Source organism: Episyrphus balteatus, chromosome 1, assembly GCF_945859705.1.
Source record: "Episyrphus balteatus chromosome 1, idEpiBalt1.1, whole genome shotgun sequence".
Classification (NCBI taxonomy): Eukaryota; Metazoa; Arthropoda; class Insecta; order Diptera; family Syrphidae; genus Episyrphus; species Episyrphus balteatus.
Window position 1 is genome coordinate 116,113,596 of NC_079134.1, and position 72,089 is coordinate 116,185,684.

At 31.2% G+C, this 72,089-nt stretch overlaps 2 protein-coding genes across 4 annotated transcripts in view; one reads left to right on the forward strand and one right to left on the reverse strand.

The window, feature by feature from the left end:
• Positions 1-21,673: 21,673 nt before the first annotated feature.
• Positions 21,674-45,146, reverse strand: LOC129905486 (DNA polymerase zeta catalytic subunit). Its single transcript, XM_055980951.1, has 20 exons — positions 44,892-45,146; positions 44,588-44,817; positions 44,276-44,520; positions 44,004-44,218; positions 43,777-43,947; positions 36,761-37,010; positions 36,588-36,701; positions 36,381-36,522; positions 36,117-36,316; positions 35,975-36,059; positions 33,727-35,635; positions 32,602-32,760; positions 32,081-32,545; positions 31,685-32,019; positions 31,364-31,582; positions 30,730-31,300; positions 29,479-29,783; positions 22,495-22,722; positions 22,053-22,302; positions 21,674-21,980 (listed from the first exon to the last, which is right to left on the reverse strand). Exons 1-20 carry the CDS (start codon positions 45,006-45,008, stop codon positions 21,816-21,818), a joined length of 6,375 nt encoding a protein of 2,124 aa, XP_055836926.1. The 5' UTR covers positions 45,009-45,146; the 3' UTR covers positions 21,674-21,815.
• Positions 45,147-61,392: 16,246 nt separating this feature from the next.
• LOC129920074 (GTP-binding protein Di-Ras2-like) overlaps positions 61,393-72,089 on the forward strand; it is a 42,845-nt gene continuing 32,148 nt past the window's right edge. Inside the window, exon 1 of one of the 3 annotated variants that reach the window (XM_056001261.1) lies at positions 61,393-61,848. The gene's annotated coding sequence lies outside the window, so the exon portion shown is untranslated. Of the gene's footprint in view, positions 61,851-72,089 lie in introns of all 3 variants that reach the window. The other 2 variants (XM_056001269.1, XM_056001246.1) reach the window with 2 other exon arrangements.

The window sequence follows — 72,089 nt, forward strand, 5'->3', positions numbered from 1 at the left end:
TGTTGTTGTCATATGTTGTTGTGTTTTTTCAGGTTTTCGTTCTATTTCACTCACTTCTTTTTTTCAGGTTTTGGTTCTATTTCCACTTCTTGATTTCAGAATTATAGGAATTTTGTTTTGTTTTTTTTCGAATTAGAGGGATTCTCATATTTATTTTTAAAATGAGAATAATAAAAAAAAAACACAACATCCATTGTTTTATAAAAAACATAATTTCCGTTGTTTTGCCACTACCACAATTTCCGTTGTTGTAGATAAAATTCAGCTGGAATTATGATTCTAATTTTTATCCAGAAATTATGAATCGAGGTTATAAAAGCTGTAGGTTCTTGTTGTGTCAATTCACTTCAAGAAATTCTGTCAAAAGTGTCTTTTGTTTTAAAGTTTAAAGAAAAAAATTAAAAAATGTCTTTTATAAAGTCACTTAAAGCTGGGTGTAAGGCAGGCAAAGAGCGTAAACCTATTTGCAGTTTATCAAAAATGCCTATGAAGAATCGTTTTCCTATTACATCAGCCAAGAGGACTTTTGGCAACTTTGGGGAGCAGATCATGCTTGAGTTGGAACATTGTATAGCTTATCTAACGCAAAGATACAACGAGAAGTTTTCCGATGAGGTCATATCGAATATGCCTAAATGTTGCGTTGAGGTGGTGGCCCCGTTCGGAAACTCTTCGTTCCAGGTGGATTTCCATGTAAAACAAGAGTTTGAAGAGGAACTGGAGGAAGAACAAGAAGTTGCACCCCAACAACAACAACTACCTCAACTACAATTGCAACCTCTTAACATGGATGAAGGGGCATCTACATCGGAGCACGCTCAGCAAATCCATCAACAACAACAACAACAACAACAACTACAAAGCTCTCATCGACAAAGAACTCGGAAACAAAAACATCAAGAGGAGGTACATATTAATTAACCCAAACTTATTTTTTGATGATCAAAATAATTTGTTAAATTCACAAAAAATGTTTTTTAAATAAAAAAGAAATTAAAAAAATGTTTTTTCTTTTTCTTGGATTTCATGTTTGCTTTTCTTTATTGATTTTTCAGCGTTTCAGAATATTGACTGATTTTGAGACCCAAGACAAGAGGTTCAATTTGAAGGCGCGGAAGGTTCAATTCACTATAAATCCAGTTCCGCCTCAAGAAGAGCCAACTACTTGGATAAAAGACGCCATAGAGGATATATTAAGATTAACCATTAAAGATCTTAGTCCTGACGATAAGGTAGGAGTGACTTTTAGTGGGGAAGGATTTTCAAACAGCCGTGGTAGTGGTTGGGTAAATTTAAAAAACTGCTCTGAACAGAGTTTTCATGATGTATGGGAAATGATAAGTAAAATATTTCAAAGCAATTCTCAAGGCATTAGCACCGACACTTTCAGCTTGTCAGTAACTTCGGTGAAGATGCCTGTTGGAACTGGCAAGATATCATCACAAATGTATAATAGTTTTGAAGAAGAATGCATCAATCGAAAAGGAATAATATGCATACAAAATAAAGATAATTTATGTCTACCTCGAGCTTTGATTTTAGGAAAAGCATATGCTGACAGCGATGTTAATTTCAGAAAAGTAAGAAGAGACATTGGAAAAGTACAAACAAGTCGAACACTTGAACTTTTAAAAGAAATGAAAATCAACATACCATCATCTGGTTGTGGCATAGAAGAACTGAAATTATTTCAAAGTCATTTAAAAGACTACAAGATAACGGTCTTTGAATACGGAACTAAGGGGCGAAAAAGAGAATGTAAAACCGCAATGTCCGTTGACATTGAAAATTTAAAAATTGTTTTACATTTGAAATTTCATATAAATACTCTCAAGATTTTATGACATGAATCAGTTCTAAGAACAAAATTTGATTTAAAGGATGTCTCCTCTTGAAAATTTTATTGAAGCTTATAGTAAGTAATGCTGGGAGCATATGGAGCTCCATACAGAGTTATAGAAGGGGCTCGACTCCATGAAGGAAGACCCGCAAATGCTGACTTTGATTGCTTTACATCATGGAGCCAAACAGCTATACATGCTACCTGTGAGGGATGGGCTCGACGTGGAACCCCCTCCAACAATTAATATGGAGGACTTCTACATAACCTCAATTATCCAAAAATAAAATAAAAAAAATTTATAATTTAAAAAATATTTGGTGTTTGTTTTTTTGTTGTCATATGCTGTCGTGTTTTTTTCAGGTTTTGGTTCCATACTGAAATGCAATGTATTTCACTCGCTTCTTAAACTTTTTGATTTCAGAATTATTGGAATTTTGTTGTTTTTTTCGAATTAGAGGGGTTCTCATATTTATTTTTAAATGAGAATAATAAAAAAAACACAATATCGTTGTTTTATAAAAAAAAAACACAATATCCGTTGTTTTTCCACAACCGCAATTTCCGCTGATATTTTTAAGTTTTTATTGTAGTTTCAGATAAAATTCAGCTGGAATTATGTTTCAAATTTTTATCCAGAAATTATGAATCGAGGTTCTTGTTGTGTCAATTCACTTCAAGAAATTCTTTCAAAAGTGTCTTTTTTAAAAAATGTTTTAAAGAAGTTCAATTTAAAATTGGCGCAGTCGGTAGGATCTAATTAAAATAAAATGAGATTCAGTGATACGAATCAAAAAGAAAAGTTTAGTAATCAAATTTAATAAAGTGAATAAGTGAATTAAACCAATCCATGTAAGGAACAATAAGAGTTTGAAATTAACGAAATCATAATTAAACCATTGATTACATAAGTGAATAAGTGAAATAAACCAATCCATTTAAGGAACAATAAGTGTTTACACTTTACGAACTGAGGAATTGTCGACATTAAAGCAATCAATTAAATAAAAAAAAATTGACATGGATATGTCTTAATATAGGTTAAACTAATTTAAGAGGAAACAAAATGAGATTGTTGAACTACAAATACAAACATTTCACAAGTCAATTGAGAAAAATGTTATTAGTTCTGAAGCTTGCTGCTTATCATAATCATAATTATGATATAAAAAATAATTTTAAAAATAAGAATGTAAAACCACAATATCCGTTGATATTTCAAATTTTGTCATTAATAATTAGAAGACATCTGTTTAATATTTTTTAAGAACAAATAATCTTACTTTGGGGGAAGTATTTTATCTCAAAAAGCATAAACACTTCTCAAGTCAATTAAGAACAACATTATTAAATTAAAGAGCATATATTCTTATCACTTTTATGAAAAAATGCTTTTTAAAAATGAGTATGTAAAACCACAATATCCGTTGATATTTAAATTTTTTAAAAGAAAAATATCAAATAATAATACTAATTGTTTTCAAGTTAATTGATAAAAGAATATTTGAATAATAAAAAATGAGAATGTAAAACCGCAATGTCCGATGATATTGAAAATTTAAAAATTGTTTTACGTTAGAATTTTCATATAAATACTCTTGAGATTTTATGACATGTATCAGTTTCATTAAGATGACGCCCTTAGAAAACTTCTTGGAAGCTTACTCAAAACAATGCTGGGAGCATATGGAGCTCCAGACGGAGCTCCGGAAGGGGCTCGCAGCACTGAGGGAGGATCCTCAGATAGTTTCAATTATTGCGCTACATCACGGAGCAAAACAGCTATACCTTCTAGCTGTAAGGGATGGGTTCGACGTGGAACCCCCTCCCACTATAAACATGGAGGCACTTTATGATGTCATAAAAAAAATAAAATAAAACTTATATATTACATATAAATAAAAAATTTTAAAGTTTAAAAAAAATTTGATATTTTGTTTTTTTTGTTGTTGTTGTCATATGTTGTTGTGTTTTTTCAGGTTTTCGTTCTATTTCACTCACTTCTTTTTTTCAGGTTTTGGTTCTATTTCCACTTCTTGATTTCAGAATTATAGGAATTTTGTTTTGTTTTTTTCGAATTAGAGGGATTCTCATAATTATTTTTAAAATGAGAATAATAAAAAAAAACACAACATCCATTGTTTTATAAAAAACATAATTTCCGTTGTTTTGCCACTACCACAATTTCCGTTGTTGTAGATAAAATTCAGCTGGAATTATGATTCTAATTTTTATCCAGAAATTATGAATCGAGGGTATAAAAGCTGTAGGTTCTTGTTGTGTCAATTCACTTCAAGAAATTCTGTCAAAAGTGTCTTTTGTTTTAAAAGTTTAAAGAAAAAAATTAAAAAATGTCTTTTATTAAGTCACTTAAAGCTGGGTATAAGGCAGGCAAAGAGCGCAAACCTATTTGCAGTTTATCAAAAATGCCTATGAAGAATCGTTTTCCGATTACATCAGCCAAGAGGACTTTTGGCAACTTTGGGGAGCAGATCATGCTTGAGTTGGAACATTGTATAGCTTATCTACCGCAAAGATACAACGAGAAGTTTTCCGATGAGGACATATCGAATATGCCTAAATGCTGCTTTGAGGTGGTGGCCCCGTTTGGAAACTCTTCGTTCCAGGTGGATTTCCATGTAAAACCAGAGTTTGAAGAGGAACTGGAGGAAGAACAAGAAGTTGCACCCCAACAACAACAACTACCTCAACTACAATTGCAACCTCTTAACATGGATGAAGGGGCATCTACATCGGAGCACGCTCAGCAAATCCAGCAACAACAACAACTACAAAGCTCTCATCGACAAAGAACTCGGAAACAAAAACATCAAGCGGAGGTATTAATTAACCCAAACTTATTTTTTGATGATCAAAATAATTTGTTAAATTCACAAAAAATGTTTTTTAAATAAAAATGTTTTTAAATAAAAAAGAAATTAAAAAAATGTTTTTTCTTTTTCTTGGATTTCATGTTTGCTTTTCTTTATTGATTTTTCAGCGTTTCAGAATATTGACTGATTTTGAGAACCAAGTCAAGAGGTTCAATTTGAAGGCGCGGAAGGTTCAATTCACTATAAATCCAGTTCCGCCTCAAGAAGAGTCAACTACTTGGATAAAAGACGCCATAGAGGATATATTAAGATTAAACATTAAAGATCTTAGTCCTGACGATAAGGTAGGAGTGACTTTTAGTGGGGAAAGATTTTCAAACAGCCGTGGTAGTGGTTGGGTAAATTTTAAAAACTGTTCTGAACTGAGTTTTCATGATGTATGGGAAATGATAAGTAAAATATTTCAAAGCAATTCTCAAGGCATTAGCACCGAAACTTTCAGCTTGTCAGTAACTTCGGTGAAGATGCCTGTTGGAACTGGCAAGATATCATCACAAATGTATAATAGTTTTGAAGAAGAATGCATCAATCAAAAAGGAATAATATGCATACAAAATAAAGATAATTTATGTCTACCTCGAGCTTTGATTGTAGGAAAAGCATATGCTGACAGCGATGTTAATTTCAGAAAAGTAAGAAGAGACATTGGAAAAGCACAAACAAGTCGAACACTTGCACTTTTAAAAGAAATGGAAATCAGCATACCATCATCTGGTTGTGGCATAGAAGAACTAAAATTATTTCAAAGTCATTTAAAAGACTACAAGATAACGGTCTTTGAATACGGAACTAAGGGGTGAAAAAGAGAATGTAAAACCGCAATGTCCGTTGATATTGAAAATTTAAAAATTGTTTTACATTTGAAATTTCATATAAATACTCTCAAGATTTTATGACATGAATCAGTTCTAAGAACAAAATTTGATTTAAAGGATGTCTCCTCTTGAAAATTTTATTGAAGCTTATAGTAAGCAATGCTGGGAGCATATGGAGCTCCAGACAGTGTTCCGGAAGGGGCTCAAATCGTTGAGGGAAGATCCTCAGATCTTGTCAATAATAGCCTTACATCATGGAGCCAAACAGCTATACTTGCTAGCTGTGAGAGATGGGTTCGTCGTGGAACTCCCACCAACAATTAACATGGAAGAGTTTTTTATAACAGAAATAAAAAAATAAATAAAAAAAAATGTATCATTTAAAAAAAATTTGGTGTTTGTTTTTTGATGTTGTTGTCATATGTTGTAGTGTTTTTTTCAGGTTTTGGTTCTATACATTTCACTCGCTTCTTAAACTTTCTGATTTCAGAATTATTGGAATTTTGTTGTTTTTTTTGAATTAGAGGGGTTCTCATATTTATTTTTAAATGAGAATAATAAAAAAAACAATATCCGTTGTTTTTCCACAACCGCAATTTCCGCTGATATTTGTAATTTTTTATTGTAGTTTCAGATAAAATTCAGCTGGAATTATGTTTCAAATTTTTATCCAGAAATTATGAATCGAGGGTATAAAAGCTGTAGGTTCTTGTTGTGTCAATTCACTTCAAGAAATTCTTTTAATACAGTAAAATAAGGAGAAAAAAGGGGTAAATCTCGGAATGAATGTTAGTAGAAATTTTTTTTGCTTAATATCTTCCTTTTGCCATTCTATAACATATCTCAAAAGTCTAGAAAAATCTCATGTCCGCTTGTCGCGATTTCAAGGTCAAATCGCGAAATGGAGATTTTCAAAATTAGCAAAAATAGGCTATGGTATTATATACACATATGATACATGATTTCAAGGTATTTTTTAATGCTGATTCCAAAAAATCTGAAATCAAGGCAATCTGAAGTCTCTGGAAAAAGTTACACCTGTTTTTCATCTGTCAACTCATATTATTATAACAGTTGCAAACTTGCTGCCGAAAAACCCTTAAAAGTTATGGTAGATGGACCAAATTTTGCATGAAGATTTTAGAAACCATCATTATTAAAAATCAAAACAATCCATTACAAAAAATATATATACCTACGAAATAATGGTATTTTTTGATGGAGGGGCAAATTTTAGGATATGCACTAAAGAAGATTCTTGTTCATCTTAGGAGTAAGTGCTAATAGGCTAATTTTTTCATTTTAATCTTTGTTTGGATATTCTTTAACTACCCTCAAAAATCTAAAAAAATCTCATGTCCGCAAGTCCTAATTTTCTTGGTTTGAAGATAAGGTGCAGATTTGAAAAAATTGAAAAACTACTCTTCAGATATTTGTGTCAGATCAACATGAATAAGGTACATTACTTTTCAGGGATGGTCATATTTGTGGGTTTTGTTGGAATCAGCGTTAAAAAATACCTTGAAATGATATGGGTTATGTTGGTATACATATAAGAATCTAAAGTTTTCTTATTATTTTTTTTAAATCTGCACCCAACTTAGTTTAACCTGGAAAATTAGAACTTGCGGACATGAGATTTTTTAGATTTTTGACATAAGTTAAAGAATATCCAAACAAATATAGAAACAAAAAAATTAGCCTATTAGCACTAATTTCAAGATTGTACCAGGATGTTTTTTAGTGCGCATCCCAAAATTTCCCCTTTTCTCAAAAAATACCGTTTTGTTATAGATATAAATGTTTTTTTGCATTGCATTGTTTTGATTCCTAATAATAATGGATATGAAAATCCTTCATGCAAAATTTGGTTCCGCTACCATTACTTTTAAGGGTTTTTCGGTAGTAAGTTAGCAACTGTTATAATAATATGAGTTGACAGATGAAAAACAGGTATAACTTTTTTCAGAGACGTCAGATTGCCTTGATTTTAGATTTTTTGGAATCAGCATTAAAAAATACCTTGAAATCATGTATCATATGTGTATATAATACCATAGCCTATTTTTGCTAATTTTGAAAATCTCCATTTCGCGATTTGACCTTGAAATCGCGACAAGCGGACATGAGATTTTTCTAGACTTTTGAGATATGTTATAGAATGGCAAAAGGAAGATATTGAGCAAAAAAAATTTCTACTAACATTCATTCCGAGGTTAAACCCTTATTTGACTGGATTATTTCAAAATTGTCTTTTTTAAAAAATGTTTTAAAGAAGTTCAATTTAAAATTGGCGCAGTCGGTAGGATCTAATTTTAAAAAAATGAGATTCAGTGATACGAATCAAAAAGAAAAGTTTAGTAATCAAATTTAATAAAGTGAATAAGTGAATTAAACCAATCCATGTAAGGAACAATAAGAGTTTGAAATTAACGAAATCATAATTAAACCATTGATTACATAAGTGAATAAGTGAAATAAACCAATCCATTTAAGGAACAATAAGTGTTTACATTTTACGAACTGAGGAATTGTCGACATTAAAGCAATCAATTAAATAAAAAAAATTGACATGGATATGTCTTAATATAGGTTAAACTAATTTAAGAGGAAACAAAAGGAGATGTTTGAACTACAATGACTGTTGTTATCATAATATATTTTTAAGTTATAATTGGGGAGTATTATGTATATCTCAAAAATACAAACATTTCACAAGTCAATTGAGAAAAATGTTATTAGTTCTGAAGCTTGCTGCTTATCATAATCATAATTATGATATAAAAAATAATTTTAAGAATAAGAATGTAAAACCACAATATCCGTTGATATTTCAAATTTTGTCATGAATAATAAGAAGACATCTGTTTAATATTTGTTAAGAACAAATAATCTTACTTTGGTGGAAGTATTTTATCTCAAAAGTACACACACTTCTCAAGTCAATTAAGAACAATATTATTAAATTCAAAGAGCATACTGCTTATCAGTTTTATGAAAAAAATTCTTTTTAAAAATGAGGATGTAAAACCACAATATCCGTTGATATTTAATTTTTTTAAAAGAAAAATATCAAATAATAATACTAATTGTTTTTAAGTTAATTGATAAAAGAATATTTGAATAATAAAAAATGAGAATGTAAAACCGCAATGTCCGATGATATTGAAAATTTAAAAATTGTTTTACATTAGAATTTTCATATAAATACTCTTGAGATTTTATGACATGTATCAGTTTCATCCAGATGACGCCGCTAGAAAATTTCTTGGAAGCTTACGCAAAGGAATGCTGGGAGCATATGGAGCTCCAGACGGAGCTCTGGAAGGGGCTCGCAGCACTGAGGGAGGACCCTCAGATACTCTCTATTATTGCACTACATCATGGAGCAAAACAGCTATACCTTCTAGCTGTAAGGGATGGGTTCGAAGTGGAACCCCCTCCTACTATAAACATGGAGGCACTTTTTGATGTGATAAAAAAATAAAATAAAACTTATTACATATAAATAAAAAATTTTAAAATTTAAAAAAATTTTGATTCTCATATTTATTTTTAAAATGAGAATAATAAAAAAACACAACATCCATTGTTTTATAAAAAAAACATAATTTCCGTTGTTTTGCCACTACCACAATTTCCGTTGTTGTAGATAAAATTCAGCTGGAATTATGATTCTAATTTTTATCCAGAAATTATGAATCGAGGGTATAAAAGCTGTAGGTTCTTGTTGTGTCAATTTACTTCAAGAAATTCTGTCAAAAGTGTCTTTTGTTTTAAAGTTTAAAGAAAAAAAAATTAAAAAATGTCTTTTATAAAGTCACTTTAAGCTGGGTGTAAGGCAGGCAAAGAGCGCAAACCTATTTGAAGTTTATCAAAAATGCCTATGAAGAATCGTTTTCCGATTACATCAGCCAAGAGGACTTTTGGCAACTTTGGGGAGCAGATCATGCTTGAGTTGGAACATTGTATAGCTTATCTACCGCAAAGATACAACGAGAAGTTTTCCGATGAGGACATATCGAATATGCCTAAATGTTGCTTTGAGGTGGTGGCCCCGTTTGGAAACTCTTCGTTCCAGGTGGATTTCCACGTAAAACCAGAGTTTGAAGAGGAACAGGAGGAAGAACAAGAAGTTCAACCCCAATCCCAACAACATCAACTGCAACACCTACATCAGCAATTGCAACCTCTTAACATGGATGAAGGGGCATCTACATCGGAGCACGCTCAGCAAATCCAGCAACAACAACAACAACTACAAAGCTCTCAACGACAACGATCTCGGAATCAAAAACATCAAAAGGAGGTATTAATTAACCCAAACTTATTTTTTGATGATCAAAATAATTTGTTGGATTCACAAAATGTGTTTTTAAATACAATAAAATGTTTTTTTCAATAGAAAAAAATGTTTTTTTTAAATAAGAAAAAAAAAAAAACAAATTAAAAAAAAATGTTTTTCTTTTTTGGATTTCATGTTTGCTTTTCTTTATTGATTTTTGTGGGGTTTCTTTATTAATTTTTCAGCGTTTCAGAATATTGGCTGATTTTGATACCCAAGTCAAGAGGTTCAATTTGAAGGCGCGGAAGGTTCAATTCACTATAAATCCAGTTGCGCCTCAAGAAGAGCCTACTACATGGATAAAAAACGCCATAGAGGATATATTAAGATTAACCATTAAAGATCTTAGTACTGACGATAAGGTAGGAGTGGCTTTTAGTGGAGAAGGATTTTCAAATAGCCGTGGTAGTGGTTGGATAAATTTTAAAAACTGTTCTGAAGTGAGTTTTCCTGATGTATGGGAAATGATAAGTTAAATAATTCAAAGCAATTCTCAAGGAATTAGCACCGACACTTTCAGTTTGTCAGTAACTTCGGTGAAGATGCCTGTTGGAACAGGCAACAAAGTAAGGAGAGACATTGGAAAAGTACAAACAAGTCGAACGCTTGAACTTTTAAAAGAAATGGAAATCAACATACAATCATCTGGTTGTGGCATAGAAGAACTAAAATTATTTCAAAGTCATTTAAAAGACTACAAGATAACGGTCTTTGAATACGGAACTAAGGGGCGAAAAAGAGAATGTAAAACCGCAATGTCCGTTGATATTGAAAATTTAAAAATTGTTTTACATTTGAAATTTCATATAAATACTCTCAAGATTTTATGACATGAATCAGTTCTAAGAACAAAATTTGATTTAAAGGATGTCTCCTCTTGAAAATTTTATTGAAGCTTATAGTAAGCAATGTGGGAGCATATGGAGCTCCAGACAGAGTTCCGGAAGGGGCTCGACTCCATGAAGGAAGACCCGCAAATGATGACTTTGATTGCTTTACATCATGGAGCCAAACAGCTATACTTGCTAGCTGTGAGGGATGGGTTCGACGTGGAACCCCCTCCAACAATTAATATGGAGGACTTCTACATAACCTAGATTATCCAAAAATAAAATAAAAAAAATTTATAATTTAAAAAAAATGTTGGTGTTTGTTTTTTTGTTGCCATATGTTGTCGTGTTTTTTTCAGGTTTTGGTTCCATACTGAAATGCAATGTATTTTACTCGCTTCTCGAATTTTTGATTTCAGTATTATTGGAATTTTGGTCTTTTATCGAAATAGAGGGTTTCTCATATTTATTTTTAAATGAGAATAAAAAAAAACACAATATCCGTTGAGGATATCTCAAATTTGCATAAATGCTGCTTTGAGGTGGTGGCGCCGTTTGGAAACTCTTCGTTCCAGGTGGATTTCCACGTGAAACCGAAGTTTGAAGAGGAACAGGGGGAAGAACAAGAAGTTCAACCCCAACATCAACAACAACCTATAACAACTATTTGACCACCTAGAGACCAGAGATCGATAAACTATCACCAATAAGATTATTATGGAAAAAATTTTGTTTTAATTTGTCAAAATACTATACGCCCCATGAATACTGCACAATCGACGAACAGCTTATCTAAACCAGATAAGTATGGTATTAAAATAATAATAATGTGCGATTCACGCACTTATTACATGGTCTCCGCAATTCCCTATATTGGAAAAGAAACAAGAATTTCGAATGAGCTATACTCCTCCAAATAACCGAGAGTATCCATGGAACTGGTAAGAACTAAACAATGGACAATTGGTTTACATCCATACAATTGGTTGAAGAAATGCTTTCTAGACATAGCCTCATTGTTGTAGGAACGCTACGCAAAAACAAGGCTGAGATTCCACCATAATTTTTGCCTAATAGAAAAAAAATTAAATCCTTTCATCCCAGTTTGCGTTCAAGGATAAAATGACTTTGGTGGCATTTACTCAAAAAAAAAAAGAAAAAGGAGTGGTGCTTATCTCTTCATTACATAAGGGAAAGGCAGTTGATCCACAATCGAAGAAACCGGAAATTAAAAATTTCCATAACAGCACCAAAGGAGGTGTTGATACGTTTGATCAACTTGCGCACACTTATAGTTTAGCATGAAAAACACGGAGATGGCCACTCAGATATATTTTTTGGCATGCTCGTGTTATATAACACTGAAATTACTGAAAATGAATTTACAATTCAAAAACATACATCTTTTATGCTCTCAATTTATCATAATTACTTGATAAAAATTAGAAACATAAATAATATGTCTCCAGTTGAATAAACAAGCCGGGATAAACTCAATGGTGTTATATAACCTTGGGAACAACTAAAAAAACAAAGTACCACTTACTTTTGGATTTTTGAAAGAATCCTTAAATTCGTTGTACTTTTTTGGTTTTGTGTACTATACATTTTTAACAATTAAGTTTGAACTACTAAGCCCAATTTTTTGTTATAAGAATTTGTTATTAATAAAAATAAAACAATTTATGTCATTTGTGTTTTTTTTTGACATAATACCGCTTGAAAGTTGTGGGGTGTGGAAGAACCCTAAATAGGTTAATGAAACAAAAAACAAGGTATGGGTTGTAGGGTAAATATATATATACAAACACTTATACAGAACAAGCAATATTATCGAATTGGCACTTAACAAAGTAGCTAAAAATACGGAAATCGAGCAGTATAATATCCGCAAAAGTTACTGCAGTGAAAAAGGTAAATTTTCTTTGAAAAAAGTTAATAATCAAAATTAAAATCACAAAATTACATGAGTTTTATATGATGCTATAATATTTTTCCCATTTTTACAGTGGTTACGTCTCTGAAAAAAAAAACGAAACTTGAAGATACCAAAGTTTTTGAGAGCCCAGTTTTAAATTAATCTGGTTCATCATGTAACTACGGAGTGGAATCAAATGACAGGATCGTTCACATCCTGACTTTTCTCCAAGTTTTCATTTGACGGTAGTAATTACAGCGATGATACTAAGCAAGCCGCAATTATTTTAGAAAGAAACTTATGTGATGATCAGGACATTTTGGTGAGTACTAGTGTATGTTAAGGGATTATTTATACTAGATCAAGATGAATCTGTAAAAGAAACCAGAGTTACAAAGAAAATGAAACGAAATAACGGTAGAGCCTACAAAACAGATACTGGAAAAGTTGTAAAAGCCAGGGAGTTCAAGCCTCTAATAAATTGTAGCATGAAGTGAAAGACAAAAATTGTTTTAATATTTTTCAAAACTATTGGGTGCTTGGAAACTACAATCTGCGATACGCTTTTGCATCTGGTCTGATTGTGGTTTCTGAAATGAAAACAAAGAGGAACGAAAAACACTTAAGACCCATGATATCGTAAATATTCAAGCCAACACTTTCTAGAAGTCCATGAAAAGAACACTCGTTTGTCAAAAGTGTTTCCGGTCAACTCTGTGTGAAACGGATCAATTTATTAAACAAATTGTTAGAAAGAAGATTATCTCACCAGAAACAACGACTCAACCAAACTAGCTTCGAAAAAAACTAAGGCACAAAAAGAAAACGATATCCGGGAACATATCAACTCTTTTCTAGCTAATGAATCTCACTACATCCGAAGAGACAGTTCGTGCAAATATTTTCACAGTGACGCTATCAAAGATGTATAGATTCTAAATTATTTAAATGATGAAAAATAGCGATGACTCTAACGTATTGATTTTAATTAAATTAACTATAATAAAATAAAATAAAACACCATTGCATTTGAGTCAACTAAATTTATTAAATTGAATGCATTTCGACCGATGTATCGGCTGCTTCACACGACTTCTGCTAATACAACAACTTGGCATGACCAAAAAAGATTTGATAATCAAAAACAACAATATAATCTCTTTAATCAAAATCATGTTTTTCCACAACCACATAACAGATTTCGTAATGAGAAATTCCGTTGCAACTAAACCAAAGATAGAGCCAAAGAAAAAAATGTCTCTCATCAAATCAATGAAAAAGATATACAAATTGTTAGGAAGGTTAAGAGAATAAGTGAAACGATTGAGAATTATTGTTTTGAGATGAATATGCTGTAAAGTTAATCTTCTTCGTTGAATATGCTGGGTAAACATTTTAACAGGACTTAATGATCCTCAAATGAGCTCCAATTTGGCTGTCAGTAGTTCCAAGGATAATGCGGTAATGATAAAAAAATAAATAGTTCTTTTTTTAATGAAGCAAGAGAATTTAAAATCGTTAAAGCTGAGTCAAATAGAGTGTTTCAGATGAAGGAGCTTGGTGCAGCAACTCAAGTGCTGGGTATGCGCATTGCCTATAACAAAGAATCAATTGCTTTGAACCAAGAGCAATATATCGAAAAGATTCTTGAAATGTTTGAAATAAAAAACTGCAATCCAGTGAAAAAACCTATGAACTCGAGTGAAAAATTATGCCTTGAAGATGGTCCAGTGAAATTTAAAAATTTTGTAAGGCAGGTGGAACTTTATGGTTGACTGCTTAAACAATTCAAGATAAATAAAATCGAAGCGTTTTCTTTCACCCCGAAGGAAAACAAAAAAATATAATATTGTTCTGAAAGGGCTTTCTGGGGAATTTTCGCCCGAAGAAATCCTTAAAGAAATTTCGATCAATGAGAGTTGCAGTAAAGCTCTTTAAAACTAAATGGTCTAAGGAAAGTGGAATTCTACTTGACATCTTTTTATGTGCCCTGGAGGTTAGGGAAAGCATCATTAATCTTTAATCGATTAAATTCTTACTCAGAAACCAAGTCAAATGGGATGCGGTGAAAAGTTCCGGCATGAGGCAATGCAGGTGTGTCAAATAGTTGGCTGGGCACGAAGTAGGAAAGTCTGAACTTAGTAACGCTGCTTGCGTTAACTGTAAAGCTCCGGGACATCCGGCTAATTTTAGAGTATGCCCAAAACGAGCTGAGTATCTAAAAAAAGACACAGTCACTAAAGCTAAAAACATTAAACATTCTTTGATCAATAGCAATGTTTCCTTTTCAGTCGCTGCGAAGTCAGACATGGCTGATGAACCAAAGCCACAAAAAAGTTCATCCGTGGGCTGTGATGTAAGGGACTTCTTAAAAGAGTCTCAAAACTTGTTTGAAGTCCCGATTGGGGAACTTATCTCCAAAATTAGGGCTTTCTGGCCCAAATACAAAAAACTTTCGCAAAATGATAAGCCAGGTGCTTATTTGTGTTTCGTTGCATCCCTTTCCCCATGAATTTAAATTTAATCACTGCAAACGTTAATTTTATGAAATTGTCACCAGCAAGAAACTTGCTTAAAAATATGTAACTAAACATTACTTCAATAATAAATAGGAAATTATAACAAACAACTCCGGTAGAGGTGGAGGATTTATTAATTTAATTTTTTTTATCATTACTGAAAATCAGTTCGAAAAAAAAAAATAATTAAAAAACTTTTGTGTTGACCTTTCACATTTGAATTCACAGGAAAGAGAAAAAGTTAATACAATTTTAAAACGGTTTCAAAGTTTGATTTTCAAAGAGCCCGTTTACAAATACAAATTCTATAATGCGTGAGATTAGAACAACAACGGATTAGCAAATAAATTCTAGGGTTTATAGATTAGCCTCAAAGCATGAAGAGGAAGTTCGTAGACAAATTTCAGAAAAGGAAAAAACAGGGTATTGTTCGAAAATCTAACAGTAGATAATATTCTTCTATTGTTATTGTCCCGAAAAAGATATGAAGATCAGGTGCACAAAAATTCAGGCATTGTGTGGACTATAGGAAATTAAATGAAATCACTACTACCAAATAAAAATGCGCCCGAGGACATTCATAAAACTGCATTTCTTACTCAAAATGGTTTATATGAGTTTACACGGATGCCTTTTGGCCGCAAAAACGCCCCAGCGACGTTTCAGAGGCTTATGAATGAAATACTAAGAAAACACATAAATAAGATCTGTGTTGTCTATCTTAACGATATTCTTATATTTTTCACTAATATAGAAGAACATTTCATTGCCATCACCACAATCTTTAATACACTTGCCAAACATAACCTTAAGGTACAGTTTGATAAATGCACATTCCTTTAAAAAGATACAGAGTTTTTGGGGCATATCTTAGCTAACCCTGAAAAGGTTAAATGCATTTCTGATTATAAACTGTCAACATCGGAAAAATTACTTAAATCATTTCTGGGTGTAACAGAATTTTATCGGAAATTTTTTATAAAAATAACTCAAAAATTGCATATCCGATGATTAAATATTTAAAGAAAAATTAAAACATTATTTCAAGAGACCCAGAGTATACAAGCATTTGAAACCTAGAAAAGAAATATCACGAACTACCCTTTTTTTAAGATTTTCTAATTTCCAAAAACCTTTGACTGGCGCTTCCAACTTTGCTATTGGTGCAGTGCTGACTCAAGAAAGGCAACGTGTTTGCCATGCTTCTTTGAATGATCATAAATAAAGTATTCACGCACTGAAAAAAAATTTCTGAGGAAATAAATAAAATAGTAATAGTCATAGACCATCAACCTATTGTTGAAAAAAAAAAACAGATCCTATCTTTTAAGTTTTACTCTTTCGCATTCGTTTCATTCTAATTTCTCCTCAAAAGCTTTTCCTCAATCTAAACGTTTTTATATTTAAAATATTTCAGTTCCAATTTCTCTTTGGAATCTTTTGATTAGGACGTAATAAAGATTGCCAATTTTAATTAAGAGTGCGTGTTGACCCATATAATTATGTTGATCTTCAAATATGATATTATAAAAACCTCAAAAAATGTTCTTCTAATAATTTAATCCGAATAAAGAATTCAATGAGTTAACATATTAAACTGTTTTTTATTATTATTCTTTTCAACGTTCCCAACATAACTCGCGCGGTGCCATTAAGGCACAAATTACCAAAATATCGAACACAATAAACTATCAACAATAAATTTCAGGTAACAAAAAGTGCATGTGCCTTTATGCCCAGAAGTAGCGCAACAACCGTTAAATTACCTGAGCTAGAACTAAAAAAAATCGGTGGTGATTGGCTGCCATTTTGGAGCCAATTGGAAAGTGCGGTACACAAAAACAATGATTTGTCTCCATTTGATAAACTTCTAGAAAGTGATCTAGAACGTTCGTTGTTCGGCATGGCAGAAAATGCAGTGAGAAATGGACCGTTCATAATGTTGATCTTACTTGATCACTTCCTTTAAAAATCCAAATCACACAGATATTGAATTAAATTAATTTGTCATCTTTCAAGATATAACACAAAGATCTGGGCCCTATTTCATAAAACTATTAGTGTTGTACTTGTAGACTTGTAGTTACAAGCACAAATAAAGTATGGAGTTGTAGTTTTCTGTTTCATAAAAATTTTCATTCATTTGTAGTCTGGCGAATTCAAACTATTTTGCTTCAAAAAAACTACAAGTGTAACTAGGGGTAACAAAAATAAACAAATAATAAACAAATATTCGAACTTTTTGTAGCCGCAGCGAGAGAAGAAATATTATGAGGAATATTTGTGAAATATAATAAACATTATTGGCTTTATAAGCCAAAAACTTGATTTTAAAAGATTTGTTTTTGGTAGATTATGGTCTTAACATTTAGTTTAAATATTAGGCTATATAGAAAAGTTATGTTTCTTGAAAAAAAAGCTACAAACAAATGAAATTGAGCTTTAAAGATGAATCAGTGTTGTTTTGTTCGGTTTTTGAATGGCAAAATGTTGTGAAATTCCTTTGAACTAAAACATTGATGCACTAAATATTACTTGGCAAAACACATCATCTTTTGCAACTTTCGTCAAAAAAGCTTAAACTCATAAATGAAGTAAATATTTATCTATAAGTAAATTAATCTTTAAGGATAAATAACCAAATTTAATCTTCATTACTTTTCCGCGTTATGGGGTGGAAATCCCTCCGGAACTTTTTGCACTTTTTGTTAAAAAATTCTTAACCATCTAAAAAATTTTTTTCAGTGGTCTTAGCGTTATATGAAGCATCAGTAGGTAACGAAAAATTTAAACGCATTTTTTCCGCGCCGCCGCCGTGCAAAGTAACTCAAAAACTAATGAAAGTATCGAAATTTAGTGCAAATTGTTCGTTAATTCATTGCATTTATGAAATTAGGTATTGGTATTTTTTGGAAAGATCTTTAAATTGTATGTGTCAGGTACCCAAGTCTTGTAGTCTCTATAGTGAAGTTATATGGAAAAAATTGACAAAATATATTAACTAAAAATTACTGGCACCAAGATGAATCCTTCCTACCGTATCAAAAAGTTAACTTCAAGTTGTTTCACTTATATCCTTTAAAACGCTTAAGGCTACACACCTATTTTGAGTGGTAATTGCAGATAGATGAAACCATACAGATTTGTAAGCCAAGACTATTTGTCACAAGACAAAAAAGATTGATTTTAGTGCCTTAAAAAGACTGCATTGTTATTTCACTCTAACTACCTTATGTCCTCCATTAAATGTCAACACAACTAGTACATTTTTTTCTATTACTAACACCCAAAAATTGGTGAGGATTCTTGATTATAATGCTTGATCAATTAACTTATATATCCTTATCCATAAAGCACATTCAAAGAGCAAATGACCCAAAATTAGACTCCATATTTTTCTTTATTAGTCTTTCTACTCTTGTAAGAAATTCGCTTGTAATTACAAGTCTATCACTAATAAATTTTTGAGCAAATACTTTTATGAAACAGAAACATTCGCCTCATTTGTAAATTTGCTTGTAGTTACAAGTCTACGATACTTGTAGTTATTAGTCTATTCGAATTCTTTATGAAACAGAAATTTGCTAATAATTTACAAGCTACAAGTAAATTCACAAATAATTATTAGTCTTGTAGTTTTATGAAATAGGGCCCTGGTGTAAAATCTCTCATGTGATTCGTATAAACAACTCCCGTCAATGATAAATAACTTTATGTTCCATTTTCAATTCAGATCGGTCAGTACTCGAAAAGAAAGTTTTAATTTAAATAAATCTCAGTATTGTGTTATTTTGAATAACTCCCAAGTTGGTCGGGAGTATAAAATGTCGCAATGCATAGGGACCATAAGAAAACTATTGAAATCAGTGGGCATTGGTTTGGATGCGAATATCTTCTAAACGGTTAAAACAACCAATTTGATGCCAAGGAGTTTTTTGTAGAACATTTAAGCCCTTACAATAATCCATCTTACTAATTTAATAATAAAGACTTTTCAGTGAAGTAGAAAATTTTGAAAAGTAAAAAAGTTTTTATATTTTTGTTAAACTTTGACCTCGAATATCTTTCAAATATTATAATTTTTCAATTTGTTACAAAATTAAGAACAAAAAACGAATTTTTAAATTCGTGTAAATACATCAAGAACACCATTGTTAACAAATGCGATGATAGAAATATCAAATTGGAAGGAATTGTAAAGAAATTCCCAAAATTCAGGAGAATAAAGAGTGAGAGGTTACATTTCCCACACATTCCTCAACCCAATCCATATTTTCATAATCCATTCCCATAGCACCCTACTTTCATTAACGTTCGTTAATATCCTATATCACTTTATTTCTCACAGTATTTTATGATTTAATCACATTCCGTGTTTCTTTTAACCTGAATCCATGATTAAATGCAAAATTAAATATGATGATGTTGCGCATAAAATAAATAAGATGATCTTGTAAATTATATTAAAATGTATTTGATATTATTAACAATAAGGGCAGTTGAAATGAAGTCTCCAAGCAATAAAGTAGGTCTTCCTATGGCGGGATTTTCTACTATTATGGTAATTGCAAATCTCCTTTACTATAAATTTAAAAAAGAAACCGGTAATGAAAAGGAAGTGGATCGATCAAAATATCTGACAGATTTTTGTTAATGTATGTACATATTAGTGAAGTTTAAAATTAATTATTTAAGTATTTTTTTTTTTTTTTTTATGCATTTGATATTTTTATAGATTCTGATTTCGTGTATATACATTCTAATATTATTTTGAAACCGATTACGTCATTTAATTATTTTAATAATTTTGAAATTATTAACACTAAACTTAATTTCTAACTTTTTAGTTTTTCAACTTTTAAAACAACATTATCTTCTTAAATCTTCTAAAAAGTACATTTCAGTTATTACTATTATCAATCAATGAACTTTGAATATTATTTATTTTAATTTGTATATCCTTGTATCAGATACACTGTGCGTTTCTAGAAACAGCTTCAATAAGTTAACCCTTAACTATAGTGGTGGGTCCAGGGGACCCACATCTACTTTTAAAAAGTTAATAAAAACCGTTGAAAATGAATTTTCTCTTTTTTTTTTTTTTTTTGTTTCTTCTTCTAAAATTGTTATCTTTTAATGCTTAAAAAAAAAATTTATAAAAAAATTCAATTTTGTATTTTATTTTATCATTTCAAAACACTACAAATTTTCACCACTATAGTTAAGGGTTAAATCCCATCTTTTTTAACTTCATCGTTTTTTTTTTCAATCAATCTGAAAAATGAATTTCAATCATAACTTATTCTAATGGGTATCAATAAATAAATCAATAAATAAATTATATTAAACAATTTTCGACATTTTTTACTTTATCTGAGTAGACCCGTTCCAAGTTAATTTTAAAACTGTTAAAGTAATTGGGTGCGTTCAAAAAGCTAACAAAAAAAAAATCGTATAGATTTTTGTTGCTCTAAAATATGTTAAAAAAAGCATAGAATTTAACCATTTTCTTAAAAAAAAAAACGGGAGAATCCGAGTATTTTTGGAATACCTCAAATAATCCAATTGATGAGCTGGTTTAAGCAAAGGCTTAAATTTGAATTGTTTCTTTCAAGAGGTATTGCAGATCCGTGTATCCGAGATACTCTATCCTATAGGTCAATGAACGCACCCATTTTAGTGGAAAATTCTGGTGTAATATTAACTTGCAAATATGAGAAATTACCAAAATAACAGTTTATGTTTTCTTTGCTTTTGTCACGACTTATCGTTTCCGCTCAAAAAAGCGTTGAAAATTCATTTCAAATTACCACTTTTTGAAAAAACAAACAAACTTTTTTCATGCAAAAAATATGATTATGTCAAAGCTGTTTGGGGCGGAAAAATAATCTATTACTAATTGTCTCTTCTCAAAAAAAAAAAAAAAAAAAAAAACACAAAAAAGTATTTCTTGTTTGCATTTGTTTGTAGTTTCAAATGGAGAAATTCAGATTCGTGTTCAGAACAACAAAAAATATAAAGTTAGGCATTAAAATCCATTACACTAGAAGTTTCTACTTTTATATGAGCCTGAATACTACATATTTGACTGGACTGTTTAGTCAATCATATTTCAATGGTTCGGGAATCTTAATCTATTTGACCAAATGTCTTAATTGTCTTTTGAATCAACATTTCTTACTATGTTCTTATATCTTTACAGAAAACAATTTTAAAGTATCGTTTGTACTTCAGTTTTTCTCATTAGACCGTAATTTTTAATGTAAGCTTGTATTATACCTCGACTTTTCTTGGAATAATGTATAAAATTTAAACTATGTTGTATACAATACTTATTATTTTAATTTCGCAATAGATTCAGACTTATTAAAATTACTTATTTAGTATTTTAATAACGATCATAGAGAAATGTCTTAGTTAAGTTACTTATACGATATAATTCAGTTTATGATTGGTTTTAAAATTTTTATGTTAAAAAAATATGACTGTTTATATGTAAAATTACCTTAGTATATGAATCCAATTTTATTTATTTCACATTTAACAAGACTGAATTAATCTATGTTTCCAGGTAAGAGAATCCGCATGCATTAAGTATTTAAGTATTAATTACACAGCACTTTTTTTGCACGATGACTTTAAATGAGTTGACTTTTAATCAGTTATAGTTGTTTCAGTTTGTAACCAATCGTTCATGGTACTTCGAATTTGATATACTTGTGCTAGATCACGCTTCTTCATCTCCAGCACATACAAAACAGGACAGTCAAAGGATGTACATGTTATAAAATTCGGACGACCACAGCACGATTGACATATCTTAAAAGAAAAAATTTGAAAAAAAAATTATTAATTAATTAATAATAATTTAAATTCAATTTAATCACTTACAAATTGTGTTAGGTAATATCCTCTTTGCAATTTCGATATTTTTTCTTCCAAAGAAACCACGGTGTTTGAGACATCCAGCGAACATAAAGAACAAATTCCCTGCTTTGTTTGCTGTCCACAGTCGACGATGCATTTTGTCGATGAAAAGTATTGGGATATCGTACTCTTTTTTATTGCATTTAACGACACAGTTTCGGTGGTTGAAGTGATTGCAGTGTTGAATAGAATTTTCCTTGGTAAACTAGCAAACCTTTTGATAAGAAGAAAATAATAGAATTGTTTGTTATTATTATAAAAAAAATAGACTGAAGAATCGAAGATAATTTCATATTAGAAACTAAATCTGTTTACATAAACAGGTACAAAACACAAACAAGTATACAATTATCATTTGGGTTGTCACATAGTAGAAGCATAATATTTATTTATTTTTTCAACTCACCATTCATTTACATCTGCTCCAATTAATAACAGACATCGATTTAGAGGAGGAATTATTGCTTTTGTTATGTAGTAAATTGCATTAATTTTGAGACCCTCATCTGCTAAAACCTCATCAGGACTACGCACTAGTTTAATCAGTGGTACACCCGGAGGTCCATTTGTAATAATAAACTGCACTCTTTCTCCAGAACGAGGCACTCTTCGGGGATCTAATTGCATCCATTTTCTAAAAAAAAAAAAAACAATGTTTTCCAAATTGAGTATGTATTTTTAATTTGGATTAATCCATGAATTTTTAAGCGTTTTTAATTTTTATTAGACTTTTTTTTTATTTAGATCGAGTATCAAATTTTAAAATTTTATTTAAGTAGCATTTATATTGCAATAAAAAATTGAAACGGAAAAAACTATTACAAATAAATAATTTAAAAATTAGAAAAAACACAACAGACTATACTTATTTTATCACAGTATTATAACTCGAGTTTATGTCATCTTTGTCCTCTTTCAAATTCATGACTGTTCTCAAATTTTGCTGAATTCGAAGATTTTCAAGAGTAGGTTTATCGTTTGTTTGTATGTTTCTGTTTGTCAAGTATTTCTACATTAAAAATTATCAAAATGTATGTAGAGCTTGGTACAAGAAACCACATGCTAATGGTATACCGTGTGTTGTTAGAGCCCAGCTGTTGATATTTTGTTCTTTACGTCTGCTACATACATACTACATATTCTAATCGCTAGTTTTCTTCTTTTTTGTTCCTACATATGTAATATGAGTCCACACTTCTCATTTCCTTTCTAATTGAGTTTTAATTGTGAATTTATTCTGTAGAACTTTTTCCCATGAAACCGAATGATATTTAGTTTTTGGACAAATAGTTCAAAAGATAAAAAATATAAATGCTTTTAGACTTATCATACTTTGAAGATAAACGAATGTGAAATTTATTTTTAAAATTTATATAGATTTTTTGTAAGCCTAATTTTGTCAAAAAATTGTATTTGAGATTAGAATATTATAGTGGGGCGTCTTAGTAACAAAATCGTGCACTTTGTGATAAAAGCATGAAATTTACATCATTGGTAGTACTCAATATAAGAGTTATTTTGAGATATTATGCCGCCTTGTATTCCATCCGGAAGGGTAGATACAAGAGTTTTTCTGTGTTGCACTCGCATTGCTGCATATCATAGTATGGGTAATTAAACATTATTAATAATATGATACATGATTTCGATGTAATTTTTAACGCCCGATCGATTAAAATTAATACCAAAATGTCTCGACCATCATGTACAAAGTTATTGGACTCTTTATGAATAGTCTTTTACTTAAAGAGCAAGAGTCACAATGTTATCAATTACATTTGAAAATAATTGGTAGGTTAGTGAAATTTTGTATGAACGTTTCATATACCATTGAGAAAAATAATAAAATATGCGCATCAAAATATTTCGGGTGAAAGGATGTTTTTTTTTAATAAGAAATAACACTTTTTCAATGGTAAAATTGCACCACATAAAAATTAATGAATTTTTTTTAATTGCATATAAATATTATATATACATGAGAATCAAAAAAAAAATTAATTATATTTACCATGGAATACTTAATTTTCATAAAAATTTAAGATTTAATAGAGTGAGGTGCATAAGTAAAAGTATGAAAAATAATTGTGCAGCTTGAGATAATGGGATCAAATTAATAGGATTGTTAGTACAATATATATATGTATAACCCTCATTTTAAGATATTGGGTTACTGAATATTTTACCTTGGAGGATGAATATGGACCTTCTAATAATCGCAAATTTCACAAGAATTCATTTAATTTGCTTTCTTTGCATTGTTATAAATACTCTTATGTGGATGGAATACAAGGCGGCCCAATATCTCAAAATAACTCTTATATTGAGTACTACCAATGATGTAAATTTCATGCTTTTATCACAAAGTGCACACCGGAAACTTTTTTTTAATGCTAAGCCGCCTCACTAATATATTCAGAGTACTTATTTAACTTGAAAGACGCTTTAAACTTAAGATTTTCAGCCGGAAGCTTTTGTATGTGTAGTCAACTAAACATAAAGGAGCTGCTGTTTATTTTCAAAATATGATAAGTTGGGTACTTTTATTTTGCTAACTGTAAAATCGGATGTACGTGGCGTGGTTATCTCTAGAGAACAAATTTAGTTGAAAAAAAAAAGAATTTTTTGAAAATAAATGATTCAAGTATGTGGTCAAATTAATTGTTAGATTGTTGTGTCTAATATGAGATTCTTTTTCCCAAACAATTTTTTTTATGCAACAACAGCAAACCGCATGCATGACATAGTGTTCGTTACATGAACAAAGATGAGAGTAGATTTTATTTTTACTTGCGAAAGTAAAAAGTCTATCTTTTGATGGAATTTTTTTTTTCGAAAATCAATATTAACAGTAGGTAGAACCACTTTTTACTAATCTGATTTTCTGCCAAACCGCTAATTGTATTTCAACGAAAAATTGTATACAAAAGAATTTATATAATTTTAATCAGCCCTGTCGGCAATCTCATGTGAGAAATTTCCCTGGGAATAGATTTTCTCTCCCGGGAATCTTTCTCCTTATCGGAATTTTGTTTTCGGGAAAGAAGCACAACCAACTTAACAAAACAAAAAAACCTTCGAACATATATCTTCGAAATTTTTGACAACTCCAATATTTCCAATATTTATGGTATTTGGTGTAAACAAAAAACAATTAAAATATTGAATTGTGCAAAATTTGTATTAGCTGATGTAAAAGACCGTACCGAAAGGCAAAATAACTTACAAAGGGACTATGCGGAGGCTTTTAAAAAGCAGATGCAATTCATTTAATTTGCCGAAACGTAAGTTGTGAGTTTATTTTCTTAATTGTTTTTTACTTGCTCAATAGGGCAAGTATTGGTTTCGTGTAAAAAAAAAAGTTCGAGGTTTTAATCAAAACTAACATTACGATGATGGAGAAGTCCGAAAAAGTGGTTTTCGTCATGACGTCCGTCGGTCTGTGCGTCGGTGCGTCGGTGCGTCGGTGCGTCGTCATAAAAAGCTGTACATGAAGCTGCAGCCTAAACGGGTTGAGGGATTTTCTTGAAATTTGGTACAGATGATTTTTTTGTAATTTCCAAGGTTGGTTATTTTTTGTTTTTTAATATCTCGCCTTAAACGTATACCTCCCATACAAAGTTTTGGAGTTATTGCAACTTTCTCGAAAACGGCTCTAACGATTTTGATTAAATTTAACATACGTAATGTTGTTTGCAGTTCTAACATAACTGCGTTTTTAGTTTTTCTCAAAAAATGCGGATAGTGAAAATATGACATTAACTCTTTTTTTAAATCGCGGATGTCGGCTCTTCCCGTACATCTTAATGGAGTTATTGCAATTTTCTCGCAAATGACTCTAACGATTTCGATTAAATTTTACACAAGTAATGTTATACGTAAATCTAACGTAACTGCATTTTTAGTTTTTCTCAAAAAATACGGATAATGGAAATATGACTTAACATTTTTTTTTAATCTTTGATGTCGGCTCTTCCCGTACACCGTTAATGAGTTATTACAATTTTCTAGACTAAATTTGACATACATAATGCTTTAAGTGATTTTAATATGTGTAGCTAATTGCGTTTTTTGTTTTTGTCAAAAAAACACGAGTAACAAAAATATGGCGTAAGAAAAACTAAAAAAAATAATTTCGTATTTTTGCATTTCTTATGAAATTCCTTAAAAAAATCAAATTTTAACTAATTCAAAATATTTTTTTTTTAAATCTTTGACATAAAAGCTACTTTTATCATAAGAGCAAGTACGTGCGGCCCCAGTCGTGCATTTTATTTTTTTTAGATTTAAAAAATATTATAGTTGAAAGAAATTGATGTTTTTTTTTATATTCCTCCTAGCACTTCTTGCAATATCCAGTGGCAATAAATTTCCATTTCGTCGTCCTAGATTTGGTTTACCCTACCAATAATTATTATGTATGTAGGTATGCAAAAGCATATACGATTTGTTTTTTGTTGATTGCACTTGCCCATAAGAAATAAATAATAGGAAGTTTTTCTGTTAAAAAAATATTGCCGATACCGATTTTTCGAATAAGAGAAATTTTTCCAAGGAAACTTTATTGCCGATACGGCTGAATATACACTGCGGTTCACATGAATAAAGGCACACATTTTACAAAAGATAAAAGCGATTGGTGCTGTGGTTTGGCAACTTAGCAGATTTTCAATTTTGGACTTTCAAAGAGTAACTTATAACAAACAATATTGTAAAAACAAAAAACTGAACACAGAAACCGTTTGGCTACTAGTTGCGTTTTTTCGCATGTCCTGACAAATAACTGTGTTTTGTTTGCGTCACTAGAATAAAAGCAGGCTTTTAAATCTTGTAAAAATGATGAAAAAGCGTCAACAAAATTAGTTTTAGTATAGAAAAGTGAAACATTGTAATAATTTGTGTATTTTAATAAAATCTGGGCTAAGAGCTACCATTAGGTGCCACAGAAAATGCAAAAATAGCAGCTTACATTAAAAATGCACTTCTACTTTGCACAGTCACGAATAGTGTTGGTAAACACGCTAAATTTATATGAGAACATTTCGAAAATAACGTAAACTAGTGATTTAATGTATAATTAAAACATGGGACACTCAAACAAAGAGCCACCCAAGAGAAAAATAATTCAAAAACAAGCTACTCGCTTCATTAAATTTGGCGCCAAAATCAAACGGAAAGTTGTGTTAGTTTGATGTTAGTTGGTGTAACCGAAAATTGATAAAAATCGCTTTTGTTTTTTTTTTTTTTTGTTGAGGAAAAAAAAAATAAAACCAAAAACTAGGTAAAGAAAGCCAAACCGTAGCTGCGCAACACGACGACTGCTGGTGTAGGTTGCGAGCTTGGAATACAAGAATATTCCAGACAGCCAAAATTAAAGATGTATAGAATATCGGATAGCAAAACAAATTTTATTGTTGCAAAATGCGATAATGATACCGACAGAAACCGATGAAACCGTTAAAAGAACATTAGTCATCACAAGAGGATGTCCAATAAAATTAATATGGACAGCAACAAGGAGAAATGGAACTCTCAAGAGAAGCCTGGTATATCTTCAAATATGGGAATGCATATCCATTAATGACGTTAAAAATATAAAGAAATTAAAATTAAATATTGATAAAAATGCTAGAAATTCAAAAATAAATATTGATGAAAATTTGTGCACGTGCGATGCCGCGATAAATCGGCGAATCCAGATTCGAACCTGATGAAGCTTGCATCAGATATAAATAAAAATAATATGTATACGTATACGGGATCTAACGATAATTCAGCGACACTAGAGTCGACACTGAAGAAATTAGCATCCAGAAGAATAAAGAAAAAATTAACCAGCTTTCCTTTATGAACAATGATGAAATATTTAAGCATTTTGAAAAAGATAAATTCAAAGAAACATATGCAAAGATAAAAATAAATGGCCAGAATCCTAAGCTAAAAATAATAATGTATAACGCCCCAAAACAAATACTTGATGATTTAACCAAATACAAACTAACTAATCGACGAATTTCATAACTCTGCACACGGTACACCGCCATTACGAACATCAAATGAAAACAGATATATTCTTACCATGCAATGTGAGCTGAGTTAATTTGTTGTCGCATACCCTATGGCATCAAAAGACGCAATAACAACAGCAAAACTTTAGTGGAAAAATGTATTCTTAGATATGGACACTTAAAGATTCTAAAATCAGATAAAGGTACAGAATTAAATAACGAAGTTATGAGCAACATATGTTCGCTATTAAAGATAACACAAAGATTCTCTTCTCCATATCACCACCAAACTATAAGTGCCCTTGAAAGAAATCATCGGACACTTAATGAATTCTTACTATCAAATGTCTAGACAATGAATGGGTTCCATATTTTACGTTCGCATACAATACAACACCACATATAGACACTGGTTATTCACCGTATGAGCTCATTTATGGGAAACTGCCCTGCTTACCGACTGATACATTGATTAATAAAACAAAAATTTATGACTACGATAATTATGCTCACGAATAGAAAATAAGGTTACAATATGCACTCAGTAAAGCAAAAGAAATGACTATAAAAATTAAGGAAAAAAGAATGGAGACAGAAAATAAAAAATATACCAATAAATTAGATTTAGATATAGGCGATTTAGTACTATTGAAATTAGAAAATAGAAAGAAAAATCAGGCACCTTATATTGGTCCATACAAAATATTAGACGCTTGACGACGAATTCGGAGCAACCCAGAATGCCCTAGAGCTCACATCGAACAAACCTGGAGTTTGTTTAGCTTGTTTAAGTACATATACCAATAGGTAATAGAATGGCTAATATGAAACTTTTCAATGATAAAATGACCAGGATTAATTGACGAAAAAAAAAATGAACAATTGTGTAGTAGGTATTAAGGTGGTCCACGCTTGTATGGGAAAAATACAATTTTCAAAAAGTGGTCGAGTCACCCCCTAATTTGGTTCCACATCTTATTAGTATCATTTTGCTGAATAAGTATCAGTTTCCTATCTTTTATAGAACGGGGCGCTTATTGATATTGAAAAAATGCTCGTTGAGGTAATACACAGATTTCCACTTTTTGCTTATTAATTATTATTAGTTATTGCTCAAATTTTTTCGAAAAAAAAATATTCCCAAGATTACGTACAAAACATAACTATTGAACTGTTATCAGCACCCTCTTGCACTTAGGATAGCGACTTGAAATTTACAACCTTTATGTTATAGATAATATCGAAAAAAAATGTTTTTTGGACCACACTATTTACTATTGTGGATTAATAAGATAATCTGATCTGATCTGATTTAATAAATTATTTTCTCTGATATTTTTTTTTCCATTTAATTTATGTTTTCAAAGGAACAAAACACTTACCTTGCCAACTCAAGCGCAGGGACACAAGCTGTTGGTTTGTAACCCTTTAAACCACGGAATTCTTTTGCAAATAAAAGATCTTGAATGTTAGCCTTTCCTGACAATAACTTTGTAAACTGACGGCATATGTATTTTTTTACTTCGCTTACATCAGCAGTATCAAAAAGTATTTTAAGTGTCTTTTCAAGCATTTTAACAGCAGCTGGGCAACCATCTCTTCGCACAGTTTCAATGCCTTTTGCTTCAAAAATTGGTTCTTTTTGATCAGGCGATTCAAACATATAACCCACATAACGTTTTTTTGTCTGAAAAAATTAAAATTCAAAAAAATATTGTTGATGATTCTGAGATATAGAATAGATTATGTATGTATATAAACCATGTTAAGCTAAAAATGTTCTTGTTTTTTTTTGATAATGTAATTTTTGATTTTTTTCTATCCTACTTTTAAACTATTTGCGACATCTTTTCATGAGCATACAAATAAATCAAAAAGTATTTTGTATGTTATTATATGTATTTATCTATTAGTTTAGATCTCTTTTTTTTTTGTGGTTAAAAGAATCTTAACCCTCCGTTGTAACTCATGGGTAAATTTGGACCCATGATCTTTATTGAAAATTCGATTTTACACAAAATGTTAAAATGTATTCTTTGTCAAAAAAAGTAACATCTAAAATACATGTAATTTCTTTCTAGGCGATCGGCCATCAAATACCAAAATGGTGAATGATCAAAAGTTCTTGGTCAACCACTTGACTATGATAACGCCAACAGAGAGTTGAAATATGTATTGTATGTATGTACCTTCTTTTTGTGGATGACTATATAAAGCAATATTGTGTATTCATGTGTTTTACCTGTTATAAAAAAAACATATTGCTTGCTTAAAGATTTTGTGAACTTTTGAAAACAATTTGTAAACTTGTTAAAAAGGTCGGTTACATTTAAACTTGGTATCTAGTGATTTTTAATACCCTTCAGGCAACTTCTTAGATTTTGTTGTCTAAGCAAAAATAAAAAAAAATTGCAAACGTCACAAACCGATGTATGAAAAATAGGTTTTTCTTTTGTTTTAAGTATTTTTAATTTTTTTTAGAATAAATCCAAAGGCGTACTTTATTTGGTAATTAGTTTAAAAGTTTGTTATAAATCCTCACATTTTATATTATTTAAACAAATTCTAAAAGTTTAAATTTGTTCTCTTTATAAAATATACACTTATAAAGAAATTAATAGACACTAACTTACCTGCAAAATACAAGGTTGATAAACTTTTTCCAGTTTCAGCTTAACAGGTTGTGGATTATCTTTTGTAACGGATTCAGCTATTTCAGATCCTATTCTAAAAGCTTCTGTTTTGCTTCTACCGGGAACAAGAACAAACATAGAATCCGTATCACCATAAACTACTTTAACATTCCATTCTTCATTAGTTTCTACTAATTTGATTGCACGTTCGAGTGTTTCACGTCCCTTTGCCACTACACTATCGCCAACTTCAACACATGGCATTCGGCCACTGAAATTTGCAGCTGTATAACCGTACGTTACGTTCGCAATCAATTTTAAGCCCAATTGTCGGGAATGAAGAATCCTCTGAAGAGCTGAATTGGTTTTGTGCAATTTCATCGATTGCTTCACCATTTGACGAGTATCTAAAATTTCTTTCAACATTCTAGGAAGAACGCCTTCTCGAATATTTTTTTTAATAAATGCAATGCCGCAAGGTGAAATTGTAATCATATCATTTTTTAAAAGCTTCTTAATCAGAGTTGGTGATACACGAAGCTGAGAGGCACCAAATTCGAACGGTGTTGATCTTTTTTATGAAAAATACTGTTAAAGAATAGACACAATATACATTAATTTATGTTTTACTTACTGCCCTAAATGCTCAACTCTTCCCAAACATGTAGAGAAGCAGTAGTTATACGCCATAATCATACTTGGATAGAGACTTTGAAAGTCCAATACAATAATTGGATCAGGATAAAATCTGGACTGAGGTTCTAATATAAGCGGTAAGTATTCTGGGGCACGCATATGTGCACGCTGCTGGACGCTAGGTGAAAGTGGAACTAAATTTTTTGGTTTTGCAATTCTGGAAACAAATTTTTTTATTTAATTAAATATGGTTGCAACTCTTTCTTTATGAGTACTCTCAGAAGAAAATAAATTATTGAACACATAGTTAATCGCTTACCGCAACATCATACTCTCCACACGAAACTGCGATCCGCGAGAAAGGACTTCATAAAACTGAATACCAATAAGTTTAGCCATTTCACTGGTTCTTCCTATTAAATCTAATTGATCTAGTAATTCCAATGTTCCATGGACTCGATCAAGAAAATATTCAAAAACAATCCATCTGGTTTGTGGCGAACGAAACCACTTTGAAAGATCTGCGTATGTATGTATTGGACACCGTCTATGCAAAATGTGATACATTACATTTTCAAATGTATAAGACGTAAGCGCAATTTCCGATCGCATTAATCTCCAAACATCAAGTAAAATTCTTCCGCAGAGTTTTGACTAGGTTATTTTAAATTTAATAATAACAATTTGAATTTCATATATTTTTTTCAAAAAGTACCTCGACATCCAAATCTGTTAGTTGATCTCGTTCTTCCTCATTAAAGCCGCGCACATTTTGTGTTGGAACTCTAGAAAGCAACGGTGCAATATTAAAATCAAGGTGCTTCGCTCTTTCCATCACATAACCCCATGAAGACATTTCAATTTCATAGCCCACAAAAATATCAGGATCCCAAAAGGCACACAAATTTAAAAGCTGAGCAAAGCCATCCAATTCGTTGGTAGCAATTTTAATTTCAATACGTGGATCGATTCCGTTCAATTTGGTATTAATACAACCATTTCCATCTGATATTATAATAAGGCCACTTGTTTTTGACAGGTTTTCAGAATTTTCAGATGAAGGAATACTGTTTTCTATGGCATAGAAAATACAAGAAATTGCATCAAATTGTGGATTTGGAAGCAAATTTTCTCGTGTTGAAACAAAAATTTCTAGAGAAAGCGTCGTAAGGTAATTGTGCTAAATCGGAAAGAATTATTAAAAATATTTTGTATATTAACTATTATTCACCTTACTTCAATATCCGACTTTGCTTGGTGTAGATTTTCTAAATTTACTTTGAATCCAAAGGTGTTGTTAAGAGATGCGTGGCTGATACCAAAGCTCGAGTCAAATGAACCCTGCGAGTTGTGTAAGTTATTGACAAAAGTTACTTTTCCTAACTCTGCCATTACCTATTTTAAAGAAATTATATGAATATATAATAACAAATTAGCAATAAATATTAAATAAAACAGGAAGAATACAATAATAGTAAGTAGCACAAAGCACCTGCCCGGAATACATTGTAATTTGTGTGTGTTTTTTTTATTTTGACCCGAATTTAACTTTTTTTACAGGTTTATTTTTAAATAATAGTTTAATTAAAAAAAAATCAAATGTAATAAAATTAAAGAGTTATAAGAAAGTCATTGGGGTAAAAGCCTTAAGATAAGTATAAAATTTAAATATAATAGCAATTTTTATAACTATTTTCTTTGAGCCCTGAGGAAGATTGCAACCACAATCGAAACGTTGACAAAAAAGACAAATTAAAATCAAAATAAGACCTATAGCCAACGAAGAAGATAACATTTATTTAATAATGAAAGGTCACGGAATAAGAAAAAAATTGAAGGAAGTTTTCAACAAGAAAAATTGTAAGATTGTGACAATAGACTAATTTTGTATATCATATTTATTTTAAACAATTTAAGATATTCAATAAAAACGCCTTGAAGAGTTTGAGTGGAAAAATAAAATTTGTTTTTATCAAATTGACCAAAAAATAAAGTGGTTATATTGCTACCAATTATAAAATAATTAAGAATATTTGACTTAATAATGCAATGCAATGAGAACGAGAACTGGCAGTAGATTTTTTGCGTGAGAGGTAACCGATTATATTAATATTGAAGTTAGTCCAAAACATTTTGATGACAAAAACAATCGTCTTCCAGCATTTATCGGCGTATTTATACTCGTTTTTAGGGATTAGGATAATCTGAGTTCATCGTTTAAGCTGTTGTTTAGAAAAACTGGAATTTATACTACTTCTTTTAAATTGCTTAAAAGTCAGACTAAATTAAATTGGAGTTTAAAAACAACTAAGTATAAACCCCATTGTGTTCAGAAAAATCATATCAATTTATTATACTCACTGTTGCACTTGAACACATTCCAGATTGCAAGTCCTCTTGAGTTGTCTTCAACACACTTTTGTTATTGAATTTAACGGTCTCTTTATTGATCATCATTTTATCTTCATAATTTGGTTTAAACACACTGCATACTTCTAAATCCTTTGAAAGACACTGGTTTTGGGAGATTGTGTTCCCTTTGCTAACGCTTTTTACATCCGTGGAATTTGTCAAGGGATTAATGTGGTCTGTTGAACTATGATCACTTTTAACAGGAGTAAATGGTGTCAAGGAAATACTTTGCATAGAACAATCGGCATCTTCTAAATCGCCGGCAGTATCTATATCCATCAACACCTTACGACGAAGTGATTCAGTCGGAACGCTTTCTTTTATCTTAGTTTTATCTTCTTCAAGATTCTTTCTTTTTAAAAGCTCTTTTGCTTTTAGCCAAATTTTAGCATCTTCCTTGTTTGGAGGAAATTTACTTGGAGTTGCAATAATAATTGTATCATCAGATAAATATTTTTTAATACAAGCATCATTTCGAAATTTAATAGTCATGTCTTGAGCCATTTTCTTTCTATTATCGGAGAAACTTTCAAGGGTAGGTATTTTGCTTTTAAATTCTTCTACATCATTAAGTGTTACACCAGGAATCCAGAGGAGTGTGTGTCCCACTTCCTTTCTGCTTGTCACATCAGCATAATTACTATAGAAAGGTTGTTGGTTAACCATATCGGGAATACCGTGTATTCTATAATTATTTTTAACTTCACAATATGTTTCTGTTTGCATTTTCGGTTTGATTATGATATCAGAATTATGAAAATTTTGAACATTAAGAAAATCACTGTTTAGTGTGTTGTTCATGATAAATGATCTTTCGCAAAAACTATCAATTATGTGATCGTTTTCTGCATCTTTCAATAACTCTCCAAGAGGGTCTTTTGAAGATCGCGAAGAACCCGATACTTTATTTTCAATATTACATACTTGTAAATTAGGTTGTTTATGAGATTTATCTATTTGTGATCTTAGTACTTCATTGATTTTAAGTTTTTTTATGTTTATTCGAAGTTTTTTCGCTATAAATCGTGAAGAACTTCTATCATAGCTATCATGAAGAACACTACGCAAATCTTTTTCACCGATTGAAACATTTTCAAGAGATTGTTGATCAATTTTGTTGCCTTCAAATAATTTCTTTGATTTAAGAGGTAGTTTTCTTCTTTTTCTTGAAAAAGATGTTTGTTTAGAACATTTATCTGTATTAATATTACCCTCTCTTACATTATGAACTTCTTTCTCACAGAGTGATTGATTTTGCTCCGGCAAAGATATTTCCAAGTCTCCAGCATTCTCTTTCATTTTACTTTGAATATACAAACTTGGTTGTTGCACCGTAACAGAAGATTTAGAAGATATATGTGAAACATTTTGATTCCTGACTTTTGAAGGTGAGCATTTTGTACGATTAACTTCTAAGCCAGTTTTCCTTAACTTTCTGGTTGAATTTAAATTAGAACCATCCGGAGATATTTGGCTAGATATTGAAGAGATTTCATCCGAAGAGAGTTTTAGACTTTGTGATTGATTTTTTTCAATGGAATTGCTAGAAAACATTTTATCTTCTTTCGATTCATGTTGTTTCTTCTGGGTAATTTCGTTCAATTTTTGTACCATCGAAAACCGTTTGATATGAACTTTTGGACTTATACTAGTCACACTTGAACAAGATTTGTCATGTTCATTTTTTTTACGAAGGCTTCTTTTTCGTTTGGTAGTAGATTTATTTCCGTCAGGTTCACAATCAACTTTTGGTGTATTATATGTTTTAAGTCTAACTTCACTTTTTCTTATGCGTGGTCGTAGTTGGCAAGTTATATGTGTTTTATCCAAGTCAATGGTCTTCCTTCGGTTTGGACTTCTGGTGAAGAACAATATTATTCATATTTTCTCAAAATTTGTAGTAAGCAAAACATAAGGAAACTAATTTGCAAACGTTTATATAAAAAAAATATCCACTTAAAATACTATAAAAAAATTGTTTAATTTTATTTTAAAAAGTGAAATATATTTTTACGAAAAAAAGGTCATACAAAATTTTGTACATTTAAGCGATGGTACTCGGTACTAATTAAAAGTTAGTACCAGAGCATTTCTTCGCATTTATACTACTCAACTACTACTTTATGAAAAAATATTGCATTTAATTTACTAGGTACGATTTTTTTTTATAAAACGCACTCATAAATTTTTTTCATACTTATCAGTTTCTACTGCAAATAAATCGTTGTTGACAGCCCTCGGAGAATCCACTTCCATTTGTTTGGACGCGTTTGTGAGATTTTCTAAAAATTAAAGCGAAGTTAGAAATTTTAAAATAATTAATTTGTAAAATAAATTACTTTTAACAGATCTTGAATTTATAATTAGTGGCAAAGGCTCATATTTTTTAGCTGTGCTCTTGGGAGTTCTTGGCGATTCGGGTTTGAACATTCTTTTTGGCGTAACATGTATTGGAGTATTTGGCAGCTTGCTTTTAAATTTCTTTTTCGGCGTATTTAATATATCATCAGCTCCATCAAATTGTACGACATCTGGTAATCTGATAAAAAAATTATTTAGATATAAATATATATATTTTGTAATTTCTGCCAAAAAAAGCTTACGAAGGCTGACTTAATTTTATCAACAACTCATCCATATCATCCATGACCATTGTGAAATCATTTTGACATTCATTATCAGATTCATCTTCACTCGAATTATTATGTGACAATTTTTGCCGCAAAACATGTTGTGAGTTATTGACTTAAAAGTTATGAATCATTTCGAGCTATTCTTAAGTAATTCAAAAAATTCTCAATGAATCTTACAATTAATATTTTGTGAAAGAGGAGCCAGCGTGCTGTCTAAATCGATATTATTTTCATCTTGTTCCTCTTCTAGCTGTTGCATTACGTCTAAAAGCTCCATGTCCTCTTCGCGTACTTAAAATAAATCTATTTTATTTTTCATATACTTTTACATTACACACACAAACACATACAAGTTTTGTTTACCGGATCGGGCTGCGTGATACAGCGAATCAAATCTTCATCAACAATAGTATCATCCATGAAACTATTATCAGGTTCTGGGATTGAATCCGATTTAGAAAATCTAATTGATGACTCAAAAATAGATCCACTTGAGAAGTGGTTTGGTATAAAAGATGCATTTGTCAATAAATCATCTTGAGAGCACTCCTCTGGGTATACAGCATTAGCTAGTAATTTCTTCAGATTAAAAGTTTGTTTCTGAAAACACATGAAAAGATTATAATTAAGTTTTGTAAAACTGATCATTCTTTTTTTATAATTGACGAGTGTTTAATAATGAAAAACGCAGAGCGATCTTAAAAATAAAGAACAGTTTTATATTTATATAAGATAACAATTCTATATTCTGGCCAGCAAAATGTTTGCAACGGGTTTTTTATTCTTGAATAATCTAAGAGGGCAAAATAACATCAGTGACGAGCTATATTGGCTTACATCAAATCGATTTGGTTAGAAAACGGACAAATTTTCAAATTTGTATCGCATTTGGTTTGGTTACGAGATTTTTTTTTCATGCTTATTAGTCATTAAAATTAAACACTGAATATCGGGGAGTGATAAGATTTTTGGTTTTGGATGGGTTAGCCACAAATGAAATTCATTATTAAAACCGACAATGTCTCTTATACACTATTGTTTTTCCAAGGCAATGGTGCCTGTAAGCAATTGACATTTTTTTCAAAATATTCTATGGGGATTTGTCCTAGTCTAGTCAAGACCTTAATCGCAACTAGAAAATAAATTGTATCCATAAATTTTACCCCGTGGCGCAATGGACTATGGCACTAAAGGTCTGGAGCCTTTCTCCCGAACCATTTCCCCGGGAGTTTTTATTCATAATAGGGCTGATTATTAATATCCATAAATGTTGTCTCCCCGATTCACTTGCTATCAACTCTGTAAGCTCAATAATTAATTAAGCGTTTTCAACCAAACTTGGTATAATTTTACCTAAGAAATTATGAATGTCTAAATAACATTACTATTCAAACCCTTTCATTTGGCAAAGTTTTTGATAGTTCGCTCTATTTTTTAATGTCAGTAAAGCAAAATAGCGTAAGAGCCCACATACAATTTTTAAATTTATGTATATGACATATACGTCCTTTTATTGAATTCAAAAGTCTGGGCCCTATTTCATAAAGACTATTATTTATGAATTTACTTGTAGCTTGTAAATTATCAGCAAATTTCTGTTTCATAAAGAATTTGAATAGACTAATAACTACAAGTATCGTAGAGTTGTAGCTACAAGTAATTTTACAAGTGCGGTGAATATTTGTTTTTCGTAAAAGTATTTGTAAAATTTTTATTAGTGTTAGACTTGTAACAAGAGATTTTTTTATAAGAGTAGAAAGACTATTAAAAAAAGTATGGTGTCTTATGTTGGGTCCTTTGGGCTTTAAATGTATTTCATGAATAACGTTTTGTAACTAAAATAAAACTTAAATGATCAAGCATTATAATCAAGAGTTCACAGCAATTTTTGGGTGTCATTGATAGAAAGAAATGTACTAGTTTTGTTGTTCCTTAATGGAGCGCTAATGGCATTTATTTGGTAGTTAAGTAGTTAAAGTGCAATAACAATTCAGTCCTTTTTTTTGTGATACCAAAAAGTAGTTGGCTCTAAAATCCATCTTTCTTTCCTATTGATAAAAAGTCTTGACTTTGAAATCTTTATGTGCTTATCTTCCTTCAATATTCACTCAAAATAGAAACTTTACATCGTAGGTACTTTCGGTTTAAAGAATTAATATTGAAACGACTTCAACTTAACTTTTTAATACAGTAAGAAGGATTCCTCTCAGTGCCAGTTTCGTCTCAGTTTTTATTGAATCTCAATAAATTAAAAATACTGCATTGTTATTGCACTTATGCTTTCACTTAAGAGACTGCAACGCTTGGAGATCTCATACATACAATTCAAAGATAAAAAAAAGCAGGAATTTTACAAACATTGTAGTGGCATGTTAATTTATTTAAATTTTATTTAATTTCTAAAACCCGTTCTTTTTATTTTTCTTATTATCTCCCATTAAACGCATACATCCCATTACAACATTGAAGTAATAAGCATTTTATTTTGAAAGCAATTGGCTAAACAAAACTTCTTTTCCTTGTTTCAAAACTGTTAAAAGCAATTTTTCTGTAAAGTAAGAAGATATACGACAACTATCATAGAAGAAAACGGATTATTTGCAGTGGCGTAGATAGGGGGGGGATCAGGGGGATATATCCCCCCCCCCATTGGAATCGATAATTGTGCAGTATAAACAGTCATGAATAAATAAGTTGAAGAAGCGCACTTTGAAAAAAACGCTATGGATTTCGAGTTCTTGATTAGCTTAAAGGTTATAAAATATGGTTTACCAACTTTCGTTGCCATTAAGTCGGTGTTTCAAAGAGTGAATTTAGACTTGGTCCAAGCAATGGAGCTCGCTAAAGATTTAAGGGATCAACTAAATATTAAACGGGCAGAAGACGACTCATTTTCGAAAGTTTTTTGTATAAGGGAAATATTAGCTGAAATCCTTGACATAGGCTTTAAACATAAGAGAATAGTGAAGCGACAAAAGAATCGTTCGAACCCTTCCGTTCAAAGTACAGTAACGAATATTTTCGTGTCACTGTTTTCAATCTTTTTCTCGATTTCTATGTAATGGGCCTTGGAGAAAAATGTACAAACCATGAAAACACACTAGAAGGGTTTCCGGTTCTTTCTAAGGATTCTTCGTCTGAAATAGACAAAGCAGCTAAAAAATTTAATGAAACTGTTGAGTTTTACCAAAAACTAGACCACATAAAATAGAACAAAAACAATAAGATTTCCTTATAGTTTTCATCCAAGAAGGAAATATTATTTAAACAATCGGGATTTCCTTATTGTTTTACCGACTTCCAAAAAGGAGGAGTTATTCAATTCGTCTGTACTTTTTTTTTGTGTTTGTCACCTCATAACTTTGGACCGAGTGAACCAATTTTGATAATTCTTTTTGTAGGTATTGAAAAGCTGTGCTTGTTCAGTACTATTAGAAAAACCATAAAACCCAGTTTTGATCCATGGAAGTCGGTTTTGTTTTTTTAATAAAAAAAATACGATCATGTACGGGATCACCTATTCCAACTTACTATAGAAATATTGGTCACAATTTTTGTTCTAGTGCCAAGTTGGAAAAAATATGAAATTTTTACAAAGAATTTTGAAAGATTTTGTACATGAAAATAATAAGAAATCTCTATGGAAAAACCTTATTAATTGTTGATATTAATAAGGTTTCTTCATAAAACAGTTCAATAAGGAAATTTGTTGGTATTTAGGTGGTCCTGGTCATATTATTCTCTGTGTGAAGAATTAAAAACTCAGAAAAGATATTTGATCAGAAGGAAAAATACTTCCTCTATCAACTCATTGCAAGCGCTCGAAAGCTGCACCGAAAAAAGTTGTCCTGGTATTTATTTTTTATTAAAGATATTAGCTACACTGCTGGTTTCTACGTCAACTACCGAAAGAACTTTCTCCAATTTAAAGAGAACAAAAACAATACAAAGAAGCATTATTAAAACTTAAAAAAAAATTTGCGAACTAGATCTATCCCCCCCCTTAGCAAAAAGCTATCTACGCCACTGATTATTTGTATTAACTTTCTACAGAAAAATTACATTAAAAACATTTCAGCTTAAATTTAGTTGTTTTTCCTTGAACATTAAATATATTAATGTAGATAAATGTATACAATTCAATATTAAAGTTCAAGTGACCTTAACTCCAAAGCGTTTCGCCCAGGTACGACAGGTCTAACTGATGAGCCCACTGTCGTACTTGAACTCTAAAATTGAAATATGTATATTCAATCGCTCCACTTAGAATAAAAATAATTTTTATTATTTTTGTTATTTTTCTTCGTTATGATAAATGTGTACTTCATTTAGGTGTTTAAGCGTTTTTAATGTTATTTCAGTAAAACTATTGTTTCACAAAAATATTTTTATTTGAAGATTTGTTTTGTTTAGTGCATAATATTTAGCAGTTAAAAAAGAATTTCATAGCAGTTTGCCGTTCAAAGATGAACCAAATAAAACTGATTCACCTTTAAAAATCAATTTCCAATTTTGTGTATCTATTTTTCACAAGAAACATCTTTTCTATAGCCTAATATTAAAATTAAAGACCATAATCTTGAAAAACCAATCTTGAAAAATCAAGCTAATAGCTTTTAAAGCCAATAATGTTTATTATTTTCGCAAATATTCATCATAATACTTCGCTGCTGCTATAGAAAGTTCCAATGTTTGTTTGTTTTCGTTGATCCTAGCTACAATAAACCAAATAATTTGAATTTGCCGGACTACAAATAAATGAAAATTTGTATGAAACATAAAACTACAACTCTATACTTTATTTGTGCTTGTAAATACAAATCTACCAGTGGCGTATTGAGGGGGGGGGGGGCTCAGGGGGCTCAAGCCCCCCCCCCCCCAAGCCTTCAAGATCATGTTCTTACTTAGCTGATTTCATCATAATGTACATGATTAACTGAAACTTGTTCGTAAATCTTAGAGATTCAGAGGCAGCACAGATGCTCGAGCCCCCTCCAAATTCTGAAACGGCTGTTTGGGTTTGTTTGAGTAAGAGCCTTAGCTGACGATGAGGGTTGGGATAATTTTTTTTTTTCGGATTTTAGTGCAATTCCGAATTCTTAAGATAATTTTTTTAGTATACCTATTGACATCACCGGTAAATTTTTGCAAAACTTCTTATGCAATCTCAAAACGCCGTATTTGATCTTAGGTATATTTACTTTTTTTTAATAATATTTTTCTCAAAGATATTGGAAATAGAAATGTTTGATATCTCAAAATCTAAGTGGCCAACAGGTTTCTTTAAGAAAATTGAGAAAATTGCAGTTTGCGCTTCCGATTTGGATTAAAAAGCAACATATTACGAAAAAACATATATATTTCGGATTAAACTTCAAAAAGAATTTCATTCAAAATTAGTTTTTGAGACTTTCATGTTCTGTATTTCACTTTTTGCGTATTCACTTGCCGAAAGTGGAATAGGTGTTCTCCATTTTTTCACTCATTTAGATTTTCGTGAATTTGGGGCCTTTTTCAATGAATGTGCAATTGCAGTAATTTCAATTTAAAAACAAAAGAAAAATGCAAGATCCTTCAGTTTTTATAGTTAGAAGCAATTTCGAAGTTTTCGAAACCGATCGAAATGAAGAATATTGATATTTCAACTCACGTGAAATTGAAAAGTGGTTTGAATTCACTTTCGTTCGAATTGCGGAACATGGGCGTATATATCGAAAATATTGATGAGTATAGCCCAGTACGCAGATCGCGCTAAACTAAATTTTATCTCGACAATTTTTATCTCTACACGCGTTCGCTAAAAGCCAAGATAAATTTAAATTTAAAAATAACGGCTGAATCACAGTTTCATTTACTTATACCAGCTTACATTCAATAAGTCTGTTCACTGACGCTGTGCTGGACTGTTCTAGGCAGAAAAGTACAGCTTTTTGCTGTTCATTGAGATTTTTCTGTGCTGAACTGTTCTAGTTTCCTGTTCATTGACAAAACTAGAACATTTTAGAACAGGATTTTCTGTTCTTGGTTTTGAGTAAGATCAGGTTAGAACAGACTCGTGAGAAATGTCAAAAGCAAAGCTGTCATTTTTTTCTTTTTGTTTTGATTTAATTGTGCGAATATTTCTCGAATGCTCTTGGTTTTTCTAACTAAAAACAATTTTTAATTATATTTTTCGCAGTAAAAACTCAAAAAATAAATAAAACTAACGAGAACCGATAAGCAAAAAATTCATATAATTTACAATTTGTTTTTTTTTTTTTTATTTTGACAACTGACGTTTAAATGACTGTTCTAACTTGATCTGACGTTTCTCACGAAACTGTGCTGTCCTGTCCTGTTCTGATCTAGAAAAATCCTCGCTGAACAGACTTAATATTACATTACATATTTTTTTTACCTGCAGAATACCTTTTTTACGCTCTCATTTTGTTTTATTCCTCTTCTTTTATATATTCCAAGTTTTTTTTTGCCTCTTATTCCTTGCAGCAACAACAACAACCACAAAAATGTCTAAATTTATCTGTGAAAAAATGCACTGAGCATTATTTCGCGAGCTAAATTGAGTGGAGACTTTTTGCAAAAGTAGTAGATGAGAATTCGAATTTAGCGCGTGAACTGCGTACTACCTGGCTAAAAATCCTCGTTAAAATTTATCTTTGGAGGAAATTTGTATGAAAGATAAATTTTAGCGCGATCTGCGTACTAGGCTTATAGCCCAAAAACTCTTGACGTGATAGGAATAAATCTGTAAACAGTTTTGTATTCAGCACGCGACAAAGTTCGAACGAAATAAAGAGTTTTTTTTTTTAAGGATAGCTCAACTCTTTGCTGTTTGTGTAAAATGTTAAGGACACAAGAACTTTAAAAAAAGACTAGGTACTCTGAATGTGAAAGGAGGAGACAGTTGTAAGAATCTGTCGAGAGCAGTATAATGCTACTATACCACTTTCAGTACCGCAGCACAGCGTTTAACTCTCGATCAAAGATTAATAAAAAGAAATGAAATTTTTTTCGCACATTTACCCTCTAAAAAATGTTTGAAAAATTTTCCAGCCCCCTCCAAAATTTTTTCTGGATACGCCACTGAAATCTACACGTACAACACTTAGGGCCATTTGCTGAATCAAAACTTAGATAATTTATGTTGGACATAAACTCTTATTCCCTACTTTTTCCGCTGCGGAAACTGTCACATAAGGATTTATGTAGAACTTAAATGCTTAAGTTTAGATTCAGCAAACGGGTCTTATAGTTTTATGAAATAGGGCCCTTGCCCTTATGAATGAATTTTTCGTATCTGGCTAAGGATCTGCATCAAATTAGACCATAACATTTTTACCAATGCATCATACAAAATCAAAATTACCTTTTCCGGAACAATAGATTTATTAGATTCAGGTGTATCGCTAATGGTTTCATTCAATGACATTTCTAGCTGCTCTAACTTTGTCACTAATCCAATTCGGTAAAACTCTTCACTCGATGTCGGTTTAACATTCGGACGTTGCTCTTCCAAGGGTGTTTCTAAGGGGGGAACCTATAGAAACAAATATATTTTCAATAATTTAAAAACCAAATATATATTTTATTTACCTTCTCAGTGTCTTTTGAAAGATTGTCCCGACGAATTTTTTCATCCTGCCAAATAGCTTCAATACCAGGATTCGCATGTGTACTTGTATTTGTGTGAAGCTGAAAGCGATTCAAAATAAAACCAGAAATAATGTCCAATTCCAGTTTTGATGTTGACTGTTTTACAGCAAGACTACAATCCAATATTTGCTCTTTAGCAATGGAGTATGGAATAGCTACAAAATAGGAATTTATTCTCATTCACATTTTATCTTAAACAGAATTGCTGTTACCATCGTCTTCCTTATTGCGCCGAAACTTTAATACTTCTTTTGGGACATGAAGAAAACTCATTCCATATAAATTATAGTCAATAAAGAACTGTAAAATGTAAGGAACATGCGACTCGTGAGCATGGAATGTTTTACCCATAATTGCTCCATTTTGTAACAAGTTTGCTGCTCGTCTTACGAACCGCGGATTAAACATGTATATTTTAATAAATTGATGTTCATTTGCATGATACCCATAAAACGGACTAAAGTGAAATACAATTTATACAATAAAAAAAAAAAAAAGAAATAAATAAATAATTTTGAACTTACATTCCCTTGACCAATTGAATTTTAAAAACATGATGACTTTCTGCACTGCTCTGGCCAAGGGAAATGTTTATCGCCTTATCAAGACTTGAAGCTATCAAATAACTTGCTTTATCCAATGTTTCAAAGTTTTTCTTATCGAATGGAATGTACAAGTACGGAAATACACCATGAACGTGCATGCATGATTTGACTCCTTCGGAAGTTGAACCAAATATTCGAATAACGGGAACCTTTAGCAAAAAAAATGTTGAACATTTTGAACAAAATAAATAGAATAGTGTTATAGCATATTTTTGTTCACTACCTTTTTTATTTCTTTAGCTCGAAACTCGGAAAAACAAGGATCTAGTCCGGGTTTAGGTTTTTCCATATAGAAATCGGCTGTTACAATGCGTAATGAAAATATATCAGCTGAAGGCATTTCGCTAGTGTTTGGTTTTTTGTTCAATGTTTGTGTTGTGTATAAATTTTAATAAAAGTTTTAACAAATTAAATTTCAAAAGAATGTGAAACGGTCATATGTCACAGAAATTCTTAAAATTATTCAGATTTTCCCGCAAACATCAGCAAAAACACACGAGACAGCAAGTTTGTTTACATCATCCAACTTGGTATGAACTATGAACTTCTTGCTTGAAGGGTTGTCAAGAATCTGATATGTTGCTTTTCACGCCACCTAGCACTTCGCGCGGAACCATCAAGGTGGGATAAATTTTATTTTTCGATTTTGATTACACAAAGTCTGCTTCTACACGAAGACGCAAGGCGCAGAAATTATCTTCGAATTTCCTTTTGATTTTCCCTTCGGTGCATCACGCCATTCTACACGTAGTATTTTTTATCAGACGCAAATTTGACAGCTATTTTTTTTTTTTGTTTTATTTTGTTCTCGTTTTCTATTTTTATTCCAAAATAAGGAAAAAAATATACAAAAAACAACTCCAGCGGGCTCTATAAGCAACGAAAATATTTGAGTGTATTAAAAAAAGATACAATACACGAAAATAATACTCAAACGACGAAGCGAACTCTGCGAACGACGAAATCAAATAAAGCAAAACAGCAAAAAAAAGAACAAGATCAAAGAGAAACGTCAAAGTGAGTCTCAAAATTTTTGACCGGCGACTCAGAGGGTAGAAAATCTTCCTTCCCTTTTTTTCGAACTTTCTTTCTCCCTAACTATTCATTGAATCTTGAACTTTGTGTCTTCGTGTAGAAGCAGACAAAGACCCAAAATTCAAGACGCACATAAGAACAAGGGAGAAAGAAAGTTCGAAAAATAGAGAAGGAAGATTTTCTGCCCTGTGAGTCTGTCTGCTTTTACACGAAGACGCAAGGCGCAGAAATTATCTTCGAATTTCCTTTTGATTTTCGTTTCGGTGCGTCGCGCGCTTCAAACTTAAGGCCCCAGCCCATAGAATCCGGTGCGTCCGTTCCGTCAATCCATCCGTTGAAGTTGAAGTTTGGGACAGAAAGGGGTGACCCATAGAATACGTCGTACGACGGATTGCTTTTTGACAGCTCACTTCAAACTCCGAGGTGTGTTCGATATTTTATCGCTGAATGTGCACTAAGGAAGTTCTGATGCAAGAAATTTTTGACTATTATTGTTGTTCTTTTTTTTAATAAAATAAAATGCGCGACTAGATTTCATGTAGGTACTTGCTCTTCAGTTAAAAACAATTTTTAATAACAGATTATCATTTGTAGATATGACTTTGGCATAGTAAAATTGAGCTCTACAACGGAATTTTAGTATTTAATCGATATAATTTATTAGATATATCATTAAATGTAACTTTTATTACAATTAATTCACTAATGAATACTGAAAGTTCACAACTCATAAAATCGGAGAAGAAAAGAGCGCAGTTCATTTAGTTCTGAAATTCCCCGGTGTGCACTCTAAAACAGAAAATTAAACAGATCTATTGTTGACAAAAGGCCCCAGCCCATAGAATCCGTTGCGTCCGTTCCGTCGAAGTTTTTGACTGACAGCTCGATAAAATACACACGTTCTTATGGGAAGCGACCCATAAGCGACGGATCGGACGGAGACGGACGGTTTCGACGGAAGAAGTTGCCCAACTTTCTACTTTTTCATCCATCGTATGGTTTGACATTGGTTGTCAACAATAGATCTGTTCATTTTTCTGTTTGAGAGTGCACACCGGGGAATTTCAGAACTAAATGAACTGCGTTCTTTTCTTCTCCGATTTTATGAGTTGTGAAATTTCAGTATTCATTAGTGAATTAATTGTAATAAAAGTAACATTTAATGATGTATCTTATAAATTTTATCAATTAAATACTCAAATTCTGTTGTAGAGTTCAATTTTACTATGCCAAAGTCATATCTACAAATGATAATCTGTTATTAAAAATTGTTTTTAACTGAAGAGCAAGTACCTACATGAAATCTAGTCGCGCATTTTATTTTATTAAAAAAAAACAACAATAATAGTTAAAAATTTCTTGCATCAGAACTTCCTTAGTGCACATTCAGCGATAAAATATCGAACACACCTCGGAATTTGAAGTGAGCTGTCAAAAAGCAATCCGTCGTACGACGTATTCTATGGGTCACCCCTTTCTGTCCCAAACTTCAACTTCAACGGATGGATTGACGGAACGGACGCAACGGATTCTATGGGCTGGGGCCTAAACAATGTCAAACCATACGACGGATGAAAAAGTAGAAAGTTGGGCAACTTCTTCCGTCGAAACCGTCCGTCTCCGTCCGATCCGTCGCTTATGGGTCGCTTCCCATAAGAACGTGTGTATTTTATCGAGCTGTCAGTCAAAAACTTCGACGGAACGGACGCAACGGATTCTATGGGCTGGGGCCTTTAAGGCCCCAACCCATAGAATCCGTTGCGTCCGTTCCGTCAATCCATCCGTTGAAGAAGAATACGTCGTACGACGGATTGCTTTTCGACAGCTCACTTCAAATTCCGAGGTGTGTTCGATATTTTATCGCTGAATGTGCGCTAAGGAAGTTCTGACGCAAGAAATTTTTAACTATTATAATACAGTAAAATAAGGAGAAAAAAGGGGTAAATCTCGGAATGAATGTTAGTAGAAATTTTTTTTGCTCAATATCTTCCTTTTGCCATTCTATAACATATCTCAAAAGTCTAGAAAAATCTCATGTCCGCTTGTCGCGATTTCAAGGTCAAATCGCGAAATGGAGATTTTCAAAACTAGCAAAAATAGGCTATGGTATTATATACACATATGATACATGATTTCAAGGTATTTTTTAATGATGATTCCAAAAAATCTAAAATCAAGACAAACTGACGTCTCTGGAAAAAGTTATACCTGTTTTTCATCTGTCAACTCATATTATTATAACAGTTGCAAACTTACTGCCGAAAAACCCTTAAAAGTTATGATAGATGAACCAAATTTTGCATGAAGATTTTAGAATCCATCATTATTAAAAATCAAAACAATCCATTACGAAAAATATATATACCTACGAAATAATGGTATTTTTTGATGGAGGGGCAAATTTTAGGATATGCACTAAAGAAGATTCTTGTTCATCTTAGGAATAAGTGCTAATAGGCTAATTTTTTCATTTTAATCTTTGTTTGGATATTCTTTAACTACCCTCAAAAATCTAAAAAAATCTCATGTCCGGAAGTCCCAATTTTCTTGGTTTGAAGATAAGTTGCAGATTTAAAAAAATTGAAAAACTACACTTCAGATATTTGTGTCAGATCAACATGAATAAGGTGCATTACTTTTCAGGGATGGTCAGGTTGACTTGTTTGTGAGTTTTGTTGGAATAAGTGTTAAAAAATACCTTTAAATCATGTCGCTTATGTTGGTATACATATAAAAATTTAAACTTTTCTTATTAATTTTTTAAAATCTGCACCTTATTTTCAAACCAAGAAAATTAGGACTTGCGGACATGAGATTTTTTTAGATTTTTGAGGGTAGTTAAAGAATATCCAAACAAAGATTAAAATGAAAAAATTAGCCTATTAGCACTTTTTCCTAAGATGAACAAGAATCTTCTTTAGTGCATATCCCAAAATTTGCCGCTCCATCAAAAAATACCATTATTTCGTAGGTATATATATTTTTTGTAATGGATTGTTTTGATTTTTAATAATGATGGATTCTAAAATCTTCATGCAAAATTTGGTTCATCTACCATAACTTTTAAGGGTTTTTCGGCAGTGAGTTTGCAACTGTTATAATAATATGAGTTGACAGATGAAAAACAGGTATAACTTTTTCCAGAGACGTCAGATTGTCTTGATTTTAGATTTTTTGGAATCAGCATTAAAAAATACTTTGAAATCATGTATCATATGTGTATATAATACCATAGCCTATTTTTGCTAGTTTTGAAAATCTCCATTTCGCGATTTGACCTTGAAATCGCGACAAGCGGACATGAGATTTTTCTAGACTTTTGAGATATGTTATAGAATGGCAAAAGGAAGATATTGAGCAAAAAAAATTTCTACTAACATTCATTCCGAGGTTAAACCCTTATTTGACTGGATTATTAAGGCTTAACTACATTCACCACTTTTTGAAAAAGTACAAAAGTGGAAACATTTTTTTTCTCGCTAGCGGGATTTTTTTGTAAAAACGAGTATACAAATTGATTTTTGGGCGGAAAAATAAGCATTCTGCATCATTTATTTTAATTTTCTAGCCCGAAAAACCATACAAAAATGCGTTTGAAAATTTTCACTTTTGTACTTTTTCACTTTTTGAGCCAATGTAGTTATAGCTTTATTGTTGTTCTTTTTTTTAATGAAATAAAATGCGTGACTATAGATTTCATGTAGGTACTTGCTCTTCAGTTAAAAACAATTTTTAATAACAGATTATCATTTGTAGATATGACTTTGGCATAGTAAAATTGAACTCTACAACAGAATTTTAGTATTTAATTGATATAATTTATTAGATATATCTTTAAATGTTACTTTTATTACATTTTCTTCACAAATAAACAAAGTTCACAATTCATAAAATCGGAGAATAAAAGAACACAGTCTATCTTTCATCTCAGAAAAACAAAAGTAAAAGTTAAAACATTTTTAACTTTTACTTTTTCACTTTTTGAAAACACCAACACATGTAAACCAACAACTTAAAAAAATGATTGCTAGATGGCGTTGCAAAGGATAATTTTCAATGAACATGCCTTTTTTTGACAGATGATTTGTTGTAGACAAAAAAAAAATTTCAACAAAAATTTATAAATTCGAAACAAAGTCCAATCCAACATAATCTTTCAAAAGGTTTGTTGTAATTTCAAAAGGTTTTTCCTTTGTGATTTGATGTACAAATATATCATTTCAATAGCCTTGGAAGCTGTAGCTATGCCACATAACTTGATACAATCAGTATAATACAATAAATGAAACCCAAAACACATGTTTTTAATTTAAAATTGTTCTTTGGCCAAAAAAGGATGCATAATAATTTCTTATTTCACTTTTGTTTCTTTTTTGATTTGTTGCTTTTCCAACGACTGAGGAGATGGTATTAGCTCGATGCTAACCTCCAATTAGAAAATTCTCTCGGGCACCGCAACGCTACTCCAATAATAATCTATCCTTAAAGCTTATCATAATGGACCACATTATCACCATCATGGTGTTTATTTAGAAAATTTATGTTTGCATGAATAGCGCAAACAAAATCCAATTAAAGTTGGAAAACACCATTTCGTGATGCTTCTCGGAAAAGCGGAGACTCTTTATTTTGGTTGTTGTTTTCTATCCCAGTGACAGCGATGAGCTAGATGAACTACGGAAATGAATACACACAGTTGAATGATGAAGTTACTTTATGCATACATATATAAAAGAAATTATTAAATAAAAATAATAAAATCTTAAGAAATAAAACAAAAATTGTTAATACTCGAAAGACCGCAAGACAAAAACAAACTGCACATTGGACAATTTTTTTTTTTTTTACAAATGACAGATAATCTTAAAGTTTTAAACACAATTTTGATACTCATTTTCGTATGAAGATGTCACTAGTAGTATGTGTGTATTTTTCACTTTTTCACTTTTTGATTTCAAAAAAAACTTTAAGATTATCTGTCATTTGTGAAAACAAAATTGTGCAGTTATTTGTTTTTGTCTTGTGAGTTGTGAGTACTAACAATTTTTATTTCATTTCTTAAGATTTCATTATTTTTATTTTATAATTTCTTTTAAATATGTGGGCATAAAGAAACTTCATCATTCAACTGTGTATATTCATTTCCGTTGTTCTTCTAGCTCATCGCCGCCGCTGCGAAAGAAAACAACAACCAAACCAAAGAGTCCCCACTTTTCCGAGAAGCACCACGACATGGTGTTATCCAACTTTAATAGGATTTTATTATTGCGTTCTTCATGGTCAGCTATTACATGAAGCCTCAAAAGGCTTGACTCTTTTTTCGAATTTTCTTTTGATAATCATTCTGTGAGGCGCGTACTATTACACGATGCCTCTTGAGTCAAAGACTCAAATTTGACATTTCTCTTTTGATTTAAGTATTGTTGTTGTTGTATTCCACCAAGAAGCAAAAAGAAATGAAAGGGAATGTTGAAAAAAGAAAGAGTGGAAAAAAAAACGTCAAAAAAGAGTCTCAGAATTTTGGCCCACGACTCTCCGGTCGGATAATTTTTTGTTTTATCTTCTTTCTCTTTTGCACTCATTAGTTTTGAAAAGAGGCGCGCCTCTTGAGGCTTCATGTAATAGCTGACATGCAAACATAAATATTGGAAATAAACACCATTTGCTGAGTGATGGTATGGTCCAGTATGATAGGCTTGAAGGATAGATTATTATTGGAGTAGGAGATTGTGATTGGTGGTGGTGTTGCGGTGCCCGAGAATTTTCTTTTTGGAGGTTACCATCGAGCTTATACCGTCTCCTCAGTCGGTGGAAAAGCAACGAAACAAAAAAGAAATTAAAGTGAAATGAGCAATTTTTATGTATCCTTTTTAAGCCAAAGAAAAATTTTAAATTAAAAACATGAGTTTCGGGTTTCATTTATTGTACTATATACCGATTGTATCAAATTATGTTGTAGAGCTACAGCTTCCAAGGCTATAGAAATGATACATATTTGTACATCAAATCAAAAATGGGAAACCATTTGAAATTACAACAAACCTTTTGAAAGATTATGTTGGATTGGAATTTGTTTGGAATTTATAAATTTTTGCTGAAAATTTTTTTTGTTTACAAAAAATCATCTGTCAAAAAAAGGCATGTTCATTGAAAATTATCCTTTGCAACGCCATCTAGCAATCATGTTCTTAAGTTGTTGGTTTGCATGTGTGGGTGTTTTCAAAAAGTGAAAAAGTAAAAGTTAAAAATGTTTTAACTTTCACTTTTGTTTTTCTGAGATGAAAGATAGAATTTTGCAGTGTGTTGGTGAAAGACAAAACATTTTTTCACTTTTGTACTTTTTGAAGTTGAATGTAGTTAAGCCTTTAGTTCTGAAATTCCCCGGTGTGCACTCTAAAACAGAAAATTGAACAGATCTATTGTTGACAACCAATAGGGCCCGACCCATAGAATCCGTTGCGTCCGTTGCGTCGAAGTTTTAAAATAAAATACACACGTTCTAATTTGAAGCGACCCATAAGCGACGGATCGGACGGAGACGGACTTCCCATAAGAACGTGTGTATTTTATCGAGCTGTCAGTCAAAAACTTCGACGCAACGGACGCAACGGATTCTATGGGTTGGGCCCTAATGTCAAAGCATACGACGGATGAAAAAGTAGAAAGTTGGGCAACTTCTTCCGTCGAATCTGTCCGATCCGTCGCTTATGGGTCGCTTCCCATAAGAACGTGTGTATTTTATCGAGCTGTCAGTTGAAAACTTCGACGGAACGGACGCAACGGATTCTATGGGTTGGGGCCTTTAGTCAGCAATTACATGAAGCCTGAAGAGGCGCGACTCTTTTTAAACATAATGAGTTCAAAAGAGAAAAAAGATGAAAGAAAAAATTATCCGACTGGAGAGTGGTGGGTCGTGAGTCCGAGACTCTTTTTTGACGTTTCTTTTTCCACTTTTTCTTTTTTCAACATTCCCTCTCACTTCTTTTTGCTTCTTGATGCAATACAACAACAAAAAATTTTAAATAAAAAATGAAATGTCAAATTTGAGTCCTTGACTCAAGAGGCATCGTGTAAGTACGCGCCTCACAGAATGATTACACTGGTCAACAAAATTGAACTTTTTTTTTGCCACAAGAACCAAGATATACTTTTCTATAGGTTTTTGATATGCTGAACTCGAATCTGAAGTCAAAAAAATTTGATTGGCCTCCGTTTTTGAGATATAACCGTTATAAAATGCTGAAAAACGTCATTTTGGCTCTTTTCTAGCTTCTGTTTTTATGTGGGGTAATTCATAATAAACAAATTTGTACTGGTGATTATAAGAACAGATATTCTTCTTCCAGAAACTGTTTAAATTTTCCCGATATCTCTTTTATTGCTCGAGATATCTTAAGTTTCAGTTAGTAAGCCAAAGAGAAACTAAATTTAATCTAAAGTTTAAAGTCCCTGGTCATAATATTTTTGCCACAAGAACCAAAACATACTTTTCTAGAGGTTTTTGGGTCGCTAAACTCGAATCCGCAATCAGAAAAATTCTATTAGCTTCCCTTCTTGAAATATAACCGTTATAAAAAAAACCTTATTTTTGCATTTTATAACGGTAATATTTCAAGACCGGAGGCCAATAGCATTTTTCTGATTGCGGATTCGAGTTCACCAACTCAAAAACCTTTAAAAAAGTATATTTTGGTTCTTGTGGCAAAAAAAGTTTTATTTGTTTGGCCAGTGCTATTTCTGAGTCAAAGACCACTCCTTAAATTTTAAATATCTCGGGCAGTAAAAAAGATATCGGAAAGATTTAAACATTTTTTGAAAGAATAAAACCAGTTCTTATAGGAACCGTTACAAATTTTTTCATAAGGAACTACCCCACATAAAAACATAACCTCGAAAACAGCCAAAATGACGTTTTTCGGTATTTTCTAACGGTAATATTTCAAAAACGGAGGCCAATAAACATTTTCTGACTTCAGATTCGAGTTCAGCATATCAAAAACATATAGAAAAGTATATTTTGGTTCTTGTGGCAAAAAGCTTGTTGACCAGTGTTATCAAAAGAAAATTCGAAAAAAGAGTCAAGCCTCTTGAGGCTTCGTGTAATAGCTGACTACGTGTAGAAGCGCGCGATGCACCGAAGGGAAAATCAAAAGGAAATTCGAAGATAATTTCTGCGCCTTGCGTCTTCGTGTGGAAGCAGACTAATAGAAATGAGTGGCATAAAACCATAACTTTAGAAGGAACATAAGGAACATCAATAGCCCTGTTCCTTTGGGAGGTGGTAATAGTACTACTGGTAGTTTACTAGCGATTTTCAATGGAATGCATTGGAACAGGATTAATATTCTTATGAAAGGACAGTCTTAAGTCTGTTGAGTGCCGAACGTTCACGTTCCATACAAATTTCTCCAATGTCTTTTTGTTCAAAATTATATAAATTCAGAATTTCAAGGAAAATGGAATACAAAATGGATTTTTTTTAGCAGTTTAAATAGTTTAAAACCAATGTTAGTTACAGAACACGATTAGGTACAGCACACCAAAATACATGTTCTAACTTTAGTTGCCTTCTACTCGAAATAAAGAAATAACGCCAAAGTATCTACCTCTACTCTTTTTGAAAATTCTTTCTGGTAGGTATTAACGTACATTTATTATAAAATTAGATCTGACGACGGATAATCAAAAAATAATAAACGTTTAAACTGAATCACAATTTATTACAAAGTGAGCTAATACTAATAACCAGCTTTGTTGCTGTTTTTTTTATTATGTAGAAAGTGTTCCGAATTCCAACTTCCTATATGCTATTATAATATGGTGTATACGGCACAGTATTTACATTAATCCCCGGAAGTTATTGAGCAAAATTAGTTTTATTTTAACAAACAAAAGCTTTTCCATTTAAGCTTAAATATTCCATTTTCGGAAAACTTCTCGAAAACGACAAGTTTTATTTTAACAAACGATTTTCGCAAGTACGACTTGTAGTGGAAGAGAATCGAGAACCGTCTTTTGAAAAAACAGTTATTTGGTGATATACAGCCCTATTCTGCTATTCGAATCACGTGAATCGAAAGATTTCCTTCCTTTATCAAGTCAAACTGGCTTTGTAAAACCTGTAACTTTCGAAAGCAAAGCGTTGCTTCCGTCTGTTTTAGAAACTCAATATAAAAAAATATTTGCTTAAGTTTAATTTGAGTCCCCATTTAAGCTTTTCTTATTTTAGACTTTCACGTGAATCGGATAGCAGAATGGGGCCGATAAACTTTGTTTCACCAAAATTACTTTCGAAGGCATGCTAATATTAGAAGTTGGGTGACATAGCTTTTTAATTAAATTATTTTGCGTCTATACCCTGGAAAGTTCTTTAGAGCTCGAAAAAGAAAAGCTTTCTTTTAACTAAACATTGCCACACGTTCGAATTTTTGGGAAAATAAATTTGAAAAACTTGCTGAGAATAAGCAGAGAACAAAAGTGTATCGTATCTAATATGAACTTTTCTCCATCAAAATAACTTTCGTATTCCATGCTAACTTTTGTTAGAATTTAGCTGTGGGTGACGCAGCTTTTTCATTAATGCCTTATTTAATGCTTTTATATCCCGAAAAGCTATTGGCTATTCCAACACGACACAAAGATTTGGAATACGTGTCAAGTTGTATGTTGACATCGCGGCAGTCAAAGCGATAACTCATATTTTTTAACCAAAGTGGGTGACTAAGATTTATTTAATGCATCCATATCTCTAAAAGAAGATACTCGAACACAAAAACTTTTGTTTAACACGTAAAACTTTTCCATTAAAGCTTTGTCTAAGCATTCTTTTAGCGCATTGGCCTTCTAAAGCTTTCTTTAATATGTCCATATCCCGGAAAGCTACATAATAGAAAAAGATAAGTTTTTTTTTACAAGCAAACAATTTTCAATTTAACTTTTATTTAATTCGTCCAACTACCGGATAGTTACTATAGGAGATGATATTTTTATTTTAATAAACGACGTATTATAGAAAAATTGACGCCAGATGGAGGATTCTTGAAACATGGTATTTTCAAATACGGAGAAAACTGTGAAGGCAACGGTTGTTCAGCAAGCTAAATGATTTAGTTCTATATTTCCCATAGTGAGTTGTCTAAGAATACCTATATTTTAATGTTTTTAAAATTTTCTCCGTATTTGATAATACCATGTTTAGTGTTGTCTCAAAAATCCCCCATCTGGCGACAAGTAAATATTCCAAAAATCGTTTTTAAAAATAAAATCTAACGTCTCCGAGTTGCTTTCCCGGATATGAGAGTGGGAGAGTTAAATTAGTGTTATGTGCTAGTTAAAATAAAGATTTCGAGGTTTTCGAGTAGCTTTCTGGAATATGGGCGCATTAAATAAGGCTTTAATGAAAAAGCTGCATCACCCAGGATGTAATAAAAGCATACAAAGGTAGTTAGAATTAGAACTCGAAAGTAATTTTGGTGGAGGATATAACACTTGTTTCAAGAAAACGCTACAAAAATATCACTTTCGCTGTTGTTTCAAGAATTCTCGGCAATGAGCATTTTCTATCATACGTTGAGCGTGCTATATGAATGCATTGAATAAAGCTTTAATGGAAAGCTTTTATGTGTTAAACAAAAAATTTTGTGCTCGAGAAATACCATAACCGCTTTGGCTGCCGGTAAGAGGTTGTTACAAAAATTCTTGGCAAGAACCTAATACAAATTTGGTGCAAGAACGTGTCGTGTTTCAGCTTGGAATAGCTTTTCGGGATATGAACGCTTAATGCTTAAATAAGCCTTAAATGAAAAGCTTTAACGTGTTAAAATTTCGAGTCTCTATCAGATACTATGAATGCATTAAATAAATCCGTAGGTAATAAAAACAAAAGGAGTTGGAATGCGGAATTTGGATTCCAACAAACTTTCTGAGAAAAAACATACAACAATCGCTTTTATCTATCGATTTCTTCTAAAAAAATATAAAACTGGTGAATATTTCACGACGTAAAATCAATGGAAACCACTTTGAATCAATGGACAATCACTAAATTTTCAGCCTTTAGTGGAAAATGATTAAATCAAAGTAGCGCACTTTAAATCTAAGTAGTGCACAAATAAAAAAAAATAAAAAAAAAATTGGCATTGGATCGAACCTGCTATACCTGGGTTTACAGGATTGTTGACCATTGTGCCATCTCATGCAACTTAAGCATGCGACGATTTTAAGAAAATTAATGAACATGTTTTTCACCATTGATTCAATGTAGAACGCATAAAATTTTACTATGCGATTTTTCTCTGGGTGTTTTTAAGGAAACCTATGGAATTAGGCCTTTTTCAATAAAAAAAATAGTTTTTAATATTGCGATTTTATTACACGCTTTTTTAATATTTTTTTTTTATTAATTTCAAATACTTATAATAAAAGTTGGGAAATATAAGAAAATATGAATTAAAAACAAATTCCTTTGCACCTAAATTACGACTTTATATGGGTAAGAATTGAAATTAAATACTCGTCTTGTTTTTTTTTTAATACAAGAAAATTAAATTTTAATCAAACGTAAACAAATTTGGCAGTTATTTTAAAAAAGAAAGACATTTTTTTGTGTCTAGATTAAGGGTTATCGCTACCTGAAAATGAAAAAGTGAATTACTGACAAAATTTGATCGGCAATAAGATCGTACTTCACATAGTTTGTGAAAAAAAACTAAAAGAGATAATAATAGATTTGTTTTTTAAACGTGAAAACTAACGTTTGGAATGTCAAAATGTACTTAACTAGTTCTGCTAGCATATCTTTTTCTATCTCTTTGTAAAACATACAAGAAAAATACAATAAAAACCCCAAAGCTAAAAATATGACAACTCTAAATTTTTGTTGTGTCTGCTGTTTTCGGAACATTCAATATGCAGTGCTCCCAAGTTTTTAGGCTAAGCCTAATGGCTTTTTTTTGTCCAGTTAAGACTGGTTGTAATACAAAACACACCTGTTGTGGCTTTTGCTCTTTAAGAAAAACACCATTCATAAAGAAACCAATAAGTTTTTTAATGATGGTTGCGACATTTCTATATTAATTTTATTCGATCGGGCATTAAGAAATACCCCGAAATCATGTATCATATTAATGAAATTCTATACTATGATATGCAACAATGGGAGTGTAACACACAAAAAAGGTACTACCAACGATGTAAATTGCATGCTTCTATCACAAAGTGCACAATCAAGCTCTTGGAGCTCAGGGAGTGCCTCTGCGCGCAATAGACTGTTATATTGGTTGCGGGGTTCTAAATTTATAATCATATCAAGCCAAATAGATTTGATCTTTTCGGAACTTCTTTCGCTTTTTTGTATAGTTTTTCACTAAAATAGTAGTAATTATAATGTTAAAATTAGTTCAATCATCTTGTTGGAATACTTTTGAGACCTTAATTACAAAACTCTTGGATTTCGAAATAGCTACTTCCATTGCCATCTCAATGAAAGCATCTCCATCATTTTTTTTTTTTATTTAATAATAACTTTTTGAAACTTTTGCTTATTCTTATTTTTCAATAAAAAAATTTTGGGAATTCTTATAGCGTTTTCGTTTGGGAAATCTTAGAAGCGTCCGGGACTGTCCGATCCGGAATGCCAAACGATCAGAGTTGGATACTTTTTTTTGATTCTGAAGTTTGGGTTTCTTTGTATTTGTGAAACATCAAATGCGAACGTCTGATGAAAGTTTTGTTTTGTTTATTTTTTTTTATTATCATTAAGTTATCTATTTTTGTTTTGTTTTCTTCACATTATTTTAATATAGTTTAAAGTTTGTGCATAGTTAAAAATCTTAAAATTGAGAAATGAACAACAAAGAATGACATTTCATTACTTTGACGTCTTAAGTGTGAACATGTGTGCGTGATTCTGGTTTTGATTCTGCCTCAAAATTCGGAATCGATTTTCTCTTCTTTTCAGAATTAGAACTGTCATTGAGTGCCAAACGATCAGTTTCAGAATCGTTCGGAAGAACTCCGGACAGTCCCGGACGACCAAACGAAAACGCTATTAATTAAAAGCGACCATATTGGATTATTTGAAATCAAACATGGAACTTCTTTCACTTTTGTAGCAAACTTTTCGCCACGATTGTTAAAAGTATAGGTACATATGTAAATTAGCAGTCATCTACTAAAATTGCCTTGAAACGAGAAAAAATTCTTTCTTCCGAAAAACGACTTGATTAAACCAAATTCAAATTCTCTTCCTCATGTTTTGCAAATGCAATATACGATTTCAGATATAAATTCAGAATTTTATTTTTCTCTTAAAACTATACACTCGACGCGCGCCATCTACGTTAGATAAACCTATTTAAAATGAAAAAGGACCAATTCTTATCTTTTTTAAGAAAGAAACATTCAGAGGCCTCTGAAGTAAGTTTAAATATTGCACACATTTTTATGAAGTCACGAACATCTTCAAAATCATTTTCCAATTGGTATCAGCCAAATTTCGCCTTAGCGTACATATATGGAAACCCTTCCACTATTCAGAACTTCAAATATTCTAGAATTCGGGAACGCTTAAGGTAGGTACAGGGAATGCGGTTTAGTATAAGGTTTGTGAATTTTAACTTTTCCTTGTTAAATATGAATTACTTTTTTATTTTATTTTATAAACTGTAATAGGTAAGGTAGGTACATACATAGGAACTTTTTCTCTTCTGAATTAAACTTACAGTAAATATTTTCAAAAAATGTTGAAAGATACAAATTTTGAAAAAGTAATACAATTTCGAAAAATAATTAATTTATATATTATTAATATAAAATTTGAAAAAGTGAAAATTTTGCTATCATATTTTTGTTTTCAAAATTCTGTATTCGTGGAGAATTTGTGAGTGACAAAAAAAACTCTCTAAATATTATATTTTTGCATCAAAATCGGAGCTGTTTCCGCCCGGTTCCCTCATATTGCCATTTTTGTATCTTTTATTCCTCCAGTCTGTGTTGTTTGTTTTAAGATTTTTTTTTACAGAGAACTCCTTAGTTCTCTTTATTAAATTTGAGTTAGAATTCTCATATAAGCCGTGGTTTATTTTTAGATTTAGATTTTAGATTAGATTCTTTTTTTCTTTACAAATATGATTTTACAAACTTTTATAAAAATTAAAATAAATATATAACATATTAATTATATAAAAAATAAATAGATAAAGATACAATCTGTTGTCTTACAAACAAGTGAATTTTACATCCTGGATTTATAAAGTTAAACAGACCTCCAGAGAGCAGTTTAAATATATTTGGATTTATTAAGACTGGATTTATGTTGGATTTTATGTTTGCTACCTCATAACTTTGGACTGAGTGAACCAATGCTGATAATTCTTTATGTATTGGACCTAGTGCCTGCAGTGTGGCAATTTCAATTTCGTTCAATTTCGGCTGTAGAAACTATGAGAAAAAGCATAAAACACAGATCCATGCAAGTCGGTTTTGTTTTTTTGATAAAAATGATTATTTAATACTATTTTTTTAATTTTAATTGATTTTTTATCTACCCCCCCCCCCCCCTCCAGCCTAGAGGGGAATAGATAGACCCTCCCTACACGGTAGTAAAAAATGATTGTATTGAATCCCTCTACAAAAACCAGCAATCAATTCTTGTCGCCAAAGTTATCGTACTCTCCCCAAAGTAATCGTTTCTTGTTTACAGCATAAAATGTTAACTCCGTAAAATAAAACACGGCGATAACTATTAAATGAGATTTTCGTTGTTAAAATCAAAAATCGATTATTCGTGTCGTGATGAGTTAGCCTTTCAGGCTAGACATATCATAATCAAGACAAAATTTTTCGGTTATAAGACTTGAATGGCCTGCCTTGGCAAATTTTCCAATTACTAATTATTATTTAAATTGATAGTGGACAAGAACGCATCTCTTAAATGGGATTAACTAACAACAACGCAAGCAATGTCCATCAAACTTCTTTCTTGCCTAACTCCTTGATCAATAAGTTAGAAATTTCTTCGAAACGTATCTACAAGATGAAAATATATATTTATGTACCTACTTCTTATAAACGGAATGAGTTTTCGTAAACGTGTCATTCCTTATTTATTAAAATGCAAAGCAATAATCGAATGTGTTTTTAATGAATCTTCACAACACAAAATCCAGAGAAAAATGAAATCAACATCCTAATAAAATGAATTTACATTTGGCAACATAATATTTTTTTTTTTTGTAAGGTACCTATACCTATGTAGTTTTTCATTATAATAAAAACATTAATGAGTTCGAAGTAGATAAGTTCTTAGCCCAATTTGTAAGAAATGCAAACTACATTTTTTCATATTTTTTTCTCTTCTCCTTTAAAACATTTCTATTGCTGCCCACGTTTTCGAACTCGAAAATATTTGAGTGAAAACGTTACCAACTTCTTTCCCCAAAACCTTCTCCAGCTAGCAAAATGTTGGTTCTAAAAAAAATATATTTTCGAACTTTAAAAGTAACCCTGAACAAAATTGGACATGCGCTGCATAGAACTGGAAATACTTTTCGAAATTTCTCCAACATAGTGAATCTTATTCATCTCAGCTCCTTGTTGATACGTTTACGATAATTTGTTTTGTAAACAACAGTCATGCAGACTGTTATTGCTTGTTCCTTGTCCAGTCTGTAATTTTAATACGTCCTGTTCGGAAGCAATCACTGCGATAATTATTATCGAGATATTTTTAAAGATTAATTGAGCAAGTGCTGCATGTTATCTGTTCAGTTGTTGCACTTGCTTGAAGCGATTTTTTTTTTCTAAAACCTTCCAATCCATATTGCGGCCGCAAAGGAAATAATATTGTGTTAGTTAATTCTTTCTCGAAAGTGATTTTCGTAGCATTATTTAAAATTTTTGCAATTGTTTGTTGTGAAGAAATCTCCGTGCATAGCTAAATCCTGGAGGTATACATTGGCTCAAAAGTGAAGAATTTGGTCAAATCATATAGTGTTTTTGGTTCATTGTAAATAAGAAGTTTCTAAATGTGATTCGAAGAATTGAATATTTACTTGAAAAATAATTCTTTCATATGTTGTATTTCATTGTGTTTCATGCGAATGTAATAAAAGAAAATTATTTGGATAACTCAATCTTATACTTAAGTGTAAGTATGAAACATTGATAAATTTATACATATCGTTTAAATCGTTATTGTAGGAAAACACAGTACAAGAGGTTAAAGTAGTTAGGATTATAGATATGGCTCGTTTTTTTAGGTATTGAATAATACTTTTAATTCTGGCGAAGAAGAAAATACAATATCCAAAGCAACGGAACCATCATAAGAAATTCATGCCAAAGTTACGAATAAACCTTGTGAAGGAAAGAAGGAGTGGTCTACACCTTGTAAGTAGGGTTGTCAGATGTCCCGGTGTTGTTGGGACAGTCTCGACACTTGGACACTGTCCTGATTTTGTCCCGACATTCCGTTTCTTAATTCGTCTTCGTTCGAAAAATGTCGTGATTTACCTAACTGCTTTAGTGAATCACTGATGATGTGTTACAATTTCAATTGATTTCGATCATTTCAGGGGATTAAGAGGCTTAGTCATCAATAGTATTTATTACACATTTACAGTCATATTCATTAGATTTTTTTTATTTAGACACTGTGTAACTTTTTATAAATTGTTAGAAATATGTTTTATTTAATAAAAATAAATATCAAATCATTCTCGGTTAAAAAAAATCTACTCTATTGTAGCTAATTTTGTAGCTAATGTTAAAACTCAACGAAATCTTAAATATTAGACACCCATGATTGCCTAAGGCTCAATTTCTTCACTCTCCCTTATATTTAAACTCTAAAAGGGGACATTTAAAAAAAGAGTTTGAATAAATTGGGCCTTAACCCTTTAAATGGATAAAAATGATGATGTTTATTTTACAGGCACACAACTAAATTTGAGAATAACTTAGGTAATTGAGTACATTTCTGTACTACGAAAAAATCACAACCAGTTTTGTGATGCTTTCATTTCTTTATTTAAAATTGCTAAGATTGCTAAGCTTCTAGTGCATTTATTTAAACATCCATCAAAAGACAGTTTCTTTTAAGCGATATACTACAAATTTGATTTTTTTTTAATGAAGAATATCATTTTTTATGGTGGTTTTAAAAAATTAAATATCTTACATTTCATACATTTAATAAAAATCGAACAATTTCTAAAGAAATCCACACAAAAGAAGTAAATAAATCATAGGTTTAGGTTAGGTTAGGTTAGGTTAACAAGGCTATCCGTAGGATAGCCGATGTACTTAGTTAGACCATGATTAGTCGTTGTGATACCTCAATAAACCTTTAATACTCTCTTCCTAATCGTTGAATTATTTGGAGCTCCTAATGAAGCGAGCAAGATTGCTTGAGATTCTCCTAAATAAATAACGTTTTCGAATAACGCAGGACATTTACAGAGAATGTGAGAAACCGATTCCACATATCCATCATCCATGTATCTTCTACAGATATCGTTAAAATAGATTACAAAGCGTGGTGCGTGCTTGATTTACCTATTTATTTTATTAGACAGTGTCCTGTTATGACACCTAACGCAGTCGATTTGTGATCTGATTAGAGACATTCTATTTATAGAGCTTCCAGTTACTGGTCAGATTTGCTTTGTCGCTATGCATGTGGTGATATTATTCCACCTAAAGTTTGTTTTATTTTCAGCATCTTGTTATAATGATGTTGACCTTATTTGGTATTAAAGTTATCTATATTTGGTAATAAAGGTATCAATTGACAAGTTCATCAGCTTTACAATTTCCTGAAATTTGCCGATGGTCCGGTTTTCAGCAAAAGTTGATTGTTCAACTGGAATCATTGAAATAATTTACCAATCGCCCATTTAATTCTTTTTATTTTTTGTTACATAATTTTCGATTTCATGTGTGTTTTTGTTTTTTGCTGTCCTGATTTGTCCTGACTTGTAGGACCTCTTGTCGCTTCACAATTAAATTAAACATAACAAAAGAATACCTTTTCTTTCAATTTAAGTATATTTTATACTTAAATACTCAGATCGGAAAAGAAAAATAGGGTACCATAGAACCGTAACCCTTACCCTTCCATCCTTTAGGTTCAGATCCTTTACAAAACTATGGATGGGCCAGGTCAGGCATGCTTATCCGATTCACTGAGCTCGTCGGCTTTGGGATGGGTTCTTTTTGAACCGCCAACCTAAAATCCGGCTATAAAATCAAGCCACATGTATCACAAAATAACAAAAATCTCAAAACCAAAAAACAAAACTCAGGTAAAAAAATACTTGACCAAACTTACAACACGGACAGATAAAAGTAAGCTACCTTAAAAAACAAAATAAATTTAATGATGCCGAACGAACGAAGAATTTTTTTTTTACCGATTAAGGTGGAATTAGCTCCGTGAAGCCAGAACTGCGACCTCAAAACATGTATAGTTTTTATAGTTTATAGTTAGTCTGTTAATTAAGGTGCTAAGTTATTTGAATAAGAATAAGTGCTAAAATTTTTGAATATCTCCTAAACGTAGGATGGACAAACGAAGATTTTTGGTATATAGGTGAAGAACTCGAGGTGGAAAAACGACAGAAATTTGAATTTTTGAAAAAATAGGGGACTTAGAATTTTTCAGTACAAATTTTGTTTTTTGAATATCTCCTAAACGAAGGGGGGACAAACGATGATTTTTTGTTTGTATCAATTTCTCGAGGTGGACAAACGATTGCGGTTTGAATTTTTGAAATAAAATTAATTTTCAGTAGGTACACTGTGGTGTATGCGTATTTTTTTGAGAGTTGCTAAAAAAATCATTTTGGAATATCTCCTAAGCAGAGGGTGGACAAAAAATGATTTTTGGTTTACGTAAAGAACTCGGTGTGGACACACGACAGCAAATTTGAGTTTTTGGGATTTTAGGGGAATTTTAATTTTTCAGTGCAAAATTTGTTTTTTGAATTGCTCCTAAACGGGCCTAAACCCCCGCGAGAGGTGGAAAAACGATAATTTTTAGTATGTGTAAAGAACTCGAGGTGGAAAAACAATTGCAGTTGGTTTTAAACGTCTATCTCAAAATTTGAGCGTTTTAGACGATTTTTCATTTTTCAGACTTCCTATAAAAAAAAAAGAATTTGCTCTAAAATTTTTTTGAAGGTTCGACAAACGAAAACTTTGAGTGTACAAACATGGACAAACGGTGGATAGATGAATTAGACAAGTTTGGTTCAAAAATTTTGAGGTCGCGGTTCTAACTTCACGGAGCTGGTGGAATTGGCACTCCTGAGCTCCTCTTTGTCTATCTCATAGCTGAGATAAACCCCTTGGTTATCACTTGCTCATAAAATACGACAATTGAAAAAAATGCATTTGAAAAAAAAAATATTTATTGCAAATAAAAAAAACGCATTAAAAAAATATTTATTGCAATTGAAAAAATTTTGCATGGAAAATATTTATATTGCAACTGAAGAATATTTGCAATAAACAAAAAATTTATTACAAATAACAATATTTTACATCAAAAAAAAACTTTATTACAGATACAAAATTTTCTCCATTAAAAAAAAATATGAATACAAAATGTGTGCATTAAATATTTATCTGTCAAATTTCTTACAATTTTGGCTATTTGACCTTTGGTTCAATATTATAGAAAATAGCTGATGCATGGTCAAATAGCCAAAATTGTAAAAAAATCGACGAATAAAAATAAAAAAAAAATTTACCGCACACATTTTGCGTTGATTTTTTTTTCCAATGCAGAATCTTTTTTTAATAATAATTATTTTTTATTATAAGGCGTGTTTTTTCTACTACTCATATTATCAACTAACTTTAAAAATAGAAAAAACTGTTATACTCACTTTATACACATTTTAAAATATCTTATTTAAACTGTCATTGAAGATATCCAATTTGATAATATTTCCTCAAACACGACAATAATTGGATAACGAAAAAAAAAACGTAAGAAATCTCAAGATAAGTTTTTGAAAATATTAATTTTGTTATCGGTACAGATACTTTTGCAACTACTTTACTCTTCAAGCGATGAAGATGGTAATGAATTTAATTTTGAACACTTTTTTCGAGGTTAAGTTCAAATAACTCTGCCTTCGTTTCTTCTTTTGTCCAACGTTTTGATAGCCTAAATTTCAAATTTATTAATTAAATTCAAATTATTTAATTAAAAATTATTAAAATACAAACCTTTTTGGCATCTTGAAAAGTTTTATTTGCACAAAATTCTAAAACAAAAGTCTAATAAATAATTTTTCTGTTTGACATAAAAGGAGAATGGGCATATTGGACGTTTGGCGGCCAGTAATGAAATTGGTACCAAATGAAAGAACTATAACGTAGGAAAAATTTTTACTTTGGCCGTTTCGTTGTATTGCATTTGGAATGGAAGATATTGCAATATTAGTGTTGTTAATGCATCGAGCAATATGCAAAGGGCAAATTGAATGAGTATTTTAATTAAATTATGAAATATGATTTTATGTCATTTTTTCTATGATTTAAATCCTCAATCTTGAATATCCGACCAATGGAATTGAAAATATAAGCTTTTTAAGCCAACCACTTCAAGATTTTAGTCCAGTAATTTTAGGTTTTATCTGCGGAAAAATTCCTACTGGGCTGAATTTTGGTATGCAGCTTAATGACGGCGATGTTATGAAGATGTGAAAAATCGACATTGATATCGTGTCCGCGTTAAGAGTTATAGGGGTCAAAAGGTCACAAAAACTGGTTTTTCACGATTTTCAGCAAAACGGTAAGTTTTATCAAAAAATTTTCAATGCAAGAATTGTAGAACAGATTATTATATATAAAAAGTGTCATGACACTTTTTTTCCTAAGACCCACCGTTTCTTAGGTATAACGATTCAAAAAGTTGAAGTTTAGTTGTAATCGTCATAATCCTATTCCTGAAAAAAAAAAACTCCTAACTGAAAAGTTCCTGAAATTTCATTATTTTTTTAGCTTGAATTTCGTTCCTCAACTGTTAAGAATATGGGGAAACCAAAAAAAAATGGAAATTTTCGCCATTTTTCCGATTGGGACCCTTCTCCCGAAACCATTTCCCTGGGAATTTTTGTTTAGAATATGTCTGAAAATATACAGGGTGTGCAATAGAGAATGGACAACCCTAAAACGGCTTATAGCTACACTTATGATTGTTCTAAAAACAGATAGAAAAAAATTCTGTCGCAACCAGTTCATAAAATATGGACTTTTTTTCGTTCAGTGTATTTTAAATTTTATCATCTTATGTTTTCGTTCACTACAACCACGAATGAATGAATTTTATTTATTTCTTTTTTTTATAATTTTCTACAATAATAGGATGAGTACATAAACACTTTAAAAATTTCATAGCTTGCACATTTTCGTAAAAAAAATTTTGAAATCTGTTTTTTGATGCAAAATGTAAAAAAAGTATGTTATGAAAAATTTTAAACACCTGTGGTATAAAATAAATCTATAGAAACCTAGGTGGCCAACTTTCTTAAAAATATTCTGGTATAAGGAGAATATTTTTAAGAAAGTTGGCCACCTAGGTTTCCATAGATTTATTTTATACCACAGGTGTTTAAAATTTTTCATAAAATACCTTTTTTACATTTTGCATCAAAAAACAGATTTCAAAATTTTTTTTACGAAAATGTGCAATAGCTATGAAATTTTTAAAGTGTTTATGTACTCATCCTATTATTGTAGAAAATTATAAAAAAAAGAAATAAATAAAATTCATTCATTCGTGGTTGTAGTGAACGAAAACATAAGATGATAAAATTTAAAATACACTGAACGAAAAAAAGTCCATATTTTATGAACTGGTTGCGACAGAATTTTTTTCTATCTGTTTTTAGAACAATCATAAGTGTAGCTATAAGCCGTTTTAGGGTTGTCCATTCTCTATTGCACACCCTGTATATTTTCAGACATATTCTAAACAAAAATTCCCAGGGAAATGGTTTCGGGAGAAGGGTCCCAATCGGAAAAATGGCGAAAATTTCCATTTTTTTTTTGGTTTCCCCATATTCTTAACAGTTGAGGAACGAAATTCAAGCTAAAAAAATAATGAAATTTCAGGAACTTTTCAGTTAGGAGTTTTTTTTTTCAGGAATAGGATTATGACGATTACAACCAAACTTCAACTTTTTGAATCGTTATACCTAAGAAACGGTGGGTCTTAGGAAAAAAAGTGTCATGACACTTTTTAAATATAATAATCTGTTCTACAATTCTTGCATTGAAAATTTTTTGATAAGACTTACCGTTTTGCTGAAAATCGTGAAAAACCAGTTTTTGTGACCTTTTGACCCCTATAACTCTTAACGCGGACACGATATCAATGTCGATTTTTCACATCTTCATAACAACGCCGTAACGAAGGTCTATACCAAAATCGAGCCCAGTAGGAATTTTTCCGCAGATTGGGGTAAAAAATGTCTAAAATTACTGGGCTATTTTGTTTTTGAGGAAAAAACAAACAAAAAATTGGAAAAAAAAGTCTTAAAATAGACTCGAAATTGATGTTTTAAAAAGCCAATATTTTGGGTTCTATTGGTTGGATATCCAAGATAAAGGTCTTCAGGCTCAGGGAAAATGACAGATTATCATATCTTGCACTTAAAATACACGTTCAATTTTCAACATTGAGACAACTTGCATTAACTTTCAAATGCAAAAATGCATTTTATCCGCTTGTCAGGAACGTTAGAAGGATAAAACTTCTGTACAATGTATGTTAGACTTAACTACATCAAAAAATAACAAAATCGTTCTTGGCCGCGGAACGTCCAAGTTCCATACAAAATTGCCCATTCTCCTTTCTTTATTGATTCGAGCGCTGCCCGGATTTCAATATAAGTATTTTATCCTCAGACCTCAGTATTCGTTTACTGAAGAAATATTACACAGTTTCGTTTGTTTTTGTTTCTCGTTGAAATACAAAAATGAGTAGCGTAGGTACTAGCTACTAAGTAATAGAAAAAACACACCTATAGTCGTTTCAAATCAAGAGTCCTGACTCTGAGTTTATTTTCTCCCTTCCAATAAAATTGAGAAAAAATAAACAAAAAACTCAATTTTACTGGCTCATTGCGACAAATCAACTCAAAAATAACAACAAATCATGCTTGTTTGAATGAAATAAATGCTAGAGAAAAAAATAAACAAACGAAAAATCTGAATTAGTTTATTAATGGGCACGTTCAGGAAATATTAGGGACTAAATATTTAGGCAACGTCATTTTCTGAACGGAAATTTGAGTAAATTGACTAAATTAGTTCGGATACGCCATTATTGTGAAATTTCGAAATTTACTTGAGAATTTTAGAGACCGCATGCGGCAGACACCAAATAATAGTAAATAAATAATATTAATTATAACTAATACAGTAAAATAAGGAGAAAAAAGGGGTAAATCTCGGAATGAATGTTAGTAGAAATTTTTTTTGCTCAATATCTTCCTTTTGCCATTATATAACATATCTCAAAAGTCTAGAAAAATCTCATCTCCGCTTGTCGCGATTTCAAGGTCAAATCGCGAAATGGAGATTTTCAAAATTAGCAAAAATAGGCTATGGTATTATATACACATATGATACATGATTTCAAGGTATTTTTTAATGCTGATTCCAAAAAATCTAAAATCAAAACAATCTGACGTCTCTGGAAAAAGTTATACCTGTTTTTCATCTGTCAACCCATATTATTATACAAGTTGCAAACTTACTACCGAAAAACCCTTAAAAGTTATGGTAGAGGAACCAAATTTTGCATGAAGGTTTTCATATCCATTATTATTATGAATCAAAAAAAATGCAATGAAAAAAACATTCATATCTATGAAAAATTGGTATTTTTCGAAAAAAGGGGACATTTTGGGATATGCACTAAAAAACATCCTGGTACAATCTTGGAATGAGTGCCAATAGGCTAATTTTTTTGTTTCTATCTTTGTTTGGATATTCTATATCTTATGTCAAAAATCTAAAAAAAATCTCATGTCCGCAAGTCTTAATTTTCCTGGTTTGAAGATAAGGTGCAGATTTTAAAAAATTGAAAAACAACACTTCAGATATTTGTGTCAGATCAACATGAATAAGGTGCATTACTTTTTAGGGATGGTCAGGTTGACTTATTGTGAGTTTTTTTGGAATAAGTGTTAAAAAATACCCTTATCATGTCGCTTATGTTGGTATACATATACAAATTTAAACTTTTCTTGCTAATTCTTTTAAGTCTGCACCTAACTTAGTTTAACCTCCAAAATCAGAACTTGCGGACATGAGATTTTTTTTTAGATTTTTGAGGGTAGTTAAAGAATATCCAAACAAAGATTAAAATGAAAAAAATTAGCCTATTAGCACTTATTCCTAAGATGAATAAGAATCTTTTTAGTGCATATCCTAAAATTTGCCCCTCTATCAAAAAATACCATTATTTCGTAGGTATATATATTTTTTGTAATGGATTGTTTTGATTTTTAATAATGATGGATTATAAAATCTTCATGCAAAATTTGGTTCCTCTACCATAACTTTTAAGGTTTTTTCGGCAGTAAGTTTGCAACTGTTATAATAATATGAGTTGACAGATGAAAAACAGGTATAACTTCTTCCATAGACGTCAGATTGTCTTGATTTTAGATTTTTTGGAATCAGCATTAAAAAATACCTTGAAATCATGTATCATATGTGTATATAATACCATAGCCTATTTTTGCTAATTTTGAAAATCTCCATTTCGCGATTTGACCTTGAAATCGCGACAAGCGGACATGAGATTTTTCTAGACTTTTGAGATATGTTATATAATGGCAAAAGGAAGATATTGAACAAAAAAAATTTCTACTAACATTCATTCCGAGGTTAAACCCTTATTTGACTGGATTAAACCGATAATGCACTTTTAACTCGTTTTTTCACACAAATAAATTTAATTTTGCTAAATTAATTCTTTAAATAAAAACAATCTGCTGTCATGTTGACAAAAAAATCTTTCCTAAATTTTTAGGGAAAATTTTCTTGCCTAACTTTCCAGTCAGCTTTCCAATAAAATTACCTAAATTGGAAGGATTTTTTTTTGACAGCTGACCAATCAGAGACCGAGAAATTACCTAAATATTTAGTCCCTAACGTTTCTGAACCTGCCCAATGATTTCTATGGTGACGACTCCAAATTGATTGAAAAATAAAAATAAGATATTCACTGCCCAATTATACAAATGAAAAGATGTGACAAGAATTTGAGGTTATGAATTGCTATCATATAAACTGGACATTTCTAGTCCATCTTCACCTAGTCTTATAACAATATCTTCGGCAAGTTTTCCCAACTGCCTTCAAAAGATAAATAATTTAATGTTTTTGTGTATTGCCGGCGGATATGGAGTGATGCAAGCCCGGGAGACTTGCCTCCGCTTTCTGAAGCTAACCCATTGAATCTAACAGACGGATAAATTAATTAAAATAGAGATATCAAGAACTGTCCTTCATTATTTTATCGTAATTTTAGAAAAAGTTCAGCTGCCTAATACATGCTTTACTTCCAGTAAACGAATGAGTTTTTTTTTTGTTTTTGCTCAATTTTCCATTGGACTTTTGATTTGAAACGACCTATATCATTATTATAATCAATAAAGATTTTATTTTCAATACAGATATTTTTAAAAAATTTTCACTTGCAAAAAAAAATTCTTTTTAATGCAAATATTTTTCTGTTGTAATCATAAGTTTAATGCAAATTTTGGCACTTGCAATGAATATTTTTTTAATGCATTTTTTTATTTGCAGTAGGTACATATTTTCTTTAATTTGTAATGAAAAACATATAGACCGGGCGGCCACTGCAGAAACGCTCACTGCTTAGCTCGATGAGTTGAGCGTGTCAGCAGTGGCCCTCCGCTCTAATGTACATTAAAAATAAAATGCACGACTAGGGTCGCACGTACTTGCATGGTAATATCTCAAAAACTTTTCACGTAAGAGCTATTCTAATAGATACTAGATTTTAAAAAATCGGTTAGCAAATTGTCGACAGAAAATATTGACTGGTTAAAAGCCAATTAAGACGACTTAGAATTTTTTTTCTCTAGTCACAAATAGATATTGCGTGGATTCGAGGTTTGGGTTTATGTTAAGTTTTTTTTTAAAAACCAAATATTCCAAAAAAAAGGGACTTTTGTGAAGTGATTTCAAAATTTACTTCTCTAGAGATGTTAAACATCCATTTAAAAATTAATAATAACTAAGGTGATGGACGCTTTTTTTCTTTGAAAAAAAAAAAAAACAAACAAATTTTGTATCGTTTTAAAAGTAAGTCCTGTTTGATCAGCTGATC

What these genes read in the sequence shown, in the direction of transcription:
- LOC129905486 (XM_055980951.1), bottom strand. Translation starts at nt 45,008, where the DNA reads ATGCCTTCAGCTGATATATTTTCATTACGCATTGTAACAGCCGATTTC. An exon ending in GAGCTAAAGAAATAAAAAAG is followed by an intron (nt 44,818 to 44,891) that starts GTAGTGAACAAA and finishes TTTTTGCTAAAG; the next exon opens with GTTCCCGTTATTCGAATATT. An exon ending in ATCAACCTTGTATTTTGCAG is followed by an intron (nt 29,784 to 30,729) that starts GTAAGTTAGTGT and finishes TAATTTTTTCAG; the next exon opens with ACAAAAAAACGTTATGTGGG.